At 34.2% G+C, this 72089-nt stretch overlaps 1 protein-coding gene across 1 annotated transcript; it reads right to left on the bottom strand.

Annotated features, from left to right (window-relative positions):
* Nucleotides 1–17747: 17747 nt before the first annotated feature.
* Nucleotides 17748–50685, bottom strand: LOC145689454 (uncharacterized). The gene is made up of 4 exons (XM_081763615.1): nucleotides 50639–50685; nucleotides 39095–39217; nucleotides 31970–32057; nucleotides 17748–18077 (listed from the first exon to the last, which is right to left on the bottom strand). Exons 1-4 carry the CDS (start codon nucleotides 50683–50685, stop codon nucleotides 17748–17750), a joined length of 588 nt encoding a protein of 195 aa, XP_081619741.1.
* Between the last annotated feature and the right edge of the window lie 21404 nt (nucleotides 50686–72089).

The raw sequence follows: 72089 nt of genomic DNA, 5'->3' as shown, positions 1-72089 counted from the left end.
ATATTTTCCTCAAGAATTCCTCCAGTCTCGAACGTTGTTCGTCACTTGGTACAAATGTCAAATATAGCGCGTGAAGTTTTGCTCATAGTAAAAAATCATAAGTAATAAAAGAAAACGTATTACATTTACTAGATACTTATAATTTAGTAAAGAGATGATGGAGTTTTTGTTGAAATACAACGCTAACAGTGGTAGACAAATTGAGCTCATTTTTGAAATGTATTTGTTATATAAAATTTCTAAAACAGCCTCTGATTACCAAAGTTTTGAAGTCTATTAATATAGTGGAAACCAGTAGCATACCTAACAATTTAAATAAGTTTATAAATGTTGCATTTTATAAAAGTATTCAGTTTTTGCATGGGAAAATAGAGAAACCGTAAATTTATATTTACTGTACTTTCCCACTGGTATTTAGCCGACCCACATCACAAGTGTAAATAGGTGGAAATAACTTCTAGATAATATGTACTCAGTGCGAACTTCAGTTCTCATATGCGGGTCAAAAGTGGAAGCCTGTTTCGGAACCGATAATGCACTCACTTTCCAGAAAATCAAAAATTATAAATCATTATGTTTACTGTTCCTAACACGACACTAACACCATTGCATTTCATGGTAGATTTTGCTACGATCATCACTTACAAATGTTAATGTCGCCAGAAATTACTTTTATGAACTGGAATCCAACTCTACCATGATCTCAGAGATAGATCCACGGATACTTTTGAAGAGTTGCTCTCTTTAGTTATCTTTATGCAGCTAGGTCTCTCATCACAGTATTGTGATAGAGTATTTTAGGAATTTCAGTTGGTTTATGCCTTTTATTAACTAAAAGGTTCATATCATACAGTTATGTGTACATCCTTTGGACCTAGGAGAAAAGGAGCCTCGTTTGTCACTTGAGAAACACTCTCAGTTTCTCACTTGCTGTTACTGACAACCAACATGTTGACCATTTATATTAATTGATATTTCAACCAACATTCATATTAATTGATTATTTTTACAATAGGTCACAATTAACTTTTTACTTCTAAGTTACCGTATCTTACCACATGCCAAGAAATGCAAGTTCATATCCGTCTTTTGTTTGTCCAAAGTGACCTAGGGTAAAGCTGACGCCTGGATTTGAAATCTTCCATGCTGTGTCAGCATGGACCCGACGTGACGCCTCGGTTCCGTATGTCTCATCTCATTATCCATGTTGTTTATTTTCCTTTTTTTAATTTGAAATAAGTATATTTATCTGTGTATTCTCTTAACTAATTTGAGTTCTATTTTTGAAATATTCAGAAATTGCACTGCTTTAAGTTTGTGCAGAATTAAAATTTATTTTCAGCATAAGCTCAAGTTGTATCAAGTGAATATTAATTGTTTTATGGAAGTTCATTTGCTTTTGTTTACCCTTATACTTAGTTGAATTTAAAAATTGTATCTTTTAGTTCGATGTAAGTTTTTCTTAAGCGATTGCTTTTATAATCATGAATTTTCTAATTGATGAGTTACACATATATATGGTTGGTATATATTGAAGTCATGTTTCTTTGGATGAGTTCTTTTTATATATTGAGGTCATAGTATAAGACCCGGGCCACTAATACATGGTACATCATAGTTTCCGGATTATTATTTTTACGTTTTCCTTTTATTATCGTGCCGTGTTCTTAAGAATATTAGTTTAATTATTTATTATTTTTGTTTATTTTATTTGTATTTTGTATTTGACCTATGTGCAAGGCTTGGGTCACTACCCTGGACCCTGTTATTTTAGAATATTGTATCGTTTTCAAGATTATAATTTATTTTCGTTTAGCCTCTTTGAATGACGTATTCACTTTACCTTTTAGCTTAGTTTACGTTAGTCTTGTTTAAAAATATAAAACTAATTTCAAGATATCTTAATTTTTACTTCACTTTTTTCCCTTCTACCTCTTAGTTGCAACTAATTTTCGGCGATCGAACTTTCAATTATGTTTTCATTATTTTGTGATCAGTGCATTGCTCTGTTCAATCAAATTATTTTATCGACATTTTTTTTCTATTGTTTGTGTACACCCTCTCTACATTTTCTTCACAGAGTCTTTGTTTTTGTTTTTTTTTTTTACTTTTTATGCACTGCAGCTGACACACGCATTCGAAAATTCCTACTTGGGATTGCTACGAGGTCTACATCCAGTTCAAGGTGTCTATTTATCATCTTCATCGACTACCTTCGTACAAGTGAATAGCTATTCCATCTTGTGTGTGATGGATAACTGTCATTTTTGGTACAGCTCTCTGCTGCCATATCTTGTTCGATGGAGAAAGAGTGTCTATAATATTAACATCTCTTGTCTCCAGGTTTTCCTAAAGTCATATTTCCCAGACACCTCTTCTTTCTAGAACCTTGGACTTAGTCGTTTTCTCTGCAGGAAGGAAATGTTGCGTGTGTCGCTTGAGAAACGCTTCCAGTTTTGTACTTGTAGTCGCCAACAACCAAGATGTTTTCCAGCAACTCTTGCAGGACATTTACATTAATTGGGTACTTCTATGTCACAATTCTCGAGTTTTAGGAACGATATTTCTATATGTTTGGTTAGCAAACGCAAATTCATTCTTTGTAAATTAATGGAAATAAACATTAGGCTAGCAAGTATGATTCTGTTAGTTGAAGATTCCTTCTTTTTGAATTGCAAGTTTAGACTTCCTTCATCTTGTGTGTGTCAGGGTAAATTATACTTTACATTTATTTACAACATTGTTACTTCATCGCGTATTGAATTAGATTTCTACTTGAGTTGTAACAATCCCACGTGTGGTCAGTGTATTTACCTGAGTGACTTTGTTGTATTTCACCATCGAGAAGCCGACAAATGGTTGTGGGCCATTCTGTTGTCCAAGTAATAGTCTTGACTCCCGAATTCCATCTTCAAGGATAGTATGTAGCCGAGCCCTGCCACATTCCAAGAACTGCAAATCATGTCTATCTTTGGTTTGAACAACGGCACCTAGGGTACCTCTGCTAAACTGACTCCTGATTTTGGAACCTTCAATTGTATGCTTGCATGGATAGGACGTCACACCTTCTTGCTCCGTCTAGGGGTGTTCGATAAGACTAAGGACCTATCAAACTCCGAGAGTGAAAATTTATCGAGTTGTCATCGGTTACTCGAAACCGTTCGAGTATTTGAAATTATCGAAGTTTCGGGTATTATCCAAAGTTCAAGCATTATTGAAGTTTCGGGTATTATCGAAAGTACGAATATTATAGAAGTTACGGTTATTACCGAACGTATTGATATTATGAAAGTTTCTTGTAGTCAATGATTATTTCTTGCAGCAAAACTAGTCAGACAACTTTTATCATCTGATAAGTTATTGCAAAGTTGAATTTCTGAGGAGAATAGAACGCGTGCAGAAAGGGACTGCTTTTTCGACAGACACACACACACAGGAAGTTCAATATATTTCTGAATTCTAACTCTTGTTTACTTGCTGACCACCTATTGTATCAGTGTTCCCAGTCATACGGTCTTAAACGTTAAAATAGGGTAATTTGCTCTTCGTACGCTATAGTACAAGTTTCAATACCTCAATAATATTAGTCATGTGCGGTGTTGCTAAAACTTTGTAGCAAAACTTAATTTTTGATCCAAATGTGTTATTTTCTGTCATTTTTTTCTCTCTCCCAATGGCCTCTACTTCACACATTGGCTCAATCAGATATGATGATGCTTTGAGCTCAAACTCCTCCTTTCACCTTTCAGTAAAATAAATGTTAATCAAATCAGTGGTGATTTCAGAGGGATGCTCAGGAAGGATATTCCGCCACAAAACATATATCTGAATGTGTTCAACATGGATCCAGTACTTTTCCTACTTTCACCCTCCGTGTATTCAAAATGTCCCGGGGTATGATTACCATAATTTCTGGACACCAATCCCAGACATTTTTAGAGTAATATTGAGAAGTTAAGAATAGTATAACCTTAAGATTCAAAAATGCTTATGCTCATTGTCTTTACTTAAAATATATTTTTATATTATTGTATTAATTATTTTCTAAGTTATTTATCTGAGTAAAATATTCTTCTGAAGAACACCTTATCGCTATTGATTTTTTATAAATATCAGCACAAGACAGATTTGCAAGCCAATCATTTGATTAAGAACAACAAAATTTCCCCTCCTTCCATTTTCCATAAAATTTCGGACATTAGTTAATTGCAGACAATTTTCCGGATACAGGCTTGAATCTCGGACATTTGGTAAGTCGACCTGGGGGAACTTTGAAATCATCATTGAGTTTAATGAAAATGAAAGACGGAAATAAACTTATTAACTCGACAGTGAATAGTGTATGTTCCAAACAGTCAGAAACGGTTTAATTTTTAAATTTAACTTACCACGTTTATACTCCAAGGCTAAGTAAAATGGTGCTGATGTTAATGAAAGAAATCTTGGAATGAAGAAAGCGGGAAGAAACAGGAGAGCCTCGGGAGGCACAAAACTTTACTTGGCGCGAGCTGAAACGAACCATGGACGCCAGACACTAGAGATGGCTGGATACAAGCAATAAAATACTATGTATATATACAAAGTAGAATACTTAAGTAAGAAATTTTATTTTTCGGTCCTATGGGCAATAAGTCTAGTCTAGCAACGTTGTAACGCTAATGCTGGTTGTAAAACCATTTTTAAGGCCTACACGCAAAAAAAAAAGAAAGGTTACTAGTAAACAAGAAAAAGGTGGACAGTAACCAAGTTAGTTTGTCAATATATAGACAACAGAGTCGTGTGTCCCAGCAGCCAAGCCAAAAAGGTTAACGAGCGAAGGCGATCGTAACCTTGCGTTACAGGTTAACATTGCTAGGTTACAGTGTAATAACTCACAGGGGTGCGCTAACCGATCACGTAGTTACCACTATCAATCATAACCTGTAACCGGTAACCTTGTTAGTATGTTGGAATAACCGACTGCTCGGTTAAAGAAACAGGGTGCGACAACTTTCTAACCGTGTATTTTGATTAGTATAACTTATTTAATAAATAACAGTAACAGATATTCACTCAGCCACGAGCACATCAAAAAATACAATACTAAAATAGATAAAAACTACCTAAATTTATTTTCATTTCTAGTATGTACTTTTTTTTCGTCATTTCGTTTAAAGGGTAACGCCCTATTTTTTTTAAATTTAATGCTAGCCAAAGGCTAGCAACCTCTAAGAGGGCTACACCCTCTTTTAGGGAAGGGAAGTGAGAGGATTACAGGAGGACTGAAGGATTGGTTGTTGGGCTATGGGCTGTATTATTTATTTATTAATTTTTATTATTCTTATCATCAGTTGGAAGAAAGGTCATTATGATCTTTGCGATCATAAACATACTGGAGGTTACACTGGAACATAAACAAGATACAGACATGAGCATATAAACAACATAGTATATAAGGCAGAAAGAGAGTAGAAAATATAGTCAATATAATGGGTGTGAGAAATCTAATACAAAGTTAAAGAGCAGAGAAACAAATCAGAAGACATGATGAAAATGAGGGATGAGGTGAAGTGCACTTGACGCCACAACACAATAGAGGGTTGTTAGAAAGACGCATGTAGTTATCTTCTGCCTAGGGGTGGCTCTAGGCTAATGGAGACGTGGTGAACCCTGTTAGAGAAATGGAATCACTGTGCATATGATGGGAAGATATGAGGAAGATGTACATGCAAACGGTAGTCTTCGAGGATCTGTAGATCGAGATGGTCTGGAGGTACTGTGTAGCAATATAATGTAAAGAGTAGATGAAGCGGAGTATTATGGTATCGTGCAGGCGAGGAGTGAAGTGCAAGGTGGTGCATAGTTTCAAACAGTAGAGGATGGTGATGTGTGTAGCGTTGGGTAATGAATTTTAAGCGAAGAGTTTCGAGATGGTAGCTGAGGATAGGGAATGATATTAAGGAATATAAATCACGGGTTGGGCTGGGGAGAGAAATGCGGAAGGCAATGCGAAAAGCATGTCTCTCTAAAATGGCTAGTTTCGTGTAGTACGAGGGAGGGGCAAAAATCCATGCCGGAAAACCATATGTGAGAATGGGTCGGAGGAATGCCTTGTAGGTGTTGAGAACAACGGGTGCTTTGAGGCCCCAGGTTGTGCCGGTTAGTCTCTTCAGGAGGTTTACACGGTTATAAGCGTTAGTTTTAACATGATGAAGATGCGGTTTCCATGTTAAATGATGGTCGAAAACGATACCTAAGTATGTAACGATTCGTGTGGGAATAATGGGCGTATTATGGACATGAAGTGACAGACGAGATGGATTCCGGTGGACTTTAGTTCGTTTACGTGGTGGTATGAATACAATAGCTTGAGTTTTTGTGGCGCTAATCTTGAGTTTCCATTTAGAACACCAGTGGGTGAAACGATCGATGGCTATCTGTAACGAAAGATTGATATCCTGAATAGTTTTGCCAAGAGCAAGAAAGGCTGTATCATCTGCATACTGAAACTGGTGGACGTCAGTAGGAAGAGGTGGAAGGTCGGCAACATATAGGATGTACAATAATGGGGAAAGAGCAGAACCTTGAGGAACACCGCACATGAGGAAAATTGGATGTGATAGCTGTTCGTTAATGGCAATGTAAGTGATGCGACAGATGAGAAAATGATAAATGATGCGAATGTATGACAGCGGTAACTGAAATTTAATGAGTTTATAAATTAACCCAAGATGCCAAACCTTGTCGAAGGCTTTTTCAAGATCAAAAAGGACAAAACATGATGGTAGGATGGAATTGTAATGATTTGTTATGAGTGTTGTTAGACGAAGTAGCTGATCATTAATAGAAAAGGAGGGGCGGAAACCAGCTTGATGACTCGGCAGTAATTGGCGGTCTAGTAAATATGGGTGGAGACGTTTCACAAGAATGCGCTCGAATATTTTGCTGAAAGTAGATGTTAATTGAATAGGTCGGTAAGAAGAAACAGCAGACGGTGGTTTAGCTGGTTGGTAAAGCCCTACCCTTATAAACCACCAATATCACAAGTATTTAACAACTAACAGTGAGAATTTGTTTGGGTGATACTCTTCCCTATAAGCAAAGACGTAAAAGGATTTTGATATTTGTACCGTGAAGCAACGTAAAACGCATTATGTTTCCTGAACACATTACAAAATTATTGTTAAGAGTGTGTGAATTATTTAACAACAATTACATAACTAGTAGTGCTACCATCTAGTGTGGATATTTGTACTAGAAACATGTCACATGACATTTTATCTCAGAATATGCATAAACCTCCGTAAACAAACTTTCCTTCACATTTCTCTATTAATTTATGTAGAATCCATATTTTAATAACTGTTTTCCTATTCCTTCGGATGTATTCATAATTCTTAAAACTTTTCGTTCTTAAAATTGCAAATCGGGTTCGATTCCCGGCGGGAGCTCATGTGGTTTGGATTCCACGTTAATAAGTAGGTCCACGTCTCATATAGCCTCGTTGCTGAAAGGGACGCTCAACTAAAATCAACTCAACTCAACTTAAAATTGCAAATGGCGACCTTGCTATTTGTACTTCTAGTAATGCAGTGTTACCAGTAAACAAGTTTCGGAGGGTTAAATTTACCTTGTGTGAAAATCGGTTGATAACAACACAGTGTTTTAAATTAAATTAACCTTCTTGAATTGGTTACCTTCTTCTAACCTATTTTATAGGTTAATAGCAACCAAACACTGGATTGTTTCTACACATTTTCTAGTAACCTTTCTTGATTGATTACCGGCGACCTCGTAAAATTAACCTTTTTTTGTCTCAGAAGGGTTGTTACAAATTATTAACTGGTTCTAGCAGCTAAATTGTCCATTAACCCCCACTAGGTTACCACTTATTTTTCTCAGTGTACGTACCTTTTTTCAATGTCCCCTCATCTGCGCCTAGGTCTTTCTAAAGGTTGTTTTCCGGTTGGTCTTCCAGTTAAGATTTTGAAAGCGTTCCTACTTTCTTCCATCCTGGCTACCTGACCTGCCCACCTGAGCCTCCTAGATTTGTTGACCCTAACAATGTTGGATAAACCGTATAAATTATGCAGTTCCTCGTTATGAAGTTTCCACCTTTCCCGTTTCTTTTGTGTCCGAATATTAGTCTCGAAATCTTGTTGTGAAATACTTTCAACTAAGTTCTTTCTTCCGAGTAAGCGACCATTTTTCGCAACCATACAGAACAACAAGCATATTTATCATTTTATATATTTTAAGCTTCAAGTTCCTCGCCAGAATACGCAATGACAAAAGGTTTTGAACTGAATAATAGCACGGATTCCCTGATTTTAATCGACATTTAATTTCTTCGTAAATATGGTTTTCGTCTGATAATATTGATCCCAGATATTTGACAGTTTCCACTTTATCAAAAGTATTATTCGATATTTTAACACAACATAATTTGCAGCATTACGATCTCAACGAACTTCCATGTATTTAGTTTTCTCAGCATTTACTTCTAAACCCATGTCCCTTCAAGCATTTAATAAGACTTCTGCATTTATTTCTATTGTTCTCCTATCATTACCTATTAAATTTACATCATCAGCATACGCCATAACATGGTGAACCCATTCAATTCTAGGCCCTGATTGCTATCTTTGATTTTCCTTATAGCGTATTGGAGAACAAAGTTCAATAATATTGGCAACAACGCATCTCCTTCATTCAGGCCATTCTGCACGTGAAAGCTCGTGGACAAAAATGTTCCTACCCGGATTTACTTTCGGATTCATTTAAACACATCTTAATTAATCTAATTAGCTTAATTAGCCTAATAAGTTAATTAACCATACACTACTAAGTACAATTTGTATGTGAACCTACACTGAATATGATTAACACTCTGTTATCCATTTAACCATATCACTCTGTCATCCAAACAATATATGTAGCTACAATAAAGTATTCGTATTCTTGGACAGGGAAAAATGGTCACAACGAAATGAATGCTGGTAAACCTTATATACTAGATAATAACAAAGTATTTGATTCTTTTATACTATATAATACTCTTTCCTACAGAAGCAAACACGTGTACTTACGATGATGAATATATCCGTATTAAACTATCCTGGATACACAATAATTGGCAGTTGCACTGAAGACCAGATTTCTCCTGTTGTAGTGACGAAGCCAATGTAAGTCGATCTGTATTATAAAATAAAGGAGTCACGTATTTTTACAATATAGAACGTTGATAGTAAACTATCAACATAGCATATAAAACGTTAGCCGCTATCACTTAATATTACACTACTCTAATTATGTTACACTATTTTGAACTAAGATTTATTGAATTAAGGATTTTTGTTGGTGAAATCAGTTCTAGTGTACTTTGTACTTTACATGACTGGTATGCATACATTGACAGAGTAAGCTATGTCAAGTTAAAAGTAGCACAAGAGTATCAATTGGCAAAAGAGGAAGATTTAAGACCTCTGAAAATATATAAGAAATCAATTCCAAATTAGAAGGAACAGCTTTAAAATTGAATACATCAGAAAACAGTACTAAAATGCTTCACAGTAAGCAATGTTCTGGAATAATTCAAATTTTAGTATACTAATGACAAAACATACTACTAAGATAGGAGTTTCCATATTACTAACCATTAAATCTCTCAAACAAAATTTATTACAAGAGTAAATTGTTGTTTATCTTTGCTATGCACACATTTTTATCTATGCCAATGGAAAAACTACACAGGTTGAACTTGTGGTTCACCAGATACCTTTTCATTTAACAACAATAGTGCATGTGTTTTTTTGTTGAAAACTATTTCGAAGGATGCTAAGAGTAAATGGTGAATCATGTTATATCATACTACTATACGTGGTGCACATTATAAGCTATATGAAACGAGCTAAAGCAGTGCCCTTCAATTTGATACGCCAGTATAGTATCTTTAATAATTGCTGGTCGGAACAATTTGTTAGCTCAAAATCAACGTAGCTAGACATTATTAGAAATTATAAAACCTCAGCATTCCCTGTTATATCATCTTACAATCTTATGGTATAATAGATAACGTTTCGTAAAATCATCGTCTAAGTATTAAAATACTCTAAGAATAAAAGAAAATAAGAAATACCGAGTTTTAACTAAATAATCAAGGACAAGTTTCACTGATCTTAATAGCTGTGTAATAATTTCATACCAAGAAAACATTTTAGCAGTATCGTTCATACTAACGACTGAGATTAAAGTATTATTATTTTATAATAATCAGTAAAAAATATATTTAAAGGCGAATGATGCTGAAGAAACTCTCGTAAATTGGCTCGAATTTAATGATTTTCGTCATCTGTTTACTTTGTAATAGAAAATCTGGCAAGACTTTGATGAGAACAAGAGCCAAAGAGAAATATTAAATAAACTTTTCCAATTACTTTACCTTTGTAATACAATTTCTCTGAATTTATTTTTTTATCTACATACTCACAAAAATTACTGGAAAGATGCCCATTTAAAAAACAATAGAATTTTCTAACGTTAAATTTTCAAGTTGCAGAATCGGGAGTAAAATTCAAATATAAACTGTTATCACTTTTTTTTCTGTCCTTCAGAAACATGTAGCTTCATGTCACTTTAGCATAGCCAGTAAGGCGTCCCTTGTACGATCAATGACCTAGACGGGTATTTTCGACATTCTACCCTCCTTCCAATGCGACTTTCAAGGACACCAAGCCTTCGTGAAATAGATACATAGGCTAAGTAGCCTGGATAAATAAAAGCAGTCGCGGCATGGTTACAACATTACTTTGAGCACATCAAATACGTGCCGAAATTAAGAAAATGTGTGAGTAGTTATTTTCACACAACTCGTGGATGCATTAGATCCGTTTCGTTTGAACCAGCTCTTAACATTTTATATATAATGTGAAAGATATTAAAGGATCAACTAAGGAAGGAGTTACTACAACACTGGTAATTTTTTTCAGGTAATTTGTCATGAACAAGAAGAAAAGTTCTAATAGATATTCCATCCTGGAACATTTCTTACTGGGACGGAGAATACATACTCCAGAAGAGATGTAGATGGATTTAGGCTATACGCTTCGGTTGGGTGATTGTTTTAGAATTTAGCGTCACTTTCAGAATAGAGGTTATTTTAGAATTGGATCTATATTTAAGGTGGAATCTAAACCAATGTAATACATGCAAAGTTTTCAAGGTTCTCCTAACGGAACCTGGGATCCATGCTCCATAGACATGTGCACTAGTTATTGAGAGAAAGGGAAAGAGTAATAATAATAATAATAATAATAATAATAATAATAATAATAACACTAATAATAATAATAACAATAATAATATAATCAGAACTATGCAATTGTCTTGTATTACCTTATAACATCTTGCATTACAAATATATCTGCTGCATGATATCTAGATTTATTCTGTATATTTTCGTTTATAAAACAAAAAACAAGAAATTATATATGTATGTGTAATAATTAGAAAAGTTAAGTGAAATTACGTACTTCTCAATTCTTGGTAAGCTCTTTTTCATTATTTTCTATATCGTAGAATAACCTGATAATTTTTAATTCCATTTTTCACTTAATATAGTAAGTTTCGTATAATGTGCTTTGAGTCGAAAAGAAAAATTTCAAAAAATACCTCCATTAAATAAATATGATTGTAAAGCTTAATATTATAAAGTAAAACCTTTATATTTTTTTTTCAGCATGTTATGCAAACACGTGTTGTGATTACGTGTAACTCCTTGGCACGTGACAATCTCTTTGAAGGTGTTGTATAGCCTCGCTTGTGGCAATAATGAAACAATGCTTAAGAGTTTAAACAGACAAAATTGCTCAAACACCTTAAATTGGTAGTTCCAACTGCAAACTAGTTACATTAATATCTAATACTTTCGAATCCTTTAAAACACAACATAGTGTGACAATAATATTTTACCACCTATTGATGAATACCTGTTATGTATTTTGCATTCAACGTTTAATAATATACTAAATCATATGCAAATACAGAGAGGAAATAAAAGAACTTGTAAATACGTTATAAAGTCGGCTGGAAAGTTTCTGGCTTTGTTCAATAAATGTCTAAATGTTATAGAATAGCTCAAATACATATTCCCTACAAGTTTACGTATTCAAATGCCAAACTGATCCTTCATTGCATTTCAAATTGTAACAGTGGACCAGTCTGTAAATGAGCATCGCACTCTCGATCATGTAGTGATTTGGTATTTCTTCTTAAATTGTTGGACGCGCAACAGATTGATGAATGTAGACAGTGAAGACTTTCTGATCAGCTGACTTCGGAAGAAAGATTATATCATCATCTCGGCCTAGAGATAGAAGAGAGACCACGACAATGGAAAACATTGTTCATCTTCTCCGCCAATTTCTTTCTTTTTTATGGAACAGTGATAACGAGTTTTCTGAAACGCACACAGCATTCTGCTCAATAATATCCTGTCGACAAGTATTAATTATGATTATTAGTTAAATCTGTTACAAAGCCTATGATAACAATTGTTTTATTTCTCCGATAAAGTGAAATGAGGTTTCACTTTATTCATGATAATAAAACTTTGCCACACTTATTTCCAGCAATTGCATATCTGCATAGCACCATGACGTCGTGCTTAGAAACAATCAGACATTTCATCCCCTCATCTGACTCAGCACATTACTTTCCTTGACTATTCAGTGCAAACGTATCCATAGGAACAGAGCTGTTATGGATACTGTTAATGACTGTTTATCCACTCGACAAGAAAGCGTTCTTTCACAGTGGCCTTGACAAACCGAAAAAACGTTGAAAGAAATTAATTTAAATACAAGAAAATTGTTCAGAACGCATATTAAATTTCCACTCGTTATTACGTCACCTTCTCTGTCAGGACTACAAACTTTCTAATCTACCCTTGTGCATGGTCATTGGCAAATGTATTAATTTTATTATTTTTTGTGATGCATTTACAACACAACATATAGTTACTTCTTTCGTCACGTACCTTTTCTCGATTTAAACAAGTGAGAACTTAAGAGTGCATGAATTATAATTGAAAACCATTTTGTGAGAAAAGTCAACACGAAACTCAGTAATAATTTAAAACTTACAACTTTTGCAATTTCATTATTTCAGTTGTCTTCAGAGAAAATTCATTGTTCTACCAAAACGTTCATAGTATATAACTGTAAATTGGACATTGGCTAAACTTGACCTTGCATTTAATTTGAAATATTCCTCCCGCCCCCTTATAATTCTATTGCTGTCACTAAACATTACCAGCTACCTAATAAAAGAAAAGTTAACATATTTGTATTACCTTTGAAGTCATCCAAACATTTTCTTCCATTTTCGTCGCACTTCTTGAATCTACCTATGATTAGTAAAGAAAAAAGATGAACACACACTTTTAAAAATCTAGGTTACAACCTAATGCCAGAAGGCTGTTGTTTTAGTTTCTTTTTACTCTATATTTCGAGAAGAACTAACTAACTGATTTCAATTAAATTGATATTCCCTCATTTGTATTATGTAAATGGATAGAATATGATTTTCAGAAATACATTGCTATGTTATTTGATGAGTGTTTTAAGTATTTTCCTACGTTAACAAGTTGACTGTCATGAGTACCAGGAATGGTACTCACATTACTTGCGTGAGTACCAAATTTGCTACTAGACACTTGTTTCCATTTTTCACGTGGGCCTACATCGGTACTCAATTTCATGTGCTTAATCATGTATTTAGGTAGAGCATAAATCAGTCTTTAAAATGCCAGATTTAGCGTTCGAATTCTTTGTTTTTAAAGAAGTTTGTAGATAAGAAAATTTATAGAAAGAGTTTTCTGTCCGTATATTATACTGTTCGAATTGATGTTTATAATGTGGATTTCTTCATGTTTAGTTTCGTTCGATTCCAAAATTGCAAAACATGCAGACATTGACTGATGACTGAATGACTGAATTTTGGCCGAATACCAAATTTGGTACTCATGGGAAAAAAGCAAATTTTTGTCTCGGTTGCCATGAGTGCCAAAGATTGTACTCGGGTATAATTATGTCATCAACTTGTATATCTATCCTAAGTCTTCACTTTTGGCTACTGTAGGGTCAAACAAACTGATAATGTAAACAAAGTAATTTGACCTCGGGGGTAATGCGATAATGACCTGACAGTCAACCTGTTAATGTAGTTATTTGTTGAAATTTAGCATCACTTTTTAAGTACCAATGTTATATTAGACGTGGACCTATAGTTTACTCTGGAACCCAAACCATCATAATGCGTTCAAATTTTTAAATGTTTTTTCATCTGAAATTAAACTCAGAACTACGTATACTGAAGGTCACACACTATCCAGTATACCATTATGCGGAACTTTTAAACATGAATAGATAGAGACGGATTTAACATTGGCAATATAATTTGTGTTAGTAATACGAAAGTACCTTTGATAAAGAATAATGCTGAATTGAACTTAAGATATCTGTGAGATAAATGGAATTTTACCGCGAGACCACTTGTCTGTCGATCCATGGAGTATTATCTTCACAGCGTACAGGGCCGGATTTAGGGGGTGCATCGATGCACGTGCACCCCCCTTCGTTGTAAGTATACACTATCTAAAATGAGAAGCTAGCACTGGAAATAGTAACACTTTCCGAAACTTTCTGCCGTCATGTCTTCGTTTGGAGTTTAAAAGAAAGAAGGGTTTTGCAAAAGTAATAGTTTAAGTCTGTATTTTGAAGGTTGAAGGAAAAGGATTCACCAAGCAAAGCAATATAACATTTGTCAAGTAGGGTGGAAAACAGAAGCCAGGAAGAGAGAACAGTTTTTCGTTCATATCACTTCCGACTCTCTTTAAAATACCCCTCCCCCGTTCTATGTATTAGGTGTCACATGTAACTTTGAAGAGTTTCAATGAGACTGGTTATTTTGGTAGTTACGGTGCACCCCTCTCAGGAAACCCTCGATCCGACCCTAACAGCGTACACTACTAAACTACAATAAAAAAGTTGGGTTTAAACGAAAGTGAAAGTGACTCTTATGGAAATTTATTACGCAAATATTACTTCGAAAAGAACATGAAAAGTAACAAAATACTTATGAACGAGCAGATACTGACGAAAGGTGGAAGTCTGAAAGTATTCCTGTATGCTATTACGACAATATATCTGAACCTATACAAGTAACCAATACACCTAATAGAAAAATAAACCTATATTTCTTCCATGATTGCATGTCCGGTAAAATAGCCTAAAACATTTCTCAAATTTAGTAAAGAATTTTGAAAATATTTAATATACCTGTTTTTGACCCGAAAAGTGATTTCACATATATTCAAAAGTGGTTACGAATTGTGTCCTAAGTCAAGAATAAAACCAAGTAATTTTAAAACTTCAAAAAAATTCTGTGTGTATATGAAACTTGAATGGATTATCAAGACGTAAAATATTTCACTATGAAATTTTAAAATCTAAACTAACATTTGTGTTCTATGATTAAAATGTAAATTACTGCATATTTTAAGAGCTACTAATACAACTCTGTTTAAATCTTGGCAATTTGCTTGATATAAAAGCAAATTCTTAAAGATGAAAACGGGTAGAATTGATTTCCACTCTTTCGTCAACTTTAAAATCTTTGGTATTATATCATTAAGATCAAACTCAAGGTTTCACTCATCAAAGACATGTGCAACACAACCAATGATAAGTTAGAAAATAGTTTATCGCCAGAGAAATAAAGCCCAAGTAAAATAAATTGTGGTTCTTTTATTTGTAGAATTGCTAACTTTAATTTCAACCAATTTTATTTTCCAAAGTTGCCTATTTGCATCTATATTGCCAACGATGTTTCTTAAAATTCTCAATGGTTCTATATTTTGCATTTTTCTGTAAAATCAGAACTTCATTAGAATAAATGCATAAATCTTCTTTCCAGAAAACATTTCTCAGTGTTTTAACAACCCTTGAAATAGTATAAACTTAGTGTCTTAAACAAGCCGCGACACATCCTTGGAGGCAGTGATACTTTCATTGTTTTTTTTTTTATTTTTATTTATTCAAAATAATGTAGATTAAAGATGTAATTGTCAAACTCAAACGTATATTGTGCAATAGCTATTACTTAATGATGGACTGTATATTATTTAAGATCATTCTGTTATTTTTCTACTGATTTAGAAATAACCAATAATTTATTTATTTCGACTGATCAGTATAAACTCTTTGAAACTTCCCAATTCGATGACAAATAGATGGAAATAATTTATTTATTAGTTATCTCTAAAATTAATGTCATGCTTCTTTCGTTAGTATTCTTTATCTTCTCTGTAAGTAACCATCAACTACTTTTTTACATTATTTAAGACTTATATTGTATAGACTCTTTGAACACTAATTGTACAACGAGTTTTTGAATGTCATTGAATGTTTAATTTCATTATTTAAATTTTAATTTTACTACATGTTTGATTGTCTATCTTTTGAATTATAAGTGTGAATTTATCTATTGTGCACATCTGAATTATAAATGCCTATTTTCCACATTGAGTCTGACCATTTTAGATGTATAAAAGTTTAGCTTACAATTGTATTAACAAATACTAAATAAAATCTGATACATTTATCCGTACTCAAAGATCACTAAATACTTTTATCCGTTTCTACCACACACATTTGTATCAAAGAAAAACAAGTATATTATCCTAAATGCGTTACAACACAGAGTAAAGCTAAATTAATCTTCATCGTCAGAAAACAATAAACATCTCATTCATTTTGAGGATAAAAAGTATTTTTCATTAATTGCAAAATGAAATAAAAGTTCTATACGAAACATTGCTTTAAAAGTAATACATTACTAGTTTTTTTTTTTTTGTAATAGTAGGCACTAAATCTTACTATGGTCTACTTTTAGCTTTGAACTTCTAATGTTTGGTAATTATTTATGTCTATAACATAGAAAATAGTCCACCTCTAACAACAAATATACGTTACAGATGGGTGAATTTTAAACACTAGTAAATGGTTGTTTCAAATTCTCTTAACTGAAATGTGATAACCGCACTGTCAGAAAAACGAAATCAAAACGATAAACAATTTTGAGATAAATCTAATGTGGGAGGATTTTAATGATTACAGCATTAATCACAGAACAGATGGTCTCATGTATTTCTTAACGGAACAATGGGGTAAAAATTTTAAGGTTTAACTAAGAACAAGTTGAAAAATTTAGGCACCAAAGACGCCTGGAGTACGGGAGATGATCCGATTTCTGACAGGAACACTTGTAATTTATATACCACATTAAGCTGTACAGTCTCGTCTCATATAGTTTTGATGCTGGGAGGAACATTAAATCTCAATCCATCCAATTGAAAAGGCCATGTCAGGAGATATATATTTCTTAACCAAGATCTTAACATGATTTTATCCGTCATTAGTTTAAAGAAACTACATTCAAACTATCATTAACAACTAAAGAGTCAACTCCTTCATAATCTGGGAAAGTGGCGATAGTAGCCGTCCTCCTTATTATAAATTTTATATGAAATAGGCGAAATTGCTTCCAACTGCTAAAATATTCCAACTAGTAAACCATAACAACAACGGTATTTGTAAAAACCAGGTTAGATATTGAAACCCGCTTTCAAATTTCAAGAGGTAAAGTAGGGGCTAATTGACATCATACTAATGGGAGAGTTGTTATCTTTTGTTAGTAACTCTATAAAATTATGATTTCATAACACTTTCAACGTTACCAGGTCTCTGCAGAGTATCGTAATTAGTACAGTTACAGTGGTTATTCTGTTCCTCCATAATGCACTGTGCAATGCAAGCTGTGTAACTGTAATACGGGAAAGCCCACATGTCCTCATTTTCAGTTGCAAACCGGCATCTTCTGGACTTGATTGGAAGTTGTTTCAATTCCACATCTGTTACTTCTTCAGTTATTTCATACATCGACAATAACTTTTTGGAGTACGTTTCTGTTTGGGAATATGTATGAGCTCCTACAACACCTTCTTTAATTGGAACATCATATGCTGAGAAGAAAGCGTGCTGAAACATGTAAATTTATTATTATTTAATCAGTTGAATTACAAACTAAATATAGGTATGAAAGTCTCAATATATAAATAAAAAATTAAAAAAATAAAATGAATTGGTAAATTTTAGTTTTATTTGGACAATCTTGAATTACAGTAAATTAATCACAATACCAATACTAGTTTTATTAGAATATTTTATATTACACATGGGTGCCTTTGATTTCCGAACCGCTGTGAAACAACCTAGAGACATCTTTCCACTTATTCGTTCTTTTTTTATTTCAAAGTACTTTCTCGTTGCACCTATTCAAAGATTCCAATATTAATGCGACCGTTCGAAGTAGTCTTTGAACGCCAATTTTTGAATGTCGTGTTATCCTGAATGTCCTGGAGTGTGTCAAATCATTTCCATTTTAAGGTGCATCTCAGTGTAGGAAGGAGAAGAACGTATTATGAATCTACATGCTGCGAGGTACGGGGTCTGCATTTTTTTTTGGTCAGAAAGTATGATACAATTCCTGAAGTGTTACATAGAGTATTGTTATAGTGTAAACCAATGTTCAGTACCAACTTTTCTGCGTGCTTACAAAAGAATGTACCCGCGTAAACATTGTAACACAGTTTTGTAGACTTGGCAATTTGAATACTTACAAGAAATAGTAACGCAAGATTTTGAACAAGTCAAAAATCACAAATAGTAACATTTTCACCCTTATGTCGGAATAATCTAGCCTGTTTGGATCTTTTAAATCAAGGTGACTTCCAATGCAATGACATTACCTTTATATTAGTGCCGCACATGTAAACATATGTTTCATTTTCTGTGATGATATTGGCCAATAATGTCGAATCGTTGACTAATGTTGACTAGTTCCTTGTTAATGGTAACATGGAGTAGAAGGAACATACTTCATAAAGAACAGAATATAAGTCAACATTTTTATAATCTATTACGCTACTTTCATGCATCATGCTCTTCAATGGCTTACTTCAGGTTGTCATGTGACGTGATGTCACTCAATGAGAGGTAGCATGATTTTGGATTAGTGTGTAAAATGCTTTTAGGTGTTGCTAATTCCTTCGTAGACCTCCTTTGGTGTACCTTGATCCCATTGATCTTGAGCAGCATAGACCAATTTTTTAGGTCACTACATACCCTCTTTTAATATGATAGAATGTCTAGGTTAATTTTGCCTATTTTGACACTCATTGACCCCTCTTCTGGTCATATTACATACCTCTCCTCCATGCTATGTAACAAAATAACGAAACCTGTATTTCCAGGCAAGACATAAAAATCAATGGAGCCAAGGAAGGAGTGACAGTAACCAGAATAAAGTAAGAGAGTAGTCTATAAATATAACCTAGCATCTCTATGGAAGAAATCGTATAAGTTGTGCGCCAATAAAGGTGACTATAGCTCTTAAAATCCAAGTATCTTAAGATAGGCCAAGAAAGGGCCAGTAATGATTCAACGACGCCCAAAATCTACTTTAACACATCCAGGCTCCTGGTAACCTCACTGAGTGATGTAGCGTCGCGTGGCAAACAAGGGAAAGCAATCGAACAGCAAGGTAACAAAACAGCACTTAAAGAGCTATAAACATGTTCATTTATTTCCTATTATCCTGAAATTCGTATATTCGTTCTACTGATGGGTGCCTTTCTAGTTCTGTGAAAACCCTGAATACGCTTTGTACACTAAGTATTCGTGTAAGATGAACCATACAATCAAATGGAAATGTTTAACTTCCGCCCAGTGTCATGAACAGTCAATCAACATTCTGTCTTGGAAAGTTGCAAACCTACGCACATTTCTCCTCAAACCAATAAGGAAAGGAGGACTAGGATGTGGATATTCCTTCATATTGGAAACCTGAAAACCACTGAGAGTTTGTCGCGTGACTCATTGACGTATCGCAGATTGTTAGTTATACTAATACGTGCGTCTCTACCTGCTTTTTCAACTCCAGGTCAAGTTTTAACACAGTCATTATTCCTCTAGATTACCCATTTTACGATCTAGCAAGAATCTTACAACACACTGCATTCAATTACGCTTCGCCGAACACGGCCTTGTCTTATTCGAGGATAGTTCAGTGACGCCATTAAGAAATGTTGTTGCATGTCTTTGATTTACATTATGAATTCTACGTTATAAGTAATAATTAAAATAAAACAATCTCGAAATTAGAAGAACAGAAAATGTGTATCAGTTCATTCCGCACCTGTGGAGTACTAGTATTCAAAACTATCATGCTGCACATCAAGATGCATTACAACAGAGGATAAATTGCAACAATGATGATACCCACAATTTATCTATTAGAACTTGGCGAGATAGAGTGAGCAATCTCTATCAACCATGAATTTGTCAAGAAATAAAATTTCATTAAGTTAGTTAAAAATTGATCATCAATTGCCTCGTTAGTTCCTTACTATTTGTCCCTAAAACGTTGTTCTGTATTTTCATCATGTCGCATCTTTACATTTCAAGTTAATACTTTGCTATCTACTTTGGTCGTTGTTACGTGATATTTAACTGTTATGTCACACAACAATAAACTGGTGATAATGTACCATAACAATGATACAGAATATTTTACATAATATCGTATGTGCTATTTCTTTACGATCACAATTTAGAGTTTGTCGCGTGACTCATTGACGTATTACAGATTTTTATTTATACTAATACGTACGTCTCTGTATCTGCTTTTGCTAGAACAGGTTCTGCTAGATATTATAAATATATGATATAAAAGTTTTCTTTTTAATGATTGTAAATTAGTTTGTGACAAAACTATAATTTACTTAGAAGTTCGAACGCATTTGATAAGAAAACAAATCTCGGAGAGTTAAAAGTAATGTTTTATTATTAAGAAATATTTCTAGTAACATACACTAGTATTATGCCAATGGTGATCGATGTCTTAAAGTTTATTACCTTACCAATTAACTCTTCCTCACATTCATGGCTTATAACTAGTGCTGTCAACGGGTCGGGTCGGGTCGAGTTGGAGACCGACCGACCCGCAAGTGACCCGAATTGACTGACCCGACCAGACAACCCGACCCGTTTGAAAGCACTACGTCACGACACTGGGTGAACGGTAAAATGCACTATCATTGGGAATTAAACCCGGACCACGTGTACCGAAGTCTTACACGTTAACCACTAGCTAGATCAAACGGAGGACTTGTATATGCATCTTAGGGAATATCTGGCACTTTTGAGGTTTGGTTATTCCTTTTTATAACTGATAGCAATGTCCGACCTGGGAGAATTTTTTTCTTGTTTTAGTTCTATGTGACGAAGTTTTTCTTCAAGGTCAGTGTTCCCACCTACTCGGACGGCAGTAGCAAAAGTCTCTTGGCGGAGACAAAAGTAACTCGTTTAACTACAATGATAAGGGTTGAGGAAACGGGAGCACACCTCTGATTTTTTCTAACCCTTCAACTTTCATTCCAAAATAGGTTCTTATGATTCCTGGACCCGCTCCACTTTGATTTTTCTTTCTCGATTATTAAAACGTATTTTACAGTATATATAGTTGCAAGTAAGAAGATACATAATATGAATTTTGTAATTTAAAATTTATAAATACAGATGATAATTAATTATAAAGTACTAATTTTATTTCATCACTTTCAGCCCAACAAATGAAATTCAAACAATTCGCACCCTGGGTATTGGTCATCAATACTGCGTCTTATTCTTTGTCTTGCACAGTCAAGTCTTGGTCCTGCGTTTCGTAGTCTTTGTGGTCTGTCATGCTATACAAGAGACAAAAATGCTCGCCTCATCGGTACAAATGAAGACCAAGTGTGATTTTGATCATGGTCTTTCATACTATACGGAAAGCAAAAAAAAAAAAAAAATGCTCATCGTTACTTGGTGATCACCAAAACAAGGCCAAGAGCAAGATTACTATGCACTTCGTCTTGCATATACAATCTTTTTTGTTCTGGTATCGATGTTCTTGGGCTTGGTGAAATGAAATGAAATATTCAGTTTAAGGTCCCTCGATTCTGCGCCGAGGTTAAGGGAGATGGTGATCATGAGAAATGAATGGAATGATGGAATGAGGAAAGTGGGAGGAAACAGGAGAACTCTGAGAAAACCCACTACACGGCGTTTCTCCATCTTAAAGAGCACTTAGCACAAGCTGGGATCGAACCATGGACACCACGCACCAGAGATAAATTCTCTACTACTGCGCCACCGCGGCCCCGCTTGGGCTTGGTCGTCTATATCCAATCTTTCTTTTAGCCTTTCTTAAACAACTTCTAGTTTTGTTCTAAATCCAGACTCCATATTGGCGTAGATATTAATATTACAGTTGATTGGTAAAATCAATCTTCCACATTTAAAAATTAAAGTACACACAAGTACAAGAATAAGCATTTACCATAAAAACACTAGCTATAAGTGTTCAAAATATATTTATGGTTTCTATAAAATCAATTGAAAATTGCTATTTTTAATTAGGCAGCTAGTGAAAAACAGCAGTTTCGATTCCAGCCGAGTTTAAGTTCAACCTAAACTCAGTTGACCAAAGCGAATTGACCCGACTGACCCCGACCCGAGCTGACCCGAATAACCCGACCCGAGCTGACTCGACTGACCCGACGTTACAACCCGACCCGAGTAGCCTGACCCGACAACCCGACCCGAGCTGACCTGACCCGACCCGTTTGAGAGCACTACTTATAACATATCGCTTTGATAGGAAAAATGTCCATAAAGTTTACCATATTTGCTCTTTTGTTATTGAATCCGCATTCCATGATTAAGATCAATTATCTTTTTGTTATTCGCAAATTGCAATGCACGTTGTACTTTCACATTCATTCTCTTTCAGGGTCGTTTACAAAATTCTTTCTGCTTCCTGGAATATTAGTATCACCCATTTTTCTAAATCCTGCATATTCATTCGTGAAGTACCTGTGCGTTCAAATTTTGAGTATGTGTTCTTTCATATGCCAAGCCCCTTCAAAATAAAATTGCCATCCAAGAAAACCTTGCATATTCCCACAGAAAAAGTTATCAGGGTTAGTTTGGAGATCGTAATAACAAGTGTAAAGTCAGAATATGTTCAGAATCTACAATCCCGATACATTGAAACATAGCTTCTGTTATGTGGGTGAGTATTTTCGCATAGATAGAGTGTTTGTAATCATACAGCATCAAGCACTAAGTCACAGAAAACGAAAAACAAAATTTAGGCTGCACTTGCCACAGACATTCTATTATAATTAATTATTGAACAACATAATTCATTCTCTCTAAATAATGCACAGTGGCAAATCTCCAGATAGTTATAATTGATACCTTGCGTTTTACACGTTTTTGCTCATATTTTATGTAAAGTTCCTGAACAAGTTAGCAAGACAAATGTAAATAAATGTTCAGCGTTAGGTGGAAAAATCATCAAGAATATTTCTTTCATTGACATGCATTTTCACCACGGAAAAGCAATTCAGCAGAACAAATACAAAGGCACAAGCTACATATTCCATATGAGCTTAAGATAATATTCCAAAAGTCAGGATGGCTTGTATATGTGACATTTAACATACCTAAATACGTCATATCTTAACTTACATAAATTAATTTTTACATAATGTAGTTATGTATTCTACCATAATTAAGAGGAAAAGTGCTTGTAAACAGAAGCAAAATCTTCAAATCCCAATAATGGATAATCTGTTCGGAACAGGTTTTGCTAGATACCTAGACAATATCAACGGTAGGTTTCCATTTCAACATTTATTGCTAGCATTGTGTGAACTTGTATTCTACTTTAGCAATGGTTCGCCGAATTAGTAAAAACAATATTGCCAGCTTCACCCATTAATTGTAAAGGCAATAGTAATTTATCTTGATGACTGGTACTGGTGAGAATCATTCCAGATGTCAAACATGAAGATTCCTATTGTTCTTCGCAGTCGCCCCTTGTCGGTCTGAGAACTCAGATAATGCGCTTATAAATAACGTAATTGGGGATGTCAGAACCGAAAAGTTGCTCAGGATTTCGTATACATTGAGCTCGACAGAATGTAAGGTACGGGATCTAACCTGGGTTGCATTTAAATAAAATCAAACATATGCAAACAACAGACTGTGAAGTTAAAGGGGATGAGAGGGGTGAGAAGGGAGCAACTTTGAGGACAGGTTAGCCTACTTGCACTTACTTGTAGATCTGGATGTTGCCTTCTTGACGATTCTTCCAGTGGGCCAACGTCCGTCTATCTCTCTATCTGGCGGCTGGTCGTCCAAGTAATCGAAGGTTAAGAGTTAGCGAAACCTGGACAGGAAAACCAATTTTACGAGGACCGCAAGTTCAGTCAGAGTCTAAACTTCTTTTCAGAAAACAATTCATCGTCGTTAGCAGCTATGTAACGTTAGCTGAAACAAAGGTGCTCTTTGGGACAGAGCAAGGCTAAATTAGTCGCACGTTTGAAAATGAAGTTTGCGGTCTACATCTTAATTCGTCTCTAATTCCATGTCGACTGCCCCTTACAAAAATATTTCAATCGTTTTTGTTTAGCGTCACTTCCAGGTTCATATCCTCGGTCGTTAACTATGTTTTCCGTCTTGATGAAAAAGTGCGTGCTCGTAGATTAACCAAGCTAAGGTGATAGTAGGTATGCGGACGGGGAAACAATCTGTTGTTTTTATTAATTGAGAAATTACAAGTGTAAGAAAGAAATGACAGACAGTAATAAGACTTCCTAGTAGGAAAGGCAAATGAACTTTAGAAAAAAAATCGAAAAAGTAATTTGACATTAAATGAATGATTATCCTTTTCACTGTAATGATTTAAAATAAAATGTCCCATAGTTCAAAATAAAATATCTTGTCATGTGTCTAAATAAACATATCTTCACAGTTCGATGTCAAAGCTTGACATTACGAATTATTACAGAAGGATTGTATTTACAGTTATTGCATCTGTACTTTAAACTAGTTAAGAAAATACCATTTACTATTGTTTAAGGAACTTGTTGGAAAACCATTCCCTGCTTGTACAGAAAATATTGTTTTATTTTCCACAGATGCTGATTGATAATAAGTGAATAAAGCTGTGAAGAAATTTGTATTTAAACTGCACAAAATTACAAGTATCTTCACCACTTCTACAAATGCATATAAAACTAATTTCTGCTTTTGAAATATTCACAAGATGAATACTGGCGTGTTAACTTGATTGCTATAGTTAAATGTATATTAAACACTACAGATAAAAGTATATAAAACGAGCACACGGAAGGTACTACATTAAGTAGTTCATGTTAGACATGACCAACATTGCCATCTATCTGACAAAAACAAAGGTATATAATAACGTAATAAAAACTGAAAAACAGAAAACATTACATGAATATCAAACAAAAGTGTAACAGAATTTATCGTACTATTAAAACAAAGAGCTCAACATAATTTGAGCGCAACATATTTCTTAAGCACAGAACTTACATATTAGACACAACGGTAAATGATTAAAATTTAGATGGTTTTCTACATGTAAGCATTTATAAACTTGTCAAATACAATTATAAAAGTCTAGAATAAATTCAAATATACTCATATGCAGATGTTAAGGGTTTTCCTTTTTGTTGAATTCAGAAACACTATAGTTCAGAGTACTTTATACAAATACCACACATTTTAACCACGTGAGTTACACAAGTGCCCTTTACATCGGAGGCTAATATACATAAAATCAGTTTGGTAGTGAAGCATTAGATACCGCATAATTCGATATAGCATGGTTAGATATACATCGAATGCATAGTAAGCATAGAGGATGACACAAAGAGTACATCTGTGCATTAATCGAAGTTGTTTGTGTCATGATGCGTAGCTGGTAATATTAGAATCTGGAAAAAGTCAACTGTGGGTGTAGGGATTAATGAAGCTTGTTGCACAATTTTAGACTGTACACAGAACTACAGGAAGGTCTAAATATTCTAGTAATACGGAACAGCTCATTTACGTACCATCCTAGCGAGAGGACTTCTATCTAGGATTAAATGCCAAGTGATGTCCAGTCAGATCTCTGATCAATATATCACGGGAAATGGTGTATCAAAAATACCTGGGGTATCACAATACGCAAAGTGCCAAAGTAGAGGTGTTCGTTAACAATGGTCAAACGTCAGCGGGATTGATTAGCATGGTGTATAGCCAACCATAAGAAAATTTGAAAACAATGGAATGGATGCCCTTCAATTACGATATCAGTTTGTTATAGTATGTGACACACAATGTATGCGTTTCTGTTTGGGATCAGGACCGAGACACTCCTATATTTGTTCATGCAGAGGATGTTTGGGTGTAGCATAGCTATTAAGATGATCCCATGCAACTATACATTTTTCCTTGGTGCATATGATCCCAAGTTCTCCTTAATCAATAATTATGCCAATAATTATGCATAGTGGGTAACTACCTGGAACAAATCTTCTTTTGAAATGGCTTGTTTACTTTTCACATGTCAATTCCATTAAACTTGGACACGCTTCAACATTGGAGCTCAACATCATGAACTCTGGATGAACACGGTGGGTCTTATGTGAGTGTGGTGCATCATCACAGGAGCTAGTGGATGGTCTGGTCCAGAAAATGGGGACACGTTCTGCAACATATACATCCGTACAGATAACAGCCCCATTCCGAACGTTTTTGTTAAGTAACATTGGAGAAATGCAAAATCAACATGAGTAAGTCGCAAGAATTACATTCCTTATGGAAGTCATTTGCGGTGTTCCTTAGTCATTTGATCTTCAGTGTGGTCCCTAAATGCTTTGCCCACACGATCGATTCCGTACGTTGGCAGCAGTATCGGCAAATCTTTACTTTGATTCGGAGAGTGACTACAACCGATTCATCTGACCCGTTTCCCGAAGCAGCTTAGGAATCATTTCCCAAGGACGATTCATTAGAGCAGTCTAGGAAACAGTTCCTCGGAACAAGCAACCTGTTACTCTCCGCCAAAACTCATTCCTAGACTACTCCGGAGAATAAAAAAATTCTAGCAATTCGGACAAAAGCCGAGAAAATGGTTATATGCGCAACGGAAATTTGTTTAAGACTAATGTTAAAGTTACTTCTAAGAAACCAAGATCTCAACTATGGAGGATACAGCACGGATAGAAGAGCAGCAGAAAGAAACAATCAACAACACAATTACTTTCTTAATACTAACTTCAGTTGGTATAAGATGGTTTTCGAACTTTTAAATGATCTTGTCCGTATCTCCAAAGACATACATTTATTAACAAACAACTTAATTTTCGGTATCACACTCAAAGCTTATTAGAGACTAGGTATCACAGTAAGTTTCATAAATGATTGAAAATATCCAAGTGCAAATGAAAGAAAAAACTCAATGACAGTTATTGAGATTAGAATATGCTTACATAAGTTTTGGTGGTTGAATTTTATTTAACGTTTATAAAATTTTCGTTATACGTTTCTTACTCCAAAATAAAATATTCGTTCAACCAGAATAGCTTCCATATAACTCGAACAGTTAATTCACGATTTAGTTTTAATTCCACGAATCACTAACTGTAATTTTAAATAATCATTAAATTTGTAATTCCAGAGTTCTTCGTTGCAATCGGCTGCCTATCTACCTTTCCACTGTTGACAAATTTAAGATGAACATGACGAAACCTTGTACTTTACACAGCAGTACTTATTACATCTCTCCGCAACGCGTATTGGGAAGCGGAATTGCAAATTTTTCCTTACTAAGTTCAGGCGTCCCCAAATAGTAGCAACAGAAAACAAAGGTTTTTCATCATTACCTTAGTCATCTCCGTTCCACAGCTAGGCAACACTAGCGCACTTTACCATTAAATTAACTTGAATAACATTAAACCAGAGACACACCTAAAAGTCTTTGGAGTAACTTCCACACAACTATAGGTTTACTGATTAACATGAACAACTAAGGTTCGAGTATGATCGTGGACAGCCGAAGTAGCATTTGATGAATGACGATGATTATTGTATTTCCAGTTTCACAAAATGCTAAGACGAATCCACCATAACATTGTAAGCATTAGCTCGACCAGTGGGAGGAATTTAGAATAACTGAAGTACTGACTGAAGAACATTCTGACTCTATAGACCAAGCGAACATTACTAATTTGTTACATAAATGCAATGACGTTATAGACATTTGGAATTTAACTATTCTCGTGTGATACCCTGCACTTCTTTTTGTAAATACAAACTCATAACATTGTAACGAAAGACAAATAAAACATTAAACGATATATTATTATTCATCACAGGTTATATTCCGAATGACGAGAAAGAGAGAGAGGTGTGAGAAATGAGAGCGTTAGTCTGGAAATTATGGGACCCAGTACCAGGCCTGGGACCCTGGAAGAGGTCTTCTCCCATTGGAGAGGGATTTAATCAGACATGCTGCTACCAGAGGAACACAACTTAGCAATAACCATGTTTAAAATTACTATTTCAGAATATTATAACGCACTTGATAATCGTATACTGATTATTTATTGTTATATTACGCTTATATTGACGGATACTCTATGAATTCTCTAATCTGATATTTCTGATTAACTTTGAAAGTTTAAAATCTTCTTTAAATTACGGTTTAGACTTAATTTGATATGACATTGTAGAGTTTTACATGAATCTCTTCCAACAGCTTCTTTGTTGATACCTTTTTCTCGTCTTTCCATCCAAGATTAATAAACATCCTGAATGATAATATTTCCTGAAGCATATAAAATAGTTGTAAATGTTATCTGAGTTGCGATGACTAAAATATTCTATGTGAAGATGCACAAACCCATACAAATGCTTGAGTGACACACCATGTGACTTTCTTTGTCATCATAACGTTTCAATGATTATCATACCAAATAAATATCAAGAAGCTTCACTTCACTGCTCATATACTAGACTAGATGTATACTTCTCACTAAATTAGATGGTAAGTCTCCTTCAAACAGATTAAAGCGAATAATTCAATATCAATTCAAACATACAAAACGTTTTAACTTCTTAGTTCCATGTTCTCGTTTCAGTTCAAAGCACAGAATACATCCAAGTACGACTACTCTGCCGAAATCGTCGTCTCATCAACGGATAACTTTGTGCAAAGCAAATTAACCACATAAATGAAAACTAAACAAACGACAATATATATGAATTAAATTTGAAATACAAATGACGTAAAATATAAAGAAGGATAATAACAACAAAAGAGAAATAACACCATTCCAGCATCTGGTGACATTCCAGGTGAGACCGGCTCATTCCGTACTTTCTATGCATTCGTATTCTCGAACGGTAAGATTCATCTACTTGAATAGAAGAAGAAGAATGAAGTAAACAAATCAATTTAGCGCAACGCAACTACTGCAAACTAATAATAAGTAATACAAAATAATTATACGTAAGTTATTGGAATTTTGATTACTAAAGAAAATATAAGGGATATATATATAAGGGATATATATATATATATATATATATATATATATATATATATATATATATATATATAAGGGATATATATATAATTCACAACGAGGATACTTTAAACAAATCTGGAACAAACAGGATATGTTTCAGTGGATCAAAAGACAGCCACAGACGAAATCAATCTCTGTTGCCACACTTGGTACAATTGTATCAGATTCAGCCCTTTTTGTCATTCATCGGCCCGTTGTTACCACGCTGGCATTTTCAGCCCCATTTGTGAAAAAGTTAGTACAATTCCACCCAATTCAACACCATTTAACAAATCTTGTCACATTTTCAGACGAGAAAGAAGCAGTGTAGTGGAAGTTTTAGCTTGAAATCTTTTTTTTTAAAGTACACACACGTTGAATCAAGTGTTGCATATTCTGAAGAAGACAAGCGGGTGTTGAAACAGGTCTACAATTAATGTGTCGTTGAAAATGTTCTAGAGCAAAACAATAATAGCACCAGTGCCGTACCGTGGAAAATCAGCGCCTGGGCGAGAATATACGACGGTGTCCCCGTACATATGACTCAGGTCGATAGACCATCCGCAAAATGCCACTATGGTTGGCGCGAAGCATAATAAAATTTTTAAAAGTAAACCCTGGTTTTCCTTGGTTTTGAGCACTTTTTCCTTCAATTATATACACACATTTATATATATATATATATATATATATATATATATATATTACTTTTTCCTTCCGAATTTTGCGCACCCTTACTTCGGCGCCCGGGATCGTCCCCCAACGGCATGATATCGCAAAAAAAAAAAACATTGACGTAGTTGCCGCTTCCCGGGCAAAGTTGTTTACGAGGCTGAGGAATATAAAAATACCCAGCCTCGGTTGTTTACTAGTAACGCCATATTGACGAATATGAAAATACCCAAACATTTCTGCGTTTTAGAGATCTATATCGACGCGTTGTAACAAACTTTATGTATAGGCCTAAAGTTAAATCAGGGGTGATCATACGTGGGCAAAAATATTTTACTTTTTGATAAAAGAATGAATTCAGCCCTTTTTGTTTAAATTTGGTACTATTTTTCAGCCCACTCCAGAGCTAGGACTGTGGCAACACTGAAATCAATATACTTTAGAAGAAGGGTTTTCATCTCATTTAACTAGCCTAAAAAATCCAAACTATCCATAGTCTTCAACTACGATACTTAATTCTCAGCCAAAAAAAAAATCAAAATCAAAAATGTAAAATGCGGACAGCTTGTATTCGGAATTATATATAGCTGGATAAAATATAGCTGGATAAAATAAATCCTTAAAAATACATCTCATATTTTTTTTAAAAAAATGCACAAATACAAAGCATATCCAGAATTAAAATAATATCAATTAAAAAATAAAAACACTCATCGCTAATGATATAGAGATCCAGCATGGCGTAAAGATTGAAAATATCTGTTTATCCAAAGTGGTGTACCATTTCCAGCAGTTAGTAATTACAATAGATCCCGGATGCCCATGTGATGAATTAATGTGTGCCTATTAAACCATCTGATTCTTTAACTAGAGTTTCTAAGCAGATCACCCGACAACATGCTGGCCAATCGGAGAGAGTTTTAGCACTTAAGGTTTTCGCCATATCAGAACACTCATGAATAATGAACCCATGATTACTGATTCCACTTACGAAAAGATAAGATTACAAGAACACTTGCGCAATACTCAAGTTTACATTACTGAAAAGTGTTCCTTTTCTTCACGGACGTCGATTTAGTAAAGCGAGCACATTTCCTGTTATTACAAACCAGAAAAAACAATAAACGCCCACTTTTACCATACGTCGGAAGTTGTTTCAGCCTTCGACCACAGCCATCACAGGTTTTCTCTAATTCAATTAAAGCTGCAAAGCGATAGGAATTAATATCCACTTCTAATACAAACTTTTTGAAAAAGACAAGCTCAAATTCTTTGTATCAGATTAATTAAACTGTTTCTCAATCGCATTTGCTAATTCTATTAGCCATGAAACGAAAATTGAATCACGCGCTTACACGCATTCCACCAGCACACACTAACTATACAAGCAGACAGAACAGGTGACATCACAGTTGCAAACTACCATATGACCCTATGCAGACACCTAGTGGAAAAAATATGAAGTACTACCAATCTATCTTTAAACCAAAGATGTCGCACCAAACACACAAATAGTTCGCATAAGTGACTAAGGCACAAACATTTCAAGGAAGTGACTGAACCTATAAGAACCGATTAAAGTCACTACCTGAGTCAAAGCAAACCTTACCTCAGCATAATGTTTCATTCCCGATAATTCCAGGTATGAGTATATTAAAAACATAGTATTATGAGAGGTGACTTGGGTGAAAGTAATCTCTTTCCTGATTTTGAAATACTGACCTTGAAAGAACTTCCTGTTACCAACATAGAACTCTTGAATTCTATCATGTTCTTACTTGCATATTTGAATACGTGAGGCGGATATTCTCTGAAAGAAATAGTATATACTTAATAAAGGTAATTAAGAACACAAGGAATTCAACAAGCGAACAACAATAAGATTACCATCATTCTTACTTGACTTTCACTAAGTATATATAAATGTGCTGTGATGTCTATTCTAAACATAATATGGCCGAGTTTTAAGAAATTTGAATCCCATGGCAATTCAGTGGTAAAGCAATATTGTCAGAAACAGAATTTCAGGCTTCAATTTAAATTATTTGGGTTATTGAAAGTAGAAGGGACCAAAGATTAATTAGAAAAGGAAACATAAATTTTGTACAGTACGCTTAAGTACATGCACAGTTAACATCGTTTCCCTTTAATTTACTTTGTTGAAACATAAAAATGCACATGATGTAATTTCATGAAAATGTAACAGACGCCTATTATGTATCATACTGCTGCACGATAACTTTACACAACAGTTATTGCCAGATTTGGTTAAATTTTGATGGTTTCTCAGTGCCAACAGATAGTAATTTTTTTAAAACTTTATAACATTACCTCAAAAGACTCAGGGGCGATTGAAATTTGAATTTCGAACAAGAAGTACGATCTGTCATCCAACGATGGGAACATAACCAGTAAACGATTTTCATTAAAAAAAAAGATATTGAAAAGATATCTTAAATAATTCGGCTCTTCTTTTGAAGAACATTTAAGGCAGGTATTTGCACTGTGTATATGAATTAGTTCATCTGTTTTGTTGTACTCTGAAAAGCGACCATTAGTGTCACGCATTAATCTTTCATTGTATTGCCCTACATGTCTCTCCTCGTACGTAATGCAGCATTAATCGTTTGTGTACACCCAAAAAGCGTTATTAATATTCCGTTTTATAATAAAACTCGGCTGGTCCTGAGACTAATGAGTTTTTTCTTCTTCTTAATTCTCAGTTCGGCCCTGGAAATTTTTCTTTCACGTTTCTCGATTTTCAGCTTTCTCTTTTAAACTCCCAATATTCTCTTCTAACTATCACGTCATCGATAAGTTATGTTCTTCTCCCTACTCCTCGCTTTCCTTCCACATTTCCTTCTATGGCGGTATTGTCCAATCCAAGTAGCCTTTCTACGAAGGATGGTGGCCTGAAGCGTCCTCTTCTCTCCTATTCGTTTTAGACGTCTTCGTTTGCTACTTTTTCTGTTCATTTTTTCTTCTCCATCTTCCTCCAACACCACATTTCGAAGCTCTCTAAATATTTCTTCACTAACTTCCGTAATGTCCAAGTCTCTGAACCATAAAGTGCAATGTTCCATATATAGCACTTGACCAATTTCTTGCTTAATCCAATATTAAGGCTGCAAGTTAAGAGTAACTTTTTCATGTTGAATGCTTCTTTGGCTATGGCAATTCTCGACCTGATCTCCCTGGTGTAATATGTACTTTCGTCAAAATTCCTACTAGATATTTGAAATGGTCGATCCCTTCAAGTATTATTTTGTTCTACTCTGACCCGTAAGGACGAATTTCCACGTGATATTCTCCTGATTTTCGATTTTTTGATGTTCATTTCCATTCCATATAGCAGCCCTGCCCACGGCGAGCAGATAGTGGAAACTCTCCTCGTGAACGCTCACGAGCATTCTACGAGCAAATACCATTGTTCGTGCTTCGTGGATCTTCGGGTTTTGTCCTTAGAGGAGCGGAAGTGTTGTCAACCTTGGCGGTAATCACTAGCTTACCAAAAAAAAAAAAAAGTATGTATGGTAACTGATTGCCATTTAGTGTAAAGTGTTTTTTACAATGCGGTAACCGTTAACTATAGACAATACAAACTTGTAACAGCAATCAAATGATAAACTATGTACGTTCCTTTTCTTCTTTTTTCTTTCCTTTTGTTAAAGAGGGATGTGGGTTTGTTATATCCGAGTGAGGGTTTGTTATATTATGTTGTTTCGCTTTTTAGGAAAAGAGATAATCTGTTGATAAGAAAAAACTGTAGCACTTGTTTGTAATTATCTAAGTATATCTCCAGAAAATTAGCTTATGCATGTATGTGTGTACGAATAGGCTTAGCAAGGGGTTGGTTGTGGAGATTAGAAGCCACTATTACACTATCAATAGGAAGAATAGTATTTCTTACTCCACTTTTAAAGTTACTTTGATCGCAAAGAATCAAACAAAATATTAAGAGAGCCAAAGAGATTTTCCATTTTTAAGTGTGACCGTTAGTGACTGCAATTAGTTTTTTTTTTTTTTTTTTTAACAAGGAGTGTCTTTTTAATAAGGAAAAATGTATTGTCCCTGGCTGGTTGCTTGCCGGTGGCTTGTTAAAAGTGAAAAAGAATGTTAAATCATTTCAACGACTGAAGCTACACGCTTGTCTTTCTTCGATAGTTACTGACTGATTTTGAAAGTCACAATGTTGTAGGCCTACTGTAATAGCGTAGGCCTACTGTAATAGCGTAGGTCTACTGTAATAGCGTAAATTCGAAAGGAAACGTTCCAACTGAATGATACGAACAATTATTCCCAATGTCTTGAACATGAAACGTGGGTTGCACGGATAACGCTTAAAGTAGGCTGGACTGCACTGGAATTTCCTTCCGGCAAATTAGTGTTTGGTCGAAACTCGGTTCTTCTGTGTAATTGTCTCTTAACAACATTTGAACATTTCTTTTAGATAATAATAACTAACTAACTCTATGGTCTATGGAACCCGAAGGTTCAATGCCGCGTTTACAAAATATTTCCACTAACTTATGTCCTTAGCCAACTGGATCCAGTTTCTACTCTGTACTCTTATTTCTGCAAGATCCATCTTAATATTGTCTTCCCATCTACGCCTAGGTCTTCCTAGTGGTCTTCTTCCAATTGGGTTTTCAGTTAAAATTATGAAAGCGTTTCTAATTTCTTCCATTCTGGCTACATGGCCTGCCCACCTGAGCCTTCTACACTTCATAACCCTAATAATGTTAGGTGAGCGGTATAAACTATGCAATTCCTAGTTATGAATTTCCTCCAATCCCCATTTTCATCCCTCTTTGGTCCGAATAATAATAATAATAATAATAATAATAATAATAATAATAATAATAATAATAATAATAATAATAATAATAATAATAATAATGCGTATTATTATTATTATTATTATTATTATTATTATTATTATTATTATTATTATTATTATTATTTTCAACCTCCCGTCGTTCTCCTATCAATCTAGCAACGAAAGGCGTTTACAACTTAGCAAACGTGAAGCGAATGACAAATTACAGACCGAGTGCTAATGTAATACAACGTCACGAATTGTGTAAGCAAGCTAAAGAGGTCTGAAACAATTCGTTTCCGATTTTTGCAGTCGTTTTTACGTCTGTAAGATGACATGTTTAATATTAGTTTCTTTCTTTCTTTCTTTCTTGTTCATTTGTTAGTTACTTCAACGCTAACTGTAACCTCTATCATGCGTCTTCCTCAACCAAAAAACGTACCAATTTTATTTCCTGCAGTGTTTTCGCGTCACTGCTTTCGAAATGGGGAGGGGGAGAGCACACCTGCACATTTCACGCTTGCGTCTGCTCAATGCATATCATCGTGCGAATTTCTGGCCAGGCTTGGCCATAGGTTTTTTGCCGTCATGTGTGGTTGGCAACACTTATCGGATGCAGTGGAAGAAGCGAAGCTAGCAGCACCTGTGCTCACCTGTTCTTATCTTCGCTCGTGCCCGCTCACGCTTTGGCTCCGGGAGCCAATTCATGGACAGGCCTGCCATATAGTTTTCCAGTGTTAACTACTTTCTCAATCATCTCCTGTAGTCCTTCTTCGGTTCTAACTATAATAACCGTATCATCTGCAAACCTGATCTTTTTAATGATCAGCCCTCCAATCTTGAAATCTCCAATTCCTGTTAATACTTCCTTCATTCACCATTTACTATTAATGTTGAATAATTAAGGCGACATATTACATCCTTGTCTGACTCCTCTTCCAATCTGCACACTATTGGTTTCTCCTTAATCCAAGCGCATCTTGACTCGTTGTCCCATGTACAGGTTGCGAATAAGCCGTCGGTCTCTCCAGTTGACCCCTGTTTCTTTAAGTATTTGCAAAAGTTTCGTCCATTCGACCCCATCGAATGCTTTTAGCCAGCCTATAAAACACAAACACAACTCTTCCTTTTATTTCCAGAACTCGTTCTGAAATAATTCTCATCAACCCAATGACATCTCTGGTGCCATTTCCTTCCCGGAATCCGAACTGATCTTCCTCCAAGATCTCTTCTATCCTATTTTCCAGTCGAGTGTTCAGTATGAGCGCAATTATCTTTCCAGTGTGGGAAATAAGGCTAATGGTTCTATGATCGCTGCACTTCTTTGTTTCCTTTTCTTGGGTAATGCAATCATTGTAACATCAAGAAAATAATTTGGCCATTCTCCACTCAGGTAGATCTTGCTAATAGGGCAAGTCAGTACTTTCAATGGATTGTCTCCTAATCCCTTGAGCAAATCTGTTGGTATGTCGTCGTCTCCAGTGGCCTTCCTCTTTTGCATGTCCTTGGCGGCTTGTACTACTTCACTTTTCAAATACTGGAGGAGTTCACTTTTCGCTGTACTACTCCACTGTCCTTTTTCATTATCATCCACCTCTTCCTCTGCTTTAAACGTAATAACTTTGGAGCGGTTCATCTGCTCATATAGATCTTTTATGTATTCCTCCCAAATTCTAAGAATTATTTGATGGTCAGTGACTACATGGCCTTGTAGATCTTTGATTCCAAATATGCGTATGCATTTGTTAGCTTTCCCTCCTAATTCATGTGCTTTCTGAAACATCAGATCATATCTGCCGCGCCGTCAAGTTCCATTATTTCTCCATATATCTGTTCCATGCACTTTTCTGACTTTGTCCGTCTCTCTTCTCAATTCATTATTCAGCCTTCTGTATTCCTTGATATCCGTGCTTTTCTCCGTTCTACGTTCTTACATATTCTTAACCTTTCAGTACAGGGTTGTGTTTGAGAAGCACGCAGCAAGCAGTAAGTATATATTTTTCTGTTTTTCTTTTCAACGGATGACAGATAGATACCATTGTGTCACTCAGTGTACCTTCCTTTACGATTGCAGAGAGTCAATTGCTCATATTTGAATAGTTCGTGCTGCAGAAGAAACGAGAAATTTGTCCGAAAACAGTTGGAATTGGATTTTTTGGATGATGATTCAGACTCTGATCCCTCTTTTCAACATGCTAGTTCCCAAAACAGTGAACCTGAGCTTTAAAGCCGCCAAGGTTTTTATGTTCCGAAGAAAGGGAGAAGTGTTACTTTCGTCAGTGTACCACTATGACAATATTGATAGTGAAAACTGTGATAATAGAAAACCTGAAATTATAAGATTTTACGACAGGACGAAGGGACCGGTGGATGCGGCAGATGTAATGTGCACAGAATATGACGTAGGCAGAAATGTAGGCAGATCACCAGCGTTTTTGTTTTATATACTGATGAACATTTCTTGAATAAACGCCTATATTGTGTTTCAATCAAATACTAATCAAGAGAACTCTTTATCAAGAAGCAAGTTTGTCAAGAAGTTAGGACATAGTTACCAAATAAATGAGGGAAGAGCTTAGCTGCGTATCTGCCGCGACACATCAGGAGCCCACTGCAAGACTACCAGGTTTTATACCGTAACAAAGGAAGACCCACTGCAAAGGAAAAAACGGAGATGCTGCAACTGCAAAAGCAGTGGAACATGGCTTTTCTAAGTTGTGCAAAAAGTAGCTGTGCCTCAAACAATGCGCAATGCTATGAGCGGAATGAATTGAAGACAATTTTTGTGGGTGAAAATGTATCATTTTTGACCTGTGGTTCAAACAATACACCGCACACTTATAAGCCTCAATACGTTTGTTTATGTTAACACACATTATTCTTAATATTTCATGCATACAACCAGATGCAATTTCTCGGAAGTCGTAATTTTATGGCATAAGATTTAATTGCATCCGTTACTAATAAAGTAAAACAAACATGTTTAGAACATAAAAATGTTGCGTTTTGTGTTTTGAACATTATCAACAATTAACACATGTGTCCTTTGAAAAATAAAAGCATTTTATTTAAAAATGGTCTTTCATATATGTTTAACTTAATTAGATTTTGTGGTGCTTCACAGGCACAACCCGTGCACTCATGTAACAACATTCTCACCCGTGTACTGAAGGGTTAAGCATCGCTTCAGTTAACCATGGTTTTGCGTTGCTTTTTCCATCTTGCCAGTGTTGTTGTGGAGTGTGTCAGGCAGAATCTGTTTAGCTTTTGCTTAACTACTTTCTACATTATCTACCATATTGCCAATCACACAGAAGTTTTCTTCAAACTCTTCTTTCACATCACTGTTCATATTTCTTATTACTCTAAGCTCAATTTTCTATTTCTCCTCCCACATTTCTTGATTGTCTTTAACTACGTTTCCACTTCAGGTCTTTAACTAGGTCTCCTCCTGTCACTAGGAAATTGTATTCCAAATCTACTGTATATCCGCTCCTGGTAGTGTCTTCACGTCTTGTACACTATTCCTAAAGCGTTGCTTCACAAGAACGTAATCGATTTGGTATCGTTTCTTATCACCTAGACTTTTCCATGTGTACCATTTGGTTTTTCTTTACTTAAGCCACTTGTTCGTCACCACCGTATCATTTTGTCTACAGAAGTCGATAAGCATTTGGTCCCGTTCATTTCTTCTACCTCCTACCACCTTATTTGCGGCTCCTTTTCCTACTACGCTGTTAAAGTCTTAAATTACTATGGCGTTGACCTTACCTCTTCCTTCCAGATGCAATATGTCATTAGTCTCATCATAGCTACTTCTACTTCATTGTCATCATGGTTGTTTGTTGGCATAGCTTATATACTTGTATAATCACAATATCGTACCTCAGACACAATAATTTTGTATAAATAGAGAACTTACAAATTATGGGTAGCTTTTTGTTGAGCATCACATGTTTTAAATTTTATATATTATAAATAAGCAATGTTTTATATGTGCTTGTAATAACTTTAAACTGATCTCTTACCTGCCTTGCTTTGAATTTAAAACGTAGCAAATTTCTCCGTTTGATACTACTTGAACATACAGTGAAGAACATGGATACTTCACACCATTAATAGAACAGTTTTTACGAATGTCGCTGATCTCTCTGAAATTAAATAAAAAATATTTTAGATTTCTTATGATAAAAAGTTCAACACATGTGAAAATAACTCTTGAGAATTTTATAGCAGTTTGTAACGTTTTAATTGATATTTCATTGTTGTAGGAAATACTCAATGTGACTTCTTTTATGCTTCATTTTATTTCTAGTGTTACGTCTAATTAATGATATATTTACATCCTTCTGAATAGTGATATTACTACTGTTATTGCAGTGCTCACTTCTAATATTATACATCATAAGATAAAGTTGCAATCTAAGTTCTTGTAGTTGCAATCTACGACAGAAATGTACACTTTTAAATATAAACTTTATTTTACTATAATTTGTGTGTGTTTCAAGTATGTGGTGCACTATTGTGGCTATATGAATAGCATCTCCACTTTTCACTTAGGAGAACATGGTTTGTTTCCAGGTGGGAGCTTATGTCGTTCAAATCACTTATGTCTATGTCTATCTCTTAAATACCCTCGCTGCTGGTAGGGACGCTAAATTCTAATCTGATTTTCTATAGTAATCATCTCTCGTTCTTGATTTTTTCCCCTGAATTCGATTACACTTGTCAAATGAGTTAAAATTCTTGGAAACTTTACTTTATTCCACAAAGTTCATCGGTTCTTGGAGCTTTACGTTTTGCTTTCACAGAAGTCCTTCAATATTATGAATCCATGTTGCTTCATATATATGTATTGTTCAATAGATTTTGTCGCAAATAAATTTCGACTTTCTTTGTTGCTCTTCTTCTACTCGGACATTGAGTCTTAGCACCTATGGTTATAATTCATTCAAGGTGTTAGAAAAAGAAATCTGCAGGTTTCTTTCTTTTGCAACGTTTTTACTGTTGTGGCTGCTGTCTTCTAATCTGTGAACTTCATGAAATTCTTTTCAAATGCATCAAGTTCCATACAGAACTGTCTTATCTTATGAGAAATTCGTTATTACAGTTAATAACACCTCTTGTAAGGACTAGCTCAGGAGAGTAATGCTCCCGGGAATAGGAACGAAAAACACAGTTCTGATTGGTTGGCGTTATCCATTTCTTGCCACGTTGCATTCAAATAGCAGGAATCAAACAACTGTTGTTGTCGGGCTTCGTGGCCGAGTGGGCTAGCACTGACGGCTAGTAATGAAAATCTGTTTCGGCGTGAGTTCAAATCCGGCCCGAGGAAAGTTTTTTAAACATTTTTTTTTACATTTTTATAACACTTTTTGAATTAAAATAATATGAAAATAATACTCAAAAAGTGATTTACTCACTTTTGTGCAGATAAGTAGTAGTAGGAATGGGTTAGAAGCCCCGTAGGGCTCGTTTTGTTCCCCTTGTACTCCTTTGTATAACTTTTGTGACCAACATAAAACAACTTTTTAGGATAGCGCGTAAAACAGCTGGCTAGAGTAGCGCGCGAAAAAAACGTACTTCCGGGAGCATTACTCTCCCAAGCGGGTCGTCTCTTGTAAACCTGGTCAACAGACAGCTTCTCCTTCCTACTTGATTGCAAGTAGTGTTGCCAGCTCATGGCTTAAAAGTACAACTATAGTTGAGTGGTAGACATATTCTGATATTTAATTTTGCCACTATTTCAGCAAGAAGTATCACTCACTAAAATTATTATACATCCAAATAAAATCTGTCCTACAACTTGGAATCATTGTTATTATACTTTAGAATTTCAAAAAGTAGCAAAGTTTAGTGACACTTGTACGAATAAAGATTTATTTAACGGGACGCAAAGATCACTGACGCATGTGGTTCCCAGGTGCCTTTTCCTGAAGGAAGAGGAAAAGTACTCGACAACACCATTCTCTTCTACGAGGAAAGGAGTTCTACTTTCAGAAAGTTTCCACGGAATTTATTTGTTTATCTTTATTTTTAATTATTTATTTATTTTTGTATGTGTGCTTTAAATCCAGCGAAGTTTCAACATTCAATGCACAATTAACGAAAAATTAGGGGAACCCATTTGTTCCTTTCAATGAATGGTCACACGAAGGTCTGCAACTGGAAGTGCCCTTTCGGTGGAGTATTCCGAAAGACATGCTTGCCACTGCTAGGTGAATATTGAATAGTAATCGGCAAGCCTAAATTCCCGTTAGCCTAGGATTATCACATAAAATTATGGAATGTCAAGGTATTCTTTCAGTAAAAATATAACTCTTCATTAAGAAAAATAAAAATTCTTCATTAATTTTTGAAAAAATCTTTTCTTCCTTAAACTTGTGTTGACAGTGTTGAAGCTGTCTCGTTTTAAACCAGAAAATCCCTTCTTCAGTCTTTGCTCAGGTTGTCTTCGGTTCTAAAATAAGCCGGCGCCAAATGTAAGGTTAGTTTTAATACATTAAGGTCTTATATCAGATCGCCAAATGTTATTCATAACACATTAGTTCTTCTGTTCTGTTGTCGCGTTTTGCAAAAGTGAACACACTCTTCATTTCTACTAAGAGTAAGGTAACCGACTGGGCGCAGTGTTAAGTGAAAAGAAAGCTTATCCAGAATAATTTTAAAATAAAATTGTTAATATAAATGTTTTAGAATGTATAACAAAAATATTACAATTATCCTAAAAAGAAATGTAATGAAATGAGTACTTACAAGCCACGTACAAACTCCTCTAAATAACAAGATGAACCAGCGAAAGATAGTGTTTTGTTTAAAGAACTATCCTCTTCCATTAAAATTTCGTAGACGTTTGGGTTATAGTAATACTTGTCCCAAAGACAAAAGCATATCCAACCAGCACAAGCAGCGAATGCCAGCCAGGTTATAATCCACAAAACACTAAATAAAAAAAGGGTGTCATTTTTTTTACTTTTACTAAGGTTGCTATGTATTAACAAAAGAGACACTGACCAAAGCTTAATACCCACTTTATTTTAAATTATAACTTGTAACTGTTTCGGATATCTAGTGTTTCGGATTTAAAATAAAGTGGGTATTAAGCTTTGGTCATTGTCTCTTTTGTTAAAACAATCAATACAAAGCCATGAATAGTCTTGCTATGTATATTTTATGTCATTTTCTTTTTTCAAATGTTTCAGTGGTAGAGCGTTCACCTCTGGTGCTTGGGGTCCCTGGTTCGTTCCCAGCTCGCACCGTGTGAACTTTGTGGTGGACAAACACCGTGCTCGGAGGATTTCTCGGAGTTCCCTTGTTTCCTCCCAGTATCTTCATTCCACCATTTCATTCATTTCTCATCAACGTCTCCTTTAGCCTAACCGCCATAATCCTGGGACGTAAGATTTCATTTTTTTCTTTTTTTAAGTCTTTTATTTTCAAAAGATTAACATTCTGAATATTCAGATTGAATATGTGATTTATGTTACCGTTTACGAATGGATCAATATTACAAGAAAACCTATTTATTGATTACAATTGTTAAGTTAGTAACAATAATCAGCTAAATACTTCACAACGGTTTTATAAATGCACTTGGATACCGGGAATTGGAACTTTGATGTATAATAAAGGAAATTACATAGAACCTTAGACTAAGCAAGATATTAACATTATAAATAAATAAATAAATATTCAGGTATGGTAGTTGTAAGTAAATACTATGTCGTTAATTATGTGTTATTGTAATATGTTTTATTTTTTTTTTACAAAATAATGAAATTTTGAATAATTGATTTTCTTCTGTATCATTATTTTAATAAGGTATAAAAGGTGATCACAATTGTAACTATTTTTTTTTAATTCAGAAGAAAATTGCTGGAATAAACATGGAACCAGTGATAGTGGGAAAGACGAACAATTTTGTGATTCAAAATTAATAAAACAGTATGTACAGTTATGCATCAAAAGTTTTGTATATATTATAAACAACGTTTTGCCAAAAACAACTCCCGTTTTTTATATAATTATATTTTTTTTTTAAGTTTTCAGCAAAAGGAAAAATTTCTAGCAAACATATTTTACATATTTCTGTTCAGCATCCATACAATATAATTAAATTTGAAGTACAAGATTTAAATATTGCTTAACCTTAACTCTCAAGCCGAATTCAATACTGAGAAATCCTACTACCTTACATTTAACATTAAAATGTCACTCCAAACAACAAGGCTATTGTGTATTCAAACTTGCAGGTGTTTTGTCTAATCTTGTGCATGATTTTCCTGTCATGAAATAACTGAGCAGCTCGGGCAAACATAATGGTATGTAATATTTAATAATTTTCAAATAAACTGGAAGAGAAGGTTGACCATGCAATTGAATGCAACTTCACATATCAAAAAACCTTCCTCTGCTATCTACAGGTAGATCCGAAACTACACGACTTGCATACTTGGATTACAACTCATTCCAATTAAGAACTCAATTTCACCGGGAAATAGTGTTTACTATTATGTTCATTTGAACAGTTCAATTGTAGATTTTATCATTTATGTCCCAAAATTTGCATAGAAGCATCAATTTACATATATATCATGTAAACAACGGAAACTTTCCATCGATGTACGTCAATAACAAATTTCTCTTATTGTCTTACTATTTAAGCCAGCAAGTGAGTCAGTGTAGAAATAGTCCAGGGAATATAAGTTTGAATAATCGAAGTTCATAAAGTCAAAGATTAAAAGTACGAACCCAGTCCTCTTTTAGGATGACTATCATCAGGGCCCGGATTTTTATGTGCTAAAAACTTTAACATATTTTTATGTGCTAAAAAAATATTTGCTAAAAATTAAAAAGTATTTAACAAAAAGTAACAAGGAAAACTATGGAGAAACGCCCAACATAAGAAGAATAAATACGGTGCTCACCAATGGTTCATATTCATCAAGTGTCGAAATTCCATGGGCATTGCAATGAATAAAAAACATCTTTGCCAAGTTGTCCATCGTAAAGCCATACCTATTATACGTAAGAATGCCTTACATTGAGAAAAGGAACGTTCTACATCATACAATGTTAACCTCGCATATTTGAAAAGGGGCACATCAAGAACATTCTCATCATCAACATCACTTGTGTTTTGGCCTTCCAACACACCAGATATGTTACATAGGGTTTTATAGCCAATTTTTTTCTCAAATTAATTCTTTTTTTTTCTTACGACTTCAGGTTTTGATGCACATAGGACATTTAGCTTTCTTTAACCGAAGTACCCAATAGATCTACCGTAGTTTCTACTTCCTTTATAGAGTGAGTCAATAAACTGAAAATGGCAGATATGAAAGCCAAGTTACATTTTAAGCGACTGTAACTTACTAGATTTTGAACAATTTCAATGGATGAAGCATCGTTTGAGTGTAGTTTAGTTCATACAGATACAAATTATTCAAAATTCTCCGTATAAAATAGTACTGCATTAAGCTAGGTACTCCACCGCGTAATTACAGATGTTGACCGGAATTTGTTTCTTTGAAAAATTGAATTCTAGTTGGCGATTTTACGAAAAGTTTTTTTTTCTAATTTGACATTAAGTTGTCTACTTTAGCATAAAGGGATCGGATTTTTTTACACAATAGATATAGTGTGTACGACACACGTCACGTGAATCATATTAGGGTAGCGCACAGAAAGAGCTTCACCAGCTTTCCTCATATAAAAAGCACCATCAGTCAAGAAAAGGAAAGCATTGTCATATTTCACACCATTCGGCCACAATATATGCAAAAATTCATTGAACAGCTCGGTAATTGTTCATGATTCGTGACTGAAAATTCTTTAAAGTTTTGCATGAAATGTTGTTCGGGAATTTGTTTGATAATTTGTCAGTACCAGTACACCTACTATAACATTTTCCACTTTTCTAACACTAACAGAATCACTAGTTGTATCAATGATCACCCACCTTTTTCGATTTTACGTACGGATCTAATGTGTATTAATGTTTCTTCACAGCACTAGAGTAGAAAGTTTTCGGAAGCGTTGACTCATCTGGAGGACTTAAGTTCGTATACTTGGTAAGAAACTTTCGCAGCTCGGGATTGTTTATCATATACAGGAGTATATCAGCATGCCATTATGTACCCTATTCTTTTCATTATTCTTTTTCGAGAAAAAGAAAAGAACAATTTGTTGTGAAATTTAAGGTAAAATAACGGAGAATTGTTAAAAATATGTATTTATTACACAAATGTCCAAAATATTTATTTACATAACTTTTATTTAGAAAATATGTATTTTTATACGAAATAAAATTTGTAATTCACACTTGAAGACTCTTAAATCGGATAACAGATTTTGTTTTGGGCTTGTACGTGTTCAGGAAAAAAAAAATATGTTTTTACATACAAATCCTTGTACTGTATGGGGCGGAAACGTGGACATTACGTAAATGTGAAGAAAATCGACTGGAAGCCTTCGAAATGTGGGTGTGGAGAAGAATGGAAAGAATTAGTTGGGTTGAGCGCAAAACGAATGAGAGAGTGTTAGAAATGGTGGGTGAGAAAAGAACACTTTTAGATATTATTAGGAAGAGAAAGAGAAACTGGTTGGAACATTGCCTAAGAAGAGATTGTATCATGAGGGACGTCCTAGAGGGTATGGTTTCAGGAAAGAGAGGGAGGGGGCGAAGGAGACTACAATTAATGGATGATATAAAAACAGAAAGATCATACGCGAAGACGAAGAAGTTAGTGGAGGACCGTGGAACATGGAAGATTCTCAGCTGCGGCAAGTGACCTGCCAATAAAGGCAGAATACCTATGATGATGATGACATACAAACCCAGGCCTTAATTATCATAACATGCATACTCACGTTTCTCTCTGATGTTTTCTTGATAAGCAATATTTTCTGAAAGCAATTCCAACCAAAACTCCAAATCTTGACAGTTGAATTTTCAGTAGCTTAGTCGAACGAGATGACGTGATATTAAAATTAAAGGATACCAATTCATCCGCATATGTTTCCATACTAATAATGTGTGAGTTTACATGTTAATTAAGAAACTATAGTGTTGTATACAGAGTGGAAACAAAGTCGCTTTCTTCAAAACAAATCAGGAAAGAAAAGAGACAACTAAACTTTTCTCTCTGTACTAGAACTGGCAGTACTGTGTCCCTTAGTATGTCTTGGACTTCTAACCATGTTCTCACACATGTCTTGTGTACGGGTTGTTTACTGGTACAAGTTATGTCGAGTGTTGAGATGAATCGCAAATTCACAAAGGAACAACATGTTCTCGTACTACAAGCTTGGTGGAAACAGAACAGAACAAAACGTACTGACAGCAGACTTCAGTAGAAATTTCCAGATGTGGATCCACCATCACGTCAAGCCATAAGAAACCTAAAGTAAGTTCGAGGCTACAGGTTCTGTTCATGATCTACCGCAAAGCGTACAACCACGTGGTGTATGAAATGAAGGAAACGTTGAAGTTTTTGCTTATAGTTGTGAATCTAGATCGAATAAGTCTACCAGGTGCCCATATCATCTACATCTCATATACGTTTTAAGGACCATCTTGAAGGATTTGAAAGTGAAATAATACCGGCCATAGCTTCTACACATATTGTACGAATGAAATCTTGACCAGCGTTGTAAGTTTCGTGAAATGTTTCTCATTCGGAATAAGTTCATAAAGGCCTCTGGTAACGTAAATTGTGAACAGATGAGGCATTATTCAAAACGAACAGAAGCATAAAAAAACACAATTGTGTTTATTGGAGTGATATCAATCTATACGAAATTTTGTTATGTGCATATAAAAGTTAAAGGACTCTGATGTCACTGTTTGCAGTGGTATTTACAACACAGATACGAAAATACAAGAAACAATACTAATACAATAAAAAACAGCGTTCAAGTGACAAAATTTAGTTTGGTGTTGTGAGGGGTTTTGTGTGCCTTGGCAACTATGAAATCATTTGTACCAACTTTCAAGTCTACTTAGGAGATAGGATTGCAGATATAGTGAGGGACAAAAATACGATCAAGCCGCCATTTACTTTGGAACAATAGCACTTGATAAAACAATTGTGTTATCCTTAAACTAGTATACTAGAAGGGACAAAACTTCCAAGTTGAAAGAGAACATTTCTATCAAACTAAAGTTAATAATTTTAAAATATTGGGGACTAATCACTTCCTTTTGACGTCACATATAATAAAGATGTGTGATTTGAACAAAATTTATTCGTCATGGCCTAAGGAATGAAAAGATCTGATAAACAGCGAAACCATTCCTTCAATATATTTTTCGACAGAAATTTCATTTCGTCTTATTCCTAGCTTAGAGAACATGAAGACCATTTCTACAAGATTTAAAGTTTCTTGACAGTTCGGGCTCCTTTCCTGTATTAGGTGCCACCTTTGGTGAACTCTATCTTACTTCATCTATGATACATAAGATCATTCATACACTTACAAATTCCTATGTCAAACTGATTATCGTGAATATTGTGATTATTGAGGAGGGTCAATGTTCTCTTTCTTCTCAGTGGTCACAGTTTGCACAATCTCGCTTCATCTGCAAACTCAAGTACATGAAGAAGAATTATACAAATTTCTACTTTGAATGTCTAATTCTTTGCGATTACCTAGAGAACAGCATAAATCCTTCAAGCACCTCCTACTGCCTTAATGTATCATTTCGTGAACCAATCTTCTAAGAGTAAGTCAAATAACATTCACTATATACTAGAGGTTTGCCCGGCCCGGCCCATTAATTTATAATGTGAGGCCCAACCCGAGTCCGAAATATGTTTTAGCCTTTAGGCCCGAGCCCTGCCCGAGTTCGTGTGATAATTAAATGAGCCAGAAATAAGCCCGAATTACGGAAACTTAACAATGAGCGCAAAATTGCACTTTTATTTACAGCAATTAGAGGCTTAAGTTTAAAGTAGTGCTTTAAAGTTGTTCAGAAAGAACGGCCCGATAAATATTGTTGTACAGTATATTTACAAAATTAGGCCCGAAAAGGTCCGAGAAATATGGTTGTGTATTTAAAAATTTATGATCTGAGTCCGTGCAGACCTCTACTATATACTACTTCCCTTGTAGGTAGATGTCATTTGCCGATTTATGTAGCAAGAGAGAGAGAGAGAGAGAGAGAGGTTTGCTATTCGATTATTTCGATGTACAATTTCCATTCCTTACTTTATATATACTTAAATGAATGTTTAGATATAAATTTTGAGCTACAAATTTGCAGTTATTAATTTCATGGGAGAAAAATACTGCGTATGATTTTATAAAATGTTTCATATGTAGATCTGAATCCTCAATAAGCTATTCTTGTGAGTGAAGTTTCCATCTTCAGCATTGAGCAGTACAACTTACTATGCGTAATTTCATTACACTATTAACAACCAAAGGAAATGTGCATAATATTAAGTCTTTTGTTACAAATTTAATTATTTTACGTGAACATTAAACAAAAGTGTTGAAAATATATTTCTCAAAACGGCCTGTTCAAAGTCTTAAAATTTTGAGTATGCAGAAAATGGGATATACACGACTTTTTTTACAGTATTTTGTAGGACAAATCTTTTTCCGCATATTTATACACATTCAAAGTAATTTTCTGTAAATTAACACAAATTTATAGCACCTATTCAGTGCCAATTATGAATACTGCAATAAGAACAATTATTTGAAACATTCTGTTAAATTCGATATTCTTATTTTTTACCTTGAAAGTTTGTGGAGAGAAACAGCTTTTTTGTAGTTTCTTCATCTATGGTTGCGAAAGTCTGATGACTGTGACTGTGGATTATATCCATCTTCCTCAATAAAATGTTACTTTGTTTATTTTTTTAAAATGCAGTAGTAGTTAGTAGATTTTGTTTGTACTAAGATTTGAAATTCACAGGCTTATAGTATCTAGTATCTATTATGTAATATTTGAAATATATTATTTACGCAACGAAATTTCCAAGTTAAACATTTTCATTAACCTATCTGAATGGAGCAAAAGTACAAATTGAATGCGCAAAACGCCCCATGTTCGAAATGTATAACAAGCTCAAGTTGAATAAAAATATTAGAAATAAATCAGCGTAATTAATCATCGTCACTCGTGAGGATGATGTAATCAGCTAAATGTAATCGTTACCACACGTTCTGTATTTTATGTTAACAAATCCTACGTTTTCAAGTTAGGAATAGCATGATTCGTTAAAGTAGTAAAGGTTAAGTCAAGTAGTAAATACACTACCGTAAAGCACTGAGAAAGGGTTTTTTTAAAGTCATTCCGTAGAGAACAAAATTTACCTACATTTTCTGTACATGTTTATCCGATCTGTTAAGTTAAGGTTTCTGTTATTAACGTTTCGGAAGTTCCTAAAAACGTCTCCGAATGGAATTATAGTTTTACTTAAAATTAGATTTGGTAACAATAGGTTATTTGTTCATCGTATGATATATTAATAGCAATTCCCTTATAATAAAATGTTGTATTTGATTTCTAGCTATTTTATCAGCATTGCCATAGAAAGATATTTAACTTGTTATTTAATATTTTGATAGACATGTGGAACTTCTTCGACAAAGCTTCAAAATAACACTATATCTTTATGTTGTAATTTGCAATTTTTATTTCACTTGTGACGTCTTTTATATATAGACGTAAATAAGGAGTCCTAAAACTTTCTGTAGACTATGCTTTTATCCAAACATGTGATGACTGCCAAACTATTGTGTTCTCTCAAGTACAAAATAAAAGTGTAGAAATAGTTTCGTAAAAACTTTTCTTGTGTTATAAATGCTGCCTTACTCTTTCTGATTGGAAAAAGGTTTATTTCATACTGCAAAGAATTATACAATCTGAATCACTCTTCAGTTGCTGTATGTGTTATTACGTGACTCGACATGGTCAGATGTATAAGGAAGATTTTTTTAAATTATAATTATTTCAATATAATCGCCTTGTATAGTATTGTATATTATATTATTAATGTTTTAGCAGCTCTTGTTGCAGCAAAGAAATGTAGAAAAAGATATTGGACATCCCTTCACTTGAGATTTTTTTTCCTTGTTTACTCATCACTGATTTAAAATTAAGTAATTTAGTGAACTCATTAAAAGGAGTATTGAGGTACTCGATATGTCTATTTACCGCACGATCAATTTCTAACTTTTTCAAATTGCATTATTTGTTGTGATTTAATTTCCAACACATACATAGCAACGATAAACTATTCATTCCTACTAACCATAGAACTGGAATTTCGAATTTTGTTCTCAACTTATTCTATTATGTTTGGACACTTTTATTTTTATGCTGTTTTTATTGTAGGGACATCTATATTAAAGTAATTCTATGATAACTATAATATTTTTAAAACACTGGCGCCTAGTGTATGTTTCAAAGAAAGTACTGTCACAAGTGTATGTAGAACAATTTGGTATTTTCGTTAGATATAGAAATCATAAACAGTCAGAGATTACTGAGTATGTTCGAATTTTCTCCTTATGGTCAACAGTACACATGGAAGTATAGAAGATGTTAATCTTACCTCAGAAAAATGTTAGGAGCCTCTACGATCTGTTTCACTCCATCCATTGTTGAATATTTGGCAGGTTTCGTTATAAGTTCTTCAATTATAGTTTGCATCAAAGAACGAATGTTTCTAAAAATTGAGAACATTAGTGTTTTGTTTATTATCGAAGCTAATCATGCATTACTTGGAAGTTAATCATGCATAACTAATCATGAGCTAATCATGCATAACTCATAACATTACGAACTACTTATGCTATTCCAACAGTGATACAATGCAAATAACTCCATAATATGTTATTGTATGTTTCAATAATGTACGAGAAATGCTCAAAGTATTTGCAATATTATGCTATATTGCTAGAAAATGAATGAAAATTACTTTTTGAAATTCAGAAATATATCGCATACCCGGTGGAAGAGTACTAAAACTCAAAAAATAGAAATTTTGAGTTATCATCGCTTAAAAGAGAATCGAGAGAGAGAAGTATTTTCGCAGAAACGTAACTAAACACTAAATGGCAGAAATACTAGTATTCCAGGGAGCGATTTTGATAGAATAAGAAACTTTAAAGGCCATTTTCCTTGAAATGTGTATCTTTGACTTGTAACAGACTTCCACCGGATGTGTGATATGTGATTCTATATAGAATGTTTCGTCAATGTGATAAGAAAACTAAACGTTTCATTGGGCAGGCAGTACCAAGGAATGATGTGACTATGAACTTTATATGAAGGTTCTAAAGACATAAAACATTTTGTTAAGACAAAGATTCAATCCAGTTCAAATGTTATCAGACAGCTGCATTGAAATTACTTTTATGAACAGGTTATTACAAGCACTAGCACTTCCGAAACGGGAAGAAATACTCTTGGTGCGGACGTCTCCATTTATCCACAATCGAACCATTAGAAAATAATTGACATTTAGTTTATTAAATTCTTGAAAGTTAGTTCGATATTTCTCTTAATAAAGTGAGTGTGCAAGTTAGATTTTGACAATTTGCAGAGTTGAGGGTATGAGGGGTAAACATACAGTTTAGAGTGCATTCCGAATCTCCATTCGGTGTTTAGTATTCTCCCATCGAGAATCGAACCCTAAACCAAATGTACTCGTTTTAGCCACTAAACCAATAAGATGTCATAACATTATTCATTTGTATATACAATTTTTAAAAATGTCTACATCATCCCTTGTAAAGATTTCAAAATTCTTGTGATTCAGTAAATATTTTTAGTATTTTTATCGAAAGCAAACATATATCGAATGTTGCAACTTCGTTTGAAGATGTTCAGAAGAACTAGGTAAAAAAATACTAAAGTACGTACTTCAGATGGAATTTCAAAAAAACATATAAACTAATAATAAATAGCTACTGTATTTAACTAAATTTCCTAGAACCAACGAATTGTATTGTATGTGTATGTAAAAAATTTATGTTCAAGTGTGATACTCTTGTCCTCTTCCGTCTTTTGTTCACCATATTTAATTCGCTTTTAAGCCATATAAAGTCGAATTTCTTCCGTGGTTTACTAACTGACTAACTGTTAGACTGATCAATGCCTAGGAAAAATTGCTCAAGCTAGAAATTTAAAAATTACAGTAGAACAGACAAGTGATATAAGTTACCACTAAGGAAGAAATTTTGAAATTTCTGCGCGGAAAGGAGGAAATAAGGGTAGAAACTATTATACTAAAATGTCCATTAATTACATGTTCTTATATTAAATTCCTTTAATGTTAGAGATATGAAATTAGTGTTTGGACTTTTCATTTTACGTATTTAAGTACATGTTTCATCGCTTTTTGGTATTTATTCTAGTAAACAAGCTGAGATTTAAGAACAAAAAGGTACAGGAGTGAAAATTATTATTATTATTATTATTATTATATTCTCAATTGCATTTTAGCGTCTTTATATTATTAGCCTATTAAATATTCTGCTTGTTGGCAGATGCTGGGTCTAATGAGTTTTTTATTGTTATTGTTACTTTAGGTTTGGGCCTGGAAATGATTCATCCACGTTTCTGGATCTTCAGCTTCCTCTTTAAACTCCCATTAACTTCCTTTACGCTGATAAGGACTGCCATACAGTCTGTCGAATTCCAAATAGGGACCCTTGACTGTAGGTTTTTTCATAATTTTAGACAGCCCTAGCTCTAAAACTATGCACTTTTCGCCATAGGTACATATGAACAGTTTCTCTTATTTTGATGTGAGGAATCGCCTCTTAAAATTTGTCGGTATACTTCATTAACACCCTTGATATATATATATTAGACTGGTTCCATTTTTCAATTTTCCGAAAGTGTTCATTCTAATTAAGACACATCTTCAATGTGTACCACTTACTATAGAGAGTTAATTTATGAATTTTTTTATTCCTAGTCAAACTTTAGCCTCCCCCCAAAAAAATGATTTTCTTATCTTCAAAATACTTTTGAGACAACTTATATGCAGATACACGACATTTCGATACGAGACAAATCACTACGTGCGTGCAATTTTCTACATTTTTTCGGTGCCCTCATGTGTTTTTCCTTTCCTAAGAGCAATGTTTATGTCAGTACAAAAGTACAAAAGTCACAGATGTTTCTGAAGAGTATATGAAGTCCAAATCTTTTTGCGGAAAGTGAGTAGCGATTGGTGCTCATGCCAGTATAAACAGTACAAAAGACTGATGAAGAGACTGACGTTTGTAACTGTCTTAAGTTCATTCGCAGTTAGTTTCAGCTGCTTCCGGGAGAACAATAGCTTATAAATAGCCTTTGCCTTTGTCAACAATACCATATAAATAGGCTTTGTCATCCTATAGCGCTGGTATAGTGTAAAGCGCCAAGGGTTTTAGTGTGAACTCCTCCTTCAGGTTGTTCACCCAAGAAGTCATATGAAAGAACGAAAAATTCTCAGTAATCGTCACGTGGAAATGCAGAAAAATCAACAGGAAACTCAATGCTCAGGATTTCAGGTCTGCTAGGTGCCCTAATTCCTATAATCTTTCCCCCTGATCAGGATAATTGAATGCAAAGTTCAAATCATCGTGGTGAATGCCATCACTCCTTAAACCGAACAAGTAGGGAAATGTTCGTTCCTGCCAATCGACCATATTCGTACTTAAAGACGTCGGACAGAATGTCTTCCAATATATGATGCCGCAGACCATTCGGAGGAGCTCCTTACCCAAAATCTACTGACATTTGATGGAAGATCCCTGCAAAAGGCCGGTATGTTATTTTGCTGGAGACATGTCCCTTAATCTGATCCTGCAAGCCACATTCTAGAATTGCTGAACAACAAGGCTTCGGCTTGAACTATAGGTGTGCTATTAGGGACCTGCGGCACACCAATCAGAACTCTAAGCTGTTTCCAGTTTCTACTAAAGCAATCCTATGAACATTAATACACTGGTAAGGATCAATGTGTGGCAGCATCTTTGTATTCCAGTGAAGTAGAACTGGAACAGCTGCAGGTATGGCAACAGCCATTCCAGTCAAGGCTCTCTTCCTACTCCTCCCAGCTTTTCCTTCGGTGGCATCGAATTAACTTGTTGAGAGAGTTTCCTTCAATGTTTAGACTTGTCTATTTAGCCAAAGTTCCAATAGTTTTCATTGTCTTACAGACGGATATATTAAAGCGATCTAGTACTCAAGTTATTTCTGAGCTCGAAAGTGTATGAGAAAAAATTCCAAGTGTATTTTTCTTTTTTGCCTGAGTCGAAAGCACATATTGAGGATCAACAGTGTCTTCTATATCCAACGACGAAGAAGAAAGGTCAACCACTGTAGAATCCAGAACGCTACAAATCTTCACACTTTCCCTCTGACTATACATTTCATGAAATGCAGCAACTAAACATTTTGGGGGAGTTTTAAATTATGCTTAATCAGTTCATATTTCGCACACAGGTTCTCAATATCAAATGGAAGTGAGGCATATATATATATATATATATATATATATATATATATATATATATATATATATATGTGTGTGTGTGTGTGTGTGTGTGTATATATATATATAATATTCTGTCATGTTTAAAATACCTTTATAAAGAAACGTTTAAGAGTTCAAAGAAGGCTTTCACCTCCTGCATCTCTGGTTAATGTGTTTCCCAAATCATCCTAATATATTCTTTCTTTGTTTTCAACAGTTAATAATAAGCTTCCCTACATATTCTTGATTCTTCTATCTTCTTCGGATGGAAATTCCAAGTTTCGAATAATTAAACACATGACGTTTGTGCACATGGTTGCAAAACTGCCTGAAAGTATAAAACTTCATGCCTAGTAAATGTCCGGATTTAGATGAACATTAGTTCAAACTAAACATACTATACTATTTAACCAGGATCCACCCACTTTTTCGTGTGATATGGTGATGCCGCTTATAGTATTTCTTCTTGATGAGCATTTATGACAATTTTTAAAATGTTTTATCGGTTTTCAATGTACGGAGTAAATAATACTACCTAATGTTACAATATTATTATATACAAGAGTTTATATAGTAGAGTTTGTATCTGTATCTGTATCTGTTTCTTTCCCTTAGTTTGAAGCAATAAGAGTTTGACATATGTTACTTCCGTCAAGAGCCGCCTTTGAATTCATGACATAGATAGGCATGTTTTCTATATAAATGAAGAATATATTTTCTGAAATAGTTGAAACAAGATTATTTTTAATTCAGCGTGTGTGATAGGAGATAAAGCAATCTAAGCCGAGTCCGACATTACACTTTACACGCTGTTTTCTCACAACAGACTTGAAATAACTTTAAGAATATCTTCGCCTCTTCTGTCAGAAATTACAGCCAAAAGAATCTGTTCCAACGTAGCGGATTTCTATACGTGCCTCCACACCAGCATATCCAAGCATTATACGCAGATATCTGAGGATTGATTTGTAGGGTCTTAGGACACATTTTAGCGCATACAAAACACACACACACACACACACATTTATATATATATATATATATATATATATATATATATATATATATATATATATATATATACAGACTGGGATACATACAGGTATATGTCACTGTATGAGGCTTCACGCTTTTAGAACCGAAGAAGATCGTAGCCAGCTAAAGTGTTAAGGATGCCAGAAAAATTTAGAGCTGGACCAAGCATATGACCACATTTTGAAAACCATTAAAATATTTTCCCATTTACATTATACAGAAACCTTAAGTGAGGCACAACAATGTGGGTCTGACCCCCTAGTTCCCCTTCGTTCCGATCCTGGAGCCGATCCTACATGAAAGCAATATATGGGAGGAATATGTTTTTGTTTCAAAATTCCAAATCAGAAAGTGCACCTGTCATGTCCATATCTAACTTATTATCTTTGTAAGAAAGCAAATTTAGTCTATAGCCACTATATACGTAACTAGAGGAGGCATTGTCCAGGACACTCACCAGGACTCGTGGGTTTTCTCGGGGTTCTCCCGTTTCCTCTCACTTTCTTCATTCCACCATTTCATTCATTTCTCATCATCACCGTCACCTTTAGCCTAACCGGTATAACCATAGGACGTAAAACTAAAGATTTCATTTCATTTTCATTTTCAAAATGATACGATAAAAACCCTGATGTAGGTGCTAATAATTTTCAAAACATATAATTAAAATAGTAGAACCATTTTTCTGACGATGTAACAGAGAACGTCGATTTCATCTTTACTAGTATAATAGATTAGAAAATGTCCTCACGTGTTATTGTCGTTAATACTTTCATACATCCGTCCGTACATTTCACACACACACACACATATTATATATATATATATATATATATAGAGAGAGAGAGAGAGAGAGAATGCATATGAACTTGAGATTTCTCAAACAATTCGAAGTATCTTATGGGCATCTTAGGAAAGCACCTTTAAAGCCTTTCCTTCCATCCTGGATGAAACTTCAAAAAATGTCAAAACATTTGTTTCATTATTTTAGATTAAAAGCACAAAACACCAAATTTCACATCTCTAATCCGAAGTGTATCTCGAAATTTTATATGAAAATAACTGAATATTTGTTCTATATATTCTTAATATTTGTTCTAGAAGAGAAGCAAAGAGATGACAACCAAAAAAGACGAGGTTGCAGCACACACACACACACACGCACGCACACACACAGACACAAACACACACACACACACACATATATATATATATATATGTGTGTGTGTGTGTGTGTTTGTGTCTGTGTGTGTGCGTGCGTGTGTGTGTGTGTGTGCTGCAACCTCGTCTTTTTTGGTTGTCATCTCTTTGCTTCTCTTCTAGAACAAATATTAAGAATATATAGAACAAATATTCAGTTATTTTCATGAAGAGCCCAAATACAAAATATCTTTTTCTTACTTCAAGAGATTTCGAGATATGGTAGATACATTACATTAAGTAGTACATAATGTAATTAATGTATCTGTATCTAATGTAATGAATCTTTAAGTAGGTACATTATCCAAAATGTTCTAATACATGCTACTTGATTTTCTTTAGAATATTGTTAATCTGCCAGTTTTTATTAAAATACCTGCAATTTTCAGGTTGCTAAATTCACCATGCTTCAATAATAACATAAATGCTTGAATTTGAGTAATGCGAGTACTAGCTTCCGATGTGTAACCACGAATGAAAACATTCAAAGGTTTTGGAAAACAGAAGTGAATTCATATGATTAGATTTCACTTGTATATAATTAAAACTAGAGAAGTCGCAAATGTATATAATTAGCATGTATGAAAATAAATATTCTCATTCTTCAAAGGTCTAAGTTAACAACAAATGTCAGAGCATACTCGTTCCTCCATGTATGTAGCTCTATCTGCAATAAAGATTTGATAGATGCCATTAATGTTATAACTTATTCAATCGATTTAGAAAATTGGATGTACATTCAGCAATTCTTATAAAAATGTGTCCAACATGCACATGAATACACGCATAAATTTAAGCTATTTAGAAAACAACAGAAACGTAGTTTTAGAATACAGCTAATAGCATAAGTAAGCGAATACCTTGACAAAGTACACTTAAATTTAGAGCAGTAGTAATTGTATGTTACAATTGTATTTTTGAACATTAGTGTATACTTAAAATAGTAAAATATAAACACTGAAGTTGGTTAATTTACGTGGTAACAGACCTTCTCCTCTTAAAGTATCTTGGATGTCTTCCTCTGTAACCTAAAAACAACATATTTGGGTTCACATGTACCAATCTTGATCCACCGTTTATTGGATAAGGTTTTTTCGGGTGCATTCGCTTGCACTTTCGAGTTAGCATCTTCATAATTTCCCAGCAAACAAGATAAACCAACTCAACGCATGCAACCAGACTTCCTCCAAAGAACAAACATCCGATACCACCAAACGAAACTGAAAGTTAATAAAAAACATTGAATATTAAAAGTAAGGAATGAATTTCTTTTCTTCTACAGTAATTCAAAAGTCCTAGGGCTTACTTTTTTTTACAAACCAAATGAAGTTACGGAAGATTCTAATTTATTAGTGTAAATCAATTTAGAGACTTATGTTTTAAGATGCTTCCAGGCCTTGGATACCCTATACAAATCCATCTTACTACAGCAACATTATTTTACTATTTCTTAACATAAGCTTTGTCCGTACTTCTTTGCCCTACTACCTCCGCAATAATACTGCTCTTTAATTCAGAATGTTTCTTTTTATAACATTGTTAATTGACGAGAATTGATTCAAAATTTCGTAACATTGTGCAATTCAATGCATATATATTTGTCACCAATTCAAAATTTTTCAAACATTTGTCTTGTCTTTTGAAATTATTTACTGATTTTAATTTGACCTGATTAAACAATGTTAGTTTAACGTTGCGGTAAAAAAAATGTCAGCAAATTTTGAAGATACTCGACAAAACGAAACAGAAAAACGCAGTTTATGAATAACATTTACAAAATTGATTTTCAAGTGCATTTTTATCTTTGCTCATAAGTTCAGCAATGTTGGTGTTGATTGAAACACAATGTAATTGCAGGTTTAACATAACACAATAATGCTCTGTAGGATAAAGAACACAGATGGTTAATAAGAGTGAATTTTTGTGAAAGAACTAGTAAAATAAGAATTGAGGAGACGAGAGAACTTTGAAAAACTCAGAAACGCGTTCTCCATTTTCATTTTTGTTTATTTTAACAAGCAGCAACCAGAATGTTGGTGAGTCTTCTGACAACATGGAAATAATAATATTTTTGTTTTGGGTGTTGACAACCTTAGGAGAAATTTGTTTCCAGAAACTACGTAATTCGAAAAAAATCTATAAGCACAAGAGAATGAAATAGTACTCCTTATTATTTTTATTAGTGGAAGAGAAAATTGTTCGCAACTGGCGGCAACTTACAGATAGTTTTAACTAGTTATTCAACTAATTCAACAAACATATATAGTTTGACTTATTAGAGGTGCATCCTACCTCTAATCAATTGGTTTTCAATGCTAAGACGTGATAGTGAACATGGCAGTTATTATTTTTAAATGAGTGAGAAAGTGGGGGTCCAATAGGAACATTATTTGTTCCCGCTAGAGGAGAAACGCCTGGTAATGCTATTAATAATAAAGAAAAAAATAAGTTAGATGAAATAATAGAATAAAACAAAACACGTAATAATATTAAATTAGAGGTCACGAAAAACATAAAATAATATATATTTGAATCATATTAGCAGAAAATATATATCCGATAAAGCATAAAAGCTAAGCATAATATTCATTCATAATCTTGCCAGTAAAATGTAGAAGCCAGGAAATTCTATACGAATAGGAAGAATACAATATGGTAAAGTAAATTTTTCGCAATACCCATGGTTCATGTCAGATAGTGAATAAGAATGTGTAAGATAAGTTTCCGATAAGCAAACGCGTAACTATTTCTTTGTCTTGCTCACTAGTACTGATTCACATCTGCCAATTGTAGAAACTATGATTAATGGAATAACTCGGTTTATTCTCGTTCGGAAAGTTCCAAGTCTCCTACCACTGAGAAAGTATCCAGTTGACAAAATAGGTGAATAGTTCAGAGCATGGAATGTAGTGCCCCAGTGCTTTATCTAACAATATGGAGTCCTTGACTGCTGTATCAATATCCTCGTTATCTGCTGACATTACCTGAATCCAACAGACAACGACCACTCAGCACTGTTGTTATAACTCATTGTGCTTATAAAAAATTCTTGGAAAGAAATGCGTTCACTAAAGGCAATCTCCTGCCTCATAATAACGCTATGCGAGTCACTCTATCTGCTCGATCATAGCTGTATATGGATTGTCATAGAAAAGAACATAATTTTTGTCTCAGCAGTAAGTATATGTATTAAGAAATATCTAAAACTGACTTTTCTTTTATAAAATTCTATTTCATTCTCTTTATTTTAAAAATCTATTGAAAGTCAAACTACATCTAATTTGTAATCATCTTTTCTATCTTTTGACTGTTGACCTACTTGACCAATGAAAAAATATAGCGGTGAATCGAATACAGACCTTATGGATGATCTAAAGTATGGGTCCAATAATTCAGGGAAGAAAATGTAACATTGGTTATGTAACATATAGGTAGAAGGAGTGGACATTAAAACTGAAACTTCTGCGCAAATTGTATCGTATATTCGTGGCACTCATAAGAATCATCTTGTAGTTTGTATCGTACTTTTGATCAATGATTCACATACATGGCTCCTTGGTAGTCACTTCCGTAGAAGAGGTTCGTCAGTGAACGTCAAATCGTGTATAGAGCGATAAAATGAAGGACCTATCCGATTTCAAAAGATGGCAGATCGTAGGGGCGTTTCGAGCCATATGTTTTAATGTTTAAAAGATCGTAACATCTTAATAGTTTTACATTCAATTATTATTAACCTTTATGATGTTTCTATAGTGTTTTGTGTTAACTGCAAAAAGTTAGATAATGCATTTATCTATTTTGTTGGGGCTTCTGCCTTTGAAAGTTTTAGAATATTTTATTAAATTGCAATGCTCTAGAAAGGTACGTGTACGGATTTCATTAGCATGTAAGGGAGAAAGAAACTAACCCGCGAAAAACATGCAGCTTTATTGTGAAAGATTAAACACATCAATGAGGATATTTTCGAAAACCATACTAAAACTACTTTTTCTGCTGTTGTTAATAAGAATGCATTTCTGTTTTCTGGAAATACTATGTATATTGTTGTTTCACCAATTTTTACTCATTTACTGGTACCTGTTACACACTATTTGATGCCTTGTGCAAAGATATCCAAAGAAACGTTCTATCAAAAGTCTTCTAAAGTTTTTTTCATTTAATACTTTCTTAAGAAATACGATTCGCTGAGCATAAAACGCATGAAGATCTGAACGAATATGCTAATACACAATCCTTCGTTAGGTAGTACAAGATATGGGTCTCTCACAGATTCTGTTAGAATAAAAAACTCTTTTAAGCAGATTGAGTAAGTAAATACATATAAAACAAAGTCCATGATAGTGTTTTGGATGATGTGGATGACCATTCAACATATCAAACAAGCCCTAACGGGAAGTTACACTTCAAGCTATTGACAAACCATCTTGTCCATAGTGCGATACCGCCTCATCCTAATCTAAATAACAAGACAAAGTACCTTATTCTGAGAGAAGAAACGCGACATTGTATTGTGAATCACTTGTAATAGCTTTAGCATGTGAAAATAATCTAGATTGATTCAACTATCACGGCGCCCTATATTTTACGTTACACACTTATCTTCGAACAAGCAACTTTCTTGGATACGGTTACCCAGTGAGAACTATTTCGTGGCGGTTCCAGAACATTTCCATCTTATGCATATGGAGATACTCTGAGTAAACGAGAAATTCTATTAGCTTAGTCCAAATATATAATTTTACTCGTTTATCTGAGTTATCTTCTGCTAGGCAGTGTTGTTTTGCATCATGTACGTACGTTGCCTGTATACTTCAAAAGGTGCATACCACATTCCTTATTTGTATCGCGTGTTTCTCAATTCACTAGTGGAAGAAACTTAAAGAATACCGTGATAATTTATCGTTAGGAACATTTATGAGTTAATCATAAAATATAGCTGCAAAAAAATGAAATTGTGTGGTGCGGAAGTAGAATTCTATTATGGTGTCTGTTGTTGAAACCGGGTTGACCAGTATCACTTTGATCCTCTATTGTATTGATGATCCCTGCCTGCAATAACAATATATTGTGTCAACTTTTAAATGTAAATAATCCTTAGAAATGTTACAGATGTCGAGAAGATATACTTAGGTACAGATTACATTTATGAGAAAATTTTCGCAATGTTTGATATTTTATAACCAATAAAATTTGATAACAATTCAGTAGAGCAAATTACAAGATGACGGCTATGGCCTGAAATTATCGTAAAACATGCATTCCATGACTATTTACACACATGAAGTTAAATCTGCAGCAAACTCTTGTGTTTCGTGAAAATAGTCCGAAGGTACTATTGAATCATACTGTGTATTTTAACAGGCAGTAAACAGTCGCACTGAGTGTATATAGTGTATAATTCTCAAGTAGATCAGATATGTTTAAAATCTATATTTTCTTCTGTAATGAATCTATAAAACATGTTCGTTACTTACCTAACATTTCTAATGGTCCAAATACAACATCACGCATGAATCTGACTTTTGGGAATGATATGAGTGGAAATACAACAAGATTGTTATCATACCTGTAAGAAAGTTATGAAAGTTAGCAAAATGAGTTGTTACAATGTGTAGTTTTAAAATAACATATTTCATCGTTCAATATTAGATATATGTATACAATATTTTTCATTTGAGTTTTTCTCAACTTGTAGAACAGAAAAATTACAAATTTAATCCATACGAAACAGTATATTCAGACGATTACTTTACTTTACTTTCTACTAGAAATTGGTGAAAACATAATATCATTGTGTTAAAAATATATTTATATTGGCTCATTCAGTACTAATTAAATCATTGTAGTAATCGTTATTTATTTATTTATATGTAGTGGCAGTTAAGCTAAATGAGATATTGATCTATTTAATATAAAAAAATGTACAATATGAACTCTCTCAACGAGACAAACCAAAATATTTTTTTCAGAGTTCTGGAACGTAAGCATTTCTACACTACAAAACCTAGTTACTAATGACTATAACAAAAACATATTACCTGTATTTGGTTATTATATATTATCCACTGTTGGATAGTGGTGAAATATGGGTAACAGAAAAAGTAAACAATTTTTCTACTTTAAATGAAAAATTAGAGGTATAAAACATTTGGCTAATAGTCCCATTACTTTAACAATAAACTCTTAATATACTTTGGAAAAACTTTAAACTGTTTCAATTTTATTGTAGTTTACACTTTCTTGAAGGAATCGTGGAACATTCTTAGCAATACTTCAGAAGAAAGTTCGTCTAAAAATCAGTAAGTAAATGATGAGCAAAACAGTTTTCTTGTATTTTTTCACAAAATACTTTCTTAAAAGTGTAATTCATTGATTTCTACTTTGAGCGGAGTAATTTCTGGTCTATATGGAAATCCAGCTTTGGTATTTGGGTTTATAGTTGGACAGTGAAGATACGCAATGCCCATAGAATATAAAACTTGCTTATTGCAGGAAGGATACTGCAGTATAAATAATATTGTTGCATTAAGAGTATAGCAGATTTCGTGAAGTGACATGTTCCTATTTAAAGCGTTTTTTTTAAATGTAGTTTTCTAAGCTACAGAGAACAGTGAAATGTTCATGTGAAGACAATTAGTGCATTCATTTTCTTTGCATTTTCCATGTTTTTTTATGTAAAAGTCCATATTTCTCTTGACAAATATTTTATATACTTATTTTAAAATTAATATAAAAATTATGTATTTCCACCCCAAGTGGTAGTGCACATACCGCAAATAGTACTGGTTTACTAAATAAATATAATTGTAAGATAATTGTAAATATTGTAAATATTCAAAGAAATGTACTACTAGTTATTGAATGTACTTATTATATTTAGTTCATTTTTGTGATGTGAGAGTTGGTAATAACAAAGATGCTTCTTCTTGTTATGAATCTTATAAATTATGCATGAAGAAGAAACCCCAAAATCTTTCAGAGTTTATAAATGTATAATATTATCATAATAGACTTTACTACTACGGTACTACTACTTGTACTACTACTACTACTACTACTACTACTACTACTACTACTACTAATAATAATAATAATAATAATAATAATAATAATAATAATAATAATATTTGAAACACTCAAGACAAGATGCACAAAATGCATGTTTGGATTCTTGTTGTGACCATATCTTTTTTATTTTTATTTATTTGTTTATTTATTACTTCGATTACAAGAGTAAAAATAGCTGATCTCTATGTCTAATAGTAGCTGGCATAAATACCTATTCCTTTCGAGGAAGAAAGTAGCAAGAGTATTTGATTCTCAAGCTGCCACTTCTGTATACTGTAATTTAACTATTACAAATCGAAACGATATAAAGTGTTAGTTTATAAGATAGAATGTTAGTTTATATGATATTAGCCATTATATTGATAAATACAAAAAATGAACACAATGAAAATTTCCAGACAACAAAAAAATCTCGAATGTTGAAAGGACAATATCAAGATGAAACTTGAGAAATTAATGACAAAGTAACACGCCCTATAAAAGATTCCTTCAGATTAAGAAAAGGGCTCAGATAGACAAGTGTAATTAAACAAACTACTGTGTTACTTTGTTTAGCTGTTAATCGTAATTTTTGAGTGTTAGTGCGAGCAAAGTTCCCGGGATAAAGTGATCATCATTACTTCAGTATGATTGCTTCAATCATCACAAGACACTGCGTTTCGAATACAGCGATTAACTTCTATTCTTATTAAGAAGTTAGATTACAGAGAACAACAAGGAGAGGACCTAGAATCCCACCTCAACAGTTGACTTATTCTAGGTATGAAGATCTAACTTCCAAAGAACAAAGATTGGATAACAATCAAGACAAACAACAAACATATTGGAACATTTTAAACAGCGAACATCAAAGTACTTATTCCAAGCTATCTAATCGTGAAAAAAACAACATTTCTAAGATGTACTTTAGGCTAGCAGTTTCTTGTAGAGGATGTGTTAATTACAAAAAGGAACAATACTTCAATGCTCAGCAGTGTATCATTGGGGCAATAGCTTTCCACACTGTATATAAGTACTGTGCCAATTTTCAATGTTGCTGTATTCGAAATTGATACCGTAATTGAATCATATGCACGGAATGCACAAACGTAATGCTAAATCTCCTAATCAAGTAATATTTTATTAAATAGGAATTTCGATTACGTAAAGTTTAATTATAAGTAGCAGCATCAACTTTAAATATACTTAATTCTACGTACAATTGAACAGTTAGTTATTAGACATTGTGACTCGATGTCAACGAGGTCATTTTTGATTTACTTTTACCACTGGAATATCCTGGTAATTAATTTTAAGTAAACTCTGGTGAATTACGAATTTCTAAAAGTTTCAGTTTTCTCCAGTAGATGTCAAACGCTAAATGATGTTTGCTGAAACCGAATGACCAGATGTGTAACTTTTAGTACCTTTTGCAAAAACAAAATTCAAATGTTCACTTTCGCTCAAGAGTTACAGTGCATTAACGTACAAACGTAAGTCACTGTAACCTGTTAGGATGATTACTGATTTCTTCTGTTAATGAACTCGACCGAGATTATTCTGTTAACTACCTTAAAAATAAACTAATCGCTGAACAAAGCAAATCATTTTTTATTATAAAACTAATATCTGGTGACGGTTTCCGAGGTAATATTTGATGAAGCCAAATTGTTAGTGGGGAAATTATCAAAACTAAATACATGGAAGTTCGTCGGGATCGTACTACGGCAAACTATGGATGTGTTGAAATAATTCTTTTGATAAAGTGGATATATTCAAATAGGATCAATATTAAAGGACGAAAACCATATTCACGAAGAAATTAAATGTCGACTGAAAGCAGGGAATTCGAGTTATTATTCAGCTCTTTTTTCGTCGCGAATTTCGTCGAGGAATTTGAAGCTTAAAACGTATAAAACGATAAACATACTTGTTGTGTTGTATGGTTGCGAAACAAGATGGCTTACTCTGAGGTAAGAACGGAGACTAAAAGTATTTGAGAACAAGATCCTGAGACGAATATGCGAACCCAATAGGAACGGGAATGGGGAATGGCGGGAACTTCATAACGACCAACTACATAATTTATACGGCTTACCAAACATTGTTAGGGTCATTAAATTTAGGAGGCTCAGGTGGGTAGGTCATGTAGACAGAATGGAAGAAAATAGGAACGCTTTCAGAATATTAACTGGAAGACCAATCGGAAAACGACCGTTAGGAAGACCTAGTCACTTTTTTCAATTTTCCGTTATTGCGCTTATTTGTGTATTAGAAGTAGATTCACATGCCTGACTATATAACCTCTCAAAATTTACGTAAGTCATCTTGAAATTATATGTAAAAAATCACATTTTTTTCAAAATGCGTTTAAGTCATTAAAATATTAATTCCAAAGTCCACTTAAGTCATGTCAGTATTATTTATCTGCTTTGAAAGTTTGATATTCTTTGTTACCATTGCTCTAATTTGTTTTTATTTTTAGATTTGGAGCGAAAATTAATCTATTGTTTAGAATTTGCTTAAAAACAGTTAGTTATTGATATTTAAAGAAAATTATATTCCTTGTATACAAGAGACTACTACGTTGTTATTGGGACTGGCTGAAAACAATACACTTGTACTGCAAAATGGAAATTAGATTACTAGAGCCTGTGAAGGAAGAGAAGGGAAGGAAGCGATCAAGATATTCCGGAAACTGGGTAAAGAAATAACAAAATATAATCAATATAAAAGTACACTAAAAAATGAAAGTTTAAAATGTAAACCTTAGAACTAAAATAAATAAAAATTCATTAAAAACTAAAAAGTCATGTTAATCTTACATGTAGTGTAAATAAGCACCTAGTATAAATAAATATAAATTCTTCTTCTTCTTAATGTTATTATTAATATTTTATATATTTTACAAGATATAATGATAGTAGAGTATAATCATTGAGCAGTAGCTGATTTTTTTCTGGAGAAAACATATGACTTAAGTGGTTTTTGGACGAAAATGAAATATTTTCCTGCCATGTAGGCCTAAACCTAAAATCAGACATTTCTTAAACATGGTGACAAATATAGTGATAATATAGTGACAAATAAAATATATCGTTCAAATATTTTTCATTTAATGCAGAACCAGAGCGATACACGTTCTTCGCTCTCCTGTAAAATTACAAAAAATGACTTAGGTGGAGTTTGGAAACAATCTCTTCAATTATTCTAGCTATCAATTGAAATTACAGCATTAAAAATGCGCCTTCATTCAAGAGGTATTGTATGCAGTAACGGACAAACGCAAGTCCTTGTTATAGATTAACTCTGTGTGCAGTAACAGACAAACGCAAGTCCTTGTTATAGCTTAACTGACGAATCTCTGCCGTGATTCTAATTCTTCGTTTACATCAATCGTAGCAGAGCTTAATGAGCGAAGTTATATCCATTAAAGTATTAACGGGTCTACTTCTTAATGAGATAAACCAAAATAATTCCTCTAGCAATCAAATACCATAAAATAATTCAAAAACTTATTCTCTCCAATAATCATCGTTTGGAATAACTGAAGTACGGGCGTACTATCATTACAATATAATAATAGTAAATTCTACTTGCGTGATCCTAATAAATTCAGTTGATACTGATCAATTTCACAAGATGAATGGACGTTAGATTGATGTATGGTCTACATTCTTAGAAGGGACTAAACTATATTACGACAAACTTTTGCTGTCACTTTGGATTAGTGAAATGTGAGAGTGATGCTCAAATATGTCAACAACAAAAAAACATACCAGAGGTAGTATAAAACACATACCAAGATGATTGGAAATATTAGAGAATGAGATAACATGAAGAAACATAACAACACTTTTCAAAGTATTTTGAAAAATGACATGTACAGTGGGTCATATACATTTTTGAGGTATAAAATCCGCGAACTAGGCAACCACTCTAACGCCCGCTACAAGATCAATTACGCCTGGTAGAGTAGCTAGAATAGCAGCATGAAGTTTCCCCCACCTGTTAAAAGAACAAATCATAAAGAGTGTATTTTGTGCAGGAGTGAGGCAAAATACAGGCTGACGAAATAACAAAAGGGAGTCTTTACATATTTGTACTCACAGTACACAGCACAGTACAAGAAACATATGCGGACACCAGAGGAGCCGATGAGAAGATAACAGACGGGGGACTTAAATAATGTTCTAATCAACTCAAATGAGGAATTATATAAACAAGTTAACTTACTTCAAATGATTATACCTAGATGCGTATCAAATAATATACCGAAAGATTATGCGGTATATGTATTAGGTTATTTTTCTAAGTAAACACGAAGTCTTGCCCTGAGTTTTGAAACTATTAACAGCAGTCCCAAATACAAATTAATTAAAGTATGGATGGATCATTCGGGGAAAGAACTGAGCCCCTAATGAAAATTTTCGGGGTTTAACAGGGCCTGAGCTCGGAGGTTCCGGCCCCACTGATTAATACGTAATGTTACTTCCAAGAAGAACTTGTCTCATGTCATAATTCGTTAAATAACTTTTGAAAATTCTAAATATTGGTATGCAGTAATTTATTTCTAAATATTAAAAATGCAAAATTCGATAACACTCAAGTGAGTTGGGGAATTTATCTGTACAAAGCGTATTTCCCCTTAGCTTGCAAATATAAATGAGGTTTCTTCATTTGCATAATAATTGTGAAAATTTACACATTGAGACAGAAGCAGAAAAAGGGGAGAATATAGTGTCAATAAACAACAATTTAAAATACACGAAATTAACGGTTAATATCAAATATAGAGCCATTAACAGAATTAACTCTGTAACTTGTTTTTTTCATACATCATTATACCTTTATTTTTAGGATTACATCGTCGTTGAATTTCTCCACTGGACATTATATTTGTTCAGCAGCATCCAACTGGAGCTCAGCCTTCTGAATGAAACATTTTAAAAAGTGTAAAGGAAGAGGGGGAAATCGAACTCGGATAGGGAATTTATAAAACTACCACGCTAACCTTTCACCTAAAGCGTTATTTACTCCGGCTCCCCTAAATAAAGAGCGTTTTCTGTTTACTCAAATCAGTAGCTTGTTAGTAGTCAATTGATTTGTAAAACACTAGAAAACGTAATTGAGGACTCAGAGGATATTATATCATTGTATTCACTAAATGTTCAACATTACATTTTTTTAAAAAACAAAATACAAAACTTCTTTATTTTGAATCAAATACGGCACGTATAAAATACTCGTAAAAAACTAATGATGAATGAATTACTGTATAGTAATAATTGTTCAGTGGTCAAGGCGCTCGACCAGTAATCTGAAAGTTATCGAATCGGATCCACGAGTGACCAGTACTTCTTTTACTTTAAAATCTTTGGTGATGTTTGATCGGCGATGACGCACGTTTTATTAGCTTCAGATATTTGAATACTCGGAAGTAGTAGTGGTCCCGTTATGCGCGAATGACTCATCCTCACTCTCTTTTATGACCGGGGTGAAAGGTCAATGACCTGGCCCGGGGTCAATGACCTAGGGGTACCTAGGACCACCCCCTCTAAATTTTGGCAGGGGTACCATGGCCCACCCCCTAAATTTTGGCAGGGGTACATAGGACCACCCCCCTTAAATTTTGGAAATTGCCAAATCTAAAAATTTGGTGTGGTAGCCTAGGACCATAGTATGTACCTCTATCAGTATTGGGTGTCTATGTCGTTCCCTTTCATGGGTAAAAAATTGCCAAAAATTCAAATTTCGGGGGTTTTTGACCTAATTTATCCCCTTTGATGAGGTATTATTACCCTATATAGTTATATGGGCGTATACAGGGGTCCATTACCTTTCATAACATATGGGTATATTAATGCACCCCTTGAAAAATTTGGGAGGGGTATCATGGCCCACCCCTTAAATTTTGAAAATTGCCAAATCTAAAAATTGTGTGTGGTAGCCTAGGACTATAGTATGTACCTCTATCAGTATTGGGTGTCTATGTCGTTCCCTTTTATGGGTAAAAAATTGCCAAAAATTCAAATTTCGGAGGTTTTTGACCTAATTTATCCCCTTTGATGAGGTATTAATACCTTATATAGTTATATGGGCGTATACAGGGGTTAATTTTCTTTCATAATATATGGGTATATTAATGCACCCCTTTAAAAATTTGGGAAGGGTATCTTGGCCCACCCCTTAAATTTTGGAAATTGACCAATTTAAACATTGAGTATTATAGTATAGGACCCTAATATGTATTATAATAAATTTGGGTGGTCCATCTCGTTCCCTTTCATGGGTACGAAATTGCCAAATTTTAGTACAATCACGTGTTTCGTTTTTCACCTAATTTATTCACTTGGATGAGGTCCTATTACCTAATATGATTATATGGTCATGTATAGGGGTCCATTTTCTATCATAAGACATAGGTATATTGGTGCACCCCTTTAAAAATTTGGGAGTACCTTGGCCCACCCCTTAAATTTTGGAAATTGCCCAATTTAAACATTTGGTAGGACGAAACAGGAGAAAACATGTTCCCTTTTAGAGGTACAAAATTGCCAAAATATAAACGTAAGCAATACGTTGTACCACGTGTTTGGTCTTTTGGCCCAATTTATCCTCTTGGATGAGGCCCTATTACCTTATATAGTTATATGGACGTATACAGGGGTTCATTACCTTTCATAAGATATGGGTATATTTGTGCACCCCTTTAAAATTTGGGTGGAGTACTTTGGCCCACCCCCTTCAATTTTGGAAATTGCCCAATTTAAACATTTGGTATAATAGTATAGGACCCTAATATGTATTATAATAAATTTGGGTGGTCCACCTCGTTCCCTTTTAGGGGTACAAAATTGCCAAAAATATAAACGTAAGCAATACGTTGTACCACGTGTTTGCTTTTTGGTCGATTTTATCCCCTTTGATGAGGTGTTATTATCCTATATAGTAATATTTCATGTATAGGGGTCCATTCCCTTTCATAAGATATGGGTATATTGGTGCACCCCTTTAAAAATTTGGGAGTACCTTGGCCCACCCCTTAAATTTTGGAAATTGCCCAATTTAAACATTTGGTAGGACGAAACAGGAGAAAACATGTTCCCTTTTAGAGGTACAAAATTGCCAAAATATAAACGTAAGCAATACGTTGTACCACGTGTTTGGTCTTTTGGCCCAATTTATCCTCTTGGATGAGGCCCTATTACCTTATATAGTTATATGGACGTATACAGGGGTTCATTACCTTTCATAAGATATGGGTATATTTGTGCACCCCTTTAAAATTTGGGTGGAGTACTTTGGCCCACCCCCTTCAATTTTGGAAATTGCCCAATTTAAACATTTGGTATAATAGTATAGGACCCTAATATGTATTATTATATCCCTTTTAGGGGCACAAAATTACCAAATTTTACTACAACCACGTATTTGGTATTTTGGCTCATTTTATCACCTTGGATGAGGTCCTATTACCTTATATAGTTATATGGACGTATACAGATGTCCATTTCCTATTATAAGACATAGGTACATTTGTGCACCCCTTTAAAAATTTGGGAGGAGTACCATGGCCAATCTTTTAAATTTTGGAAATTTTCCAGTTTAAGCATATACTACTGGACTCTAATATGTATCATGATAAATTTGGGTGGTTCACTTCGTTCCCTTTTAGGGTACAAAATTGCCAAAATATAAACGTAAACAATACGTTGTACCACGTGTTTCGTTTTTTACCTAATTTATTCCTTTGGATGAGGTCCTATTACCTTATATGGTAATGTATAGGTGTTCATTCCCTATCATAAGACATAGGTATATTGATGCACCCCTTGAAATTTTTGGGAATGGTACCTTGGCCCACCCCTTAAGTTTTAGAAATTGCCCAATTTAAACATTTGGTATAATAGTACTGGACCCTAATATATAATACTATAAATTTGGGTGGTCCACCTCGTTCCCTTTTAGGGGTCATTTTGTTCCGCTTTAGGGGTGAACATGGATACCGTACATGTGTTGCAATCGTCCCGAGTTCGATTCTTGGTGCTAGTTTCAGGAAATGTTGAATTTAACGTCTCCGAAAAACGATGATGATGAGAAGTGGTAGGACGAAACATGAGAAAAACATGAACTTACTTGATTGAGGATTGAAGCAGGGACCTCACACATTAGTGACAAACGCGGATGGGATGATGTGATTTTGGACCTCTCGTTTCCGTTCATGGATTAAATAAAAAGATGACTC

Source organism: Thermobia domestica, chromosome 7 (assembly GCF_964235325.1).
Source record: "Thermobia domestica chromosome 7, izTheDome1.hap1.1, whole genome shotgun sequence".
NCBI classification, from domain to species: domain Eukaryota; kingdom Metazoa; phylum Arthropoda; class Insecta; order Zygentoma; family Lepismatidae; genus Thermobia; species Thermobia domestica.
This window is presented reverse-complemented; position numbering and strand designations above follow the sequence as displayed.

Excerpts from the sequence above, each read along its gene's own strand:
- LOC145689454 (XM_081763615.1), bottom strand. The coding sequence starts at position 50,685 with ATGGATGGAGTGAAACAGATCGTAGAGGCTCCTAACATTTTTCTGAG. Across the intron at positions 39,218-50,638 it reads GCTCCTAACATTTTTCTGAG|AGAGATCAGCGACATTCGTA; the intron begins GTAAGATTAACA and ends ATTTAATTTCAG. Across the intron at positions 18,078-31,969 it reads TAACAGGAAGTTCTTTCAAG|CACGCTTTCTTCTCAGCATA; the intron begins GTCAGTATTTCA and ends TACATGTTTCAG.